Source organism: Panonychus citri, unplaced genomic scaffold (assembly GCF_014898815.1).
Source record: "Panonychus citri isolate SS breed McGregor unplaced genomic scaffold, ASM1489881v1 Contig00127, whole genome shotgun sequence".
NCBI classification, from domain to species: Eukaryota; Metazoa; Arthropoda; class Arachnida; order Trombidiformes; family Tetranychidae; genus Panonychus; species Panonychus citri.
Window position 1 is genome coordinate 3,421 of NW_026515532.1, and position 61,083 is coordinate 64,503.

At 30.3% G+C, this 61,083-nt stretch overlaps 6 protein-coding genes and 1 long non-coding RNA gene across 18 annotated transcripts; 2 read left to right on the forward strand and 5 right to left on the reverse strand.

Moving 5' to 3' along the window:
- Positions 1 to 8,289: 8,289 nt before the first annotated feature.
- Positions 8,290 to 8,840, reverse strand: LOC128390755 (uncharacterized). Its single transcript, XR_008325688.1, has 2 exons — positions 8,654 to 8,840; positions 8,290 to 8,555 (listed from the first exon to the last, which is right to left on the reverse strand). It is a non-coding gene; the product is annotated as an uncharacterized LOC128390755 (long non-coding RNA).
- A 115-nt stretch (positions 8,841 to 8,955) lies between these two features.
- LOC128390752 (snRNA-activating protein complex subunit 3-like) lies at positions 8,956 to 10,517 on the forward strand. The gene is made up of 3 exons (XM_053350503.1): positions 8,956 to 9,449; positions 9,528 to 9,870; positions 9,966 to 10,517. Exons 1-3 carry the CDS (start codon positions 9,053 to 9,055, stop codon positions 10,387 to 10,389), a joined length of 1,164 nt encoding a protein of 387 aa, XP_053206478.1. The 5' UTR covers positions 8,956 to 9,052; the 3' UTR covers positions 10,390 to 10,517.
- Positions 10,468 to 15,012, reverse strand: LOC128390753 (uncharacterized). 9 transcript variants are annotated; one of them, XM_053350507.1, is made up of 6 exons: positions 14,856 to 15,005; positions 14,655 to 14,720; positions 12,879 to 13,842; positions 11,570 to 11,965; positions 11,013 to 11,282; positions 10,468 to 10,923 (listed from the first exon to the last, which is right to left on the reverse strand). In XM_053350507.1, exons 5-6 carry the CDS (start codon positions 11,254 to 11,256, stop codon positions 10,589 to 10,591), a joined length of 579 nt encoding a protein of 192 aa, XP_053206482.1. In that variant the 5' UTR covers positions 11,257 to 11,282; positions 11,570 to 11,965; positions 12,879 to 13,842; positions 14,655 to 14,720; positions 14,856 to 15,005; the 3' UTR covers positions 10,468 to 10,588. The 9 variants fall into 9 exon arrangements, with proteins under 9 accessions (XP_053206482.1, XP_053206487.1, XP_053206486.1 ...); XM_053350512.1 differs by having other exon boundaries at positions 11,732 to 11,950; positions 12,912 to 13,842; positions 14,856 to 15,004; XM_053350511.1 differs by having other exon boundaries at positions 11,732 to 11,965; positions 12,912 to 13,842; positions 14,856 to 15,004.
- Positions 15,013 to 15,259: 247 nt separating this feature from the next.
- Positions 15,260 to 20,545, reverse strand: LOC128390772 (sushi, von Willebrand factor type A, EGF and pentraxin domain-containing protein 1-like). Its single transcript, XM_053350532.1, has 5 exons — positions 20,068 to 20,545; positions 19,809 to 19,988; positions 17,714 to 19,738; positions 16,383 to 16,760; positions 15,260 to 16,245 (listed from the first exon to the last, which is right to left on the reverse strand). The coding sequence occupies exons 1-5, from the start codon at positions 20,171 to 20,173 to the stop codon at positions 15,995 to 15,997; spliced, it is 2,940 nt and encodes a 979-aa protein (XP_053206507.1). The 5' UTR covers positions 20,174 to 20,545; the 3' UTR covers positions 15,260 to 15,994.
- Positions 20,546 to 21,612: 1,067 nt separating this feature from the next.
- On the reverse strand, positions 21,613 to 25,109 carry LOC128390756 (WD repeat domain phosphoinositide-interacting protein 2-like). Of its 3 annotated transcripts, none has more exons than XM_053350514.1 (3): positions 24,487 to 25,109; positions 22,646 to 23,951; positions 21,613 to 22,598 (listed from the first exon to the last, which is right to left on the reverse strand). In XM_053350514.1, the coding sequence occupies exons 2-3, from the start codon at positions 23,760 to 23,762 to the stop codon at positions 22,456 to 22,458; spliced, it is 1,260 nt and encodes a 419-aa protein (XP_053206489.1). In that variant the 5' UTR covers positions 23,763 to 23,951; positions 24,487 to 25,109; the 3' UTR covers positions 21,613 to 22,455. The 3 variants fall into 3 exon arrangements, with proteins under 3 accessions (XP_053206489.1, XP_053206491.1, XP_053206490.1); XM_053350516.1 differs by having other exon boundaries at positions 21,613 to 22,333; positions 24,487 to 25,108; XM_053350515.1 differs by having other exon boundaries at positions 21,613 to 22,577; positions 24,487 to 25,108.
- A 1,712-nt stretch (positions 25,110 to 26,821) lies between these two features.
- LOC128390759 (uncharacterized) lies at positions 26,822 to 46,952 on the forward strand. The gene is made up of 8 exons (XM_053350520.1): positions 26,822 to 27,362; positions 28,443 to 28,635; positions 40,686 to 40,876; positions 40,978 to 41,169; positions 41,243 to 41,396; positions 41,479 to 41,582; positions 45,754 to 45,912; positions 45,983 to 46,952. Exons 1-8 carry the CDS (start codon positions 27,293 to 27,295, stop codon positions 46,732 to 46,734), a joined length of 1,815 nt encoding a protein of 604 aa, XP_053206495.1. The 5' UTR covers positions 26,822 to 27,292; the 3' UTR covers positions 46,735 to 46,952.
- Positions 46,949 to 60,243, reverse strand: LOC128390758 (NADPH oxidase 4-like). Of its 2 annotated transcripts, none has more exons than XM_053350519.1 (10): positions 59,799 to 60,243; positions 59,156 to 59,720; positions 57,456 to 57,609; positions 53,042 to 53,279; positions 52,750 to 52,953; positions 52,582 to 52,645; positions 52,286 to 52,502; positions 49,763 to 49,874; positions 48,049 to 48,263; positions 46,949 to 47,239 (listed from the first exon to the last, which is right to left on the reverse strand). In XM_053350519.1, exons 1-10 carry the CDS (start codon positions 59,904 to 59,906, stop codon positions 47,122 to 47,124), a joined length of 1,995 nt encoding a protein of 664 aa, XP_053206494.1. In that variant the 5' UTR covers positions 59,907 to 60,243; the 3' UTR covers positions 46,949 to 47,121. The 2 variants fall into 2 exon arrangements, with proteins under 2 accessions (XP_053206494.1, XP_053206493.1); XM_053350518.1 differs by having other exon boundaries at positions 52,711 to 52,953; positions 59,799 to 60,241.
- Positions 60,244 to 61,083: the final 840 nt, after the last annotated feature.

A 61,083-nucleotide genomic window follows, 5' to 3' on the forward strand; every position in this document is an offset into this window, starting at 1 on the left:
CTATTTCACTTGATTTAGTGTTGAATTTTTTGTTAATTGTTTCATTTTCCTATATTTGATTAATTAATATTCAAATGGGTGAAATTGTTTAATTAATTATCTAAAAGTTTAATAATAGTTTTATTCATTCAAGCTAAAACTTTTCTGATGATTAGTTAATTGCTGTTGTTGCAAGTTACATTGGTTGGGTTTTAATTAATTAATTAATCATATTTGACTTGGTTGGTGAATTAAACTTTTTTTTAATTGTTTTCAAATCAAATGCAAATAATTGTAATCTATTTATAACACTTTAAATTAAGTAAACATGATTCAAAATTTAGTTAATTAAACAAACTAATAACTGAATTAATATTTCATAATAATACAGTGTAAATATTAGATGATTAACTTTATTATTTTGATTATGTTGATTAGTAATTAACTGTTATATTAACAATCTGATTATTCAAATATTAAAAGCAGGAAATTGCTGATTAGTTGACAAGTGACAATCAAATTTGATTGTAAACTAAATCAACGGCAAAAATGATTTGGGTCAGAGAGGAAAACAAAACTTGGACAATTAACTCAATCAACTCCTAGGTGATTGAGTTAATTGTTTGAATTGGACAGGAAAGTACAAATCACCAATTGTAGTTGTTAATCATTGTCAATTTAAATTCTGATTCTGATTATTTCATCGTAATTAGTTAACCCCAATTCTTGGTGCCATTGATTATTATATCAATACCTTTGATTTCACAATCAAAATAATAGTAATCAGACAATTGTAAAGGATTAACCAGTTAATCAGCTGATTAATTGTGTGTCACCAAACGTATTATTTTGATTCTCACAAGTTTGTGATTAACTTTAATCATAAAACTTAATCAAGGTAACATTAAACTTCCCGGAAAATAAAACATGAATCCCCAACCTTTAAATAATGATTATGATTAAGATTATTGATCCTGATTATTATTAATCCATTTTGAATTTATAATCTATACGGTGATGATTAACATAGTAATGATGAAGATGAAGATGAAGATGAAGATTATAATAATTAGCTTGAATCAAATAATTTAAACCAGTAATGATTAACTGATAATTATCAACATCAATCAAATGGTAAAAAACAACAAAAATCTCAAAACTTGAAGCAACAATTTATGAATTAACCATTAACGGTAAATTGTTAATCATTTGAAACCCTCAAGTCGACAATTTAATTTGTCTCTGTTTGATCATCATCAATTTAATCAACAGGTTGATAACTAACTCAATTAACTGATAGGAATGATGAAAATTCAAGTTTATTTCAATTTCCTCATCAATACAAATCTTTTGGATCAATCAACTTGATTATCAACCTTTTCATCCTGTAAATCAGTTGATTATTGCACTTAGATTAACGTGTGATTAACATGATTATCACTGACACCTTAAACCAATTGATTGATATGAATTATTATAATCAAGGGTAACAATCAAATTAATCAATACAATCATGAAAACATAAATAAACACTAGAAGTTGAAAAAAAATTTTGATCAACAAGAAAACTGAGATCAATCAGATTTACCTGAATTTTAAAACTTCAATGATAATCAAAGATGGATCATGATGATGGTGATGATTATTATTTACATGATGATAATTATCTTCATCACCTTTTCATCCTAATCATCATAAAATCATTCTGGTCTTCATCTTTATTTCATCTTCCGTTTGTTTCTCACGTTGAATTTTCAGGACGTGAGAATAGGCCTCAACCTTGGCCTTGATTATTTAGGCACCAATTAAGCTAATTAGTACTAATAATACAATCTAATTTGAATAGTAATCATCCTATTTGATAAGTTAATTGTCACAAGTAAATTGATGTGATAACAATAAACTTTTCATCTTGTTTTCATTTGGCTTTTCATCAATTTGCAATCTACTTATTTCTAGACAGAAATTCAGTTCAGTTAATTGAACTGTAAGTTTACATGACATGAGATTGACAAATATGAACAACAAATGGTTGACAGTTCTGTTGAATATATTTCTTTACACTATTTGATAACAGAACTAATAATAATATTCATAATTATCCATTGAAATGATGAAAAAAGAATCGTTCAGATTTTCTTGAGCATTCGTATCCAATATAACTAATAACTCACCTTTCAACTTTGGCCGATTGATATTGTTATCAACTTTTCGCCGAAAGTTTGATGAATAAAACGAGAGAGATAATATTCATTTCTGAAGAATAACTCATAACCATCAACTGGATAATTGGTACAAATCAAGCAAAGAACTTTAAAGAATCACCCTGTAATCAGAACTTCCATGATTGGTGGTCGTTTCTGAATCGAAACGAAATTATATTCTGTAAGAAATTGATATAATTCTGACTCTCTCTCTCTCTCTCTCTTTCATGTATGTTTGAATCTCCAAGTTTGTTTGGGAATATTGTTACTTTTACATTCGGAATCATTTATCATGAACAATTAACTTAATCATGATAATCTGTTAATCATAACTCATCTTCACAGTTTCATATTAACAAACCAAATCAACTCACTTTATCAACAACAATTGTGAGAATCAGGAAAAAAAAATTGATTACACTTTTTGTTTGCTAAACATTACAAACCATTTAGAGCAATTTACCAAAGTTAATCAACAATTAACAATTAGCAATTCAATACAATCAATCATTAATGATTACGAAAAGATTCATGTTAATTAGCTAAACCAATTACGTTGGATACTTTGAATGTAAATCAATTGTTATTGATTAATTAATTTCCATCAGGCTAACAATTAATATTATTTTTAGCATTATCTTAAATTGTTTATTCCGTTTAATTGTTTACAATTAAAAAAAAAGCAAATTCTGTAATCAAGAGCAAATCGGAAAGTTAATGATAAAAAAATGAACCAACGCCTTCAAGAAATTATATAAATCTTATTATTATCACAATTAATTATTGATAAATTTATATATATGATTATTAATGTTATCAATTAAATTGTAATAATCATCATTTTCTTACCTTAATTGTAAACTTTAATTAACTAATCGTGATTAAAATGTTTTTCATCAACAGCGAAAGTCAAAAAAAGTTTTATAACTAATATTAATATCCATTAGTTGACTATTAATTGATTATCAATATTTAGAAAATCAATTTTAGTTAAATTGGTAACAACAATTAAGGTAAATGAGAGTGAATCAATTTGTTAATAGTCAAGTTTTGATCATCTTAATCATGATCAATGGAAACAGTTAAAGATCAATCTTAATTTGATAAAGTGAAGATCGGCAAAACAAAATTAAGGAATCAATTTAATCAAATTGAAACAATCAATTTAAATATTCAATCTACTCATCATAATCATCATCAGCCTCACCTTAATCATCATCATCAGTTTAATCACAATCAAAGTGATCACTTTCCTTAATTTCACTTTTCTCAATGAACATTTTCTGGGTGTAAACAGGCAACAATTTACAAATTGTAACTATTAACCTAATTAAAAATTGTCATCTAGATCATAATGATTATATAATCAATCAGTTTTTTTTTAATTGTTGCTAATCAAAATGGTTCATTTGTAATCAGAAAATAGGTTGGTTATAATATTTTGTTTGTTAAATTGTCACTTGAACTTTCACAACGACATCGACAATCAAGTTGATTGTTTAACAATTAAATCTAATGATACTTGATTTAAATTGCTACTGATGATAAAGTTGAATGTGTATTTGATTATGTTAATTGTTGGTTATTGTTGTTATGTAATATTGGTAGAGAGCAAAAAAATAAATTTAAGTTTATTTTGATTAATATACAAGAGGAAAATTAAATTTCAACAGTTGATTGAGAAAACTCATCAATCCAAACAATTTACTGATTCACTTGGAAGATAATATTTTACAACAACTTGTTATTAAATCAATTGAACAACCATGTTAAGATGATGATGATAAACATAAACTAGTTTGTGAAGTAATTTAAATTGTTGATCAATTGATTACCATCAACTCCCACATGATGATGATATTATATTATCATTGGTGAGGAAAAATCAAATTATTGGTTTGAAATAAAAAATATATTGAACAATTTAAACTTGATTAACCATTAAATCCAGTAAATCTCAAAGTATATCATTATTGACAATCAAATTAAATCAAGAAGGTCACACAATCAAATAGGATTAACATTTGATGACCATTCAAGTGTCAAGATGACCATTGGTCAGTATTGATGGTTAAACATCAAGAATAAGCTGAAGAAAATTAAATTAAATTGTTCTGATAGGATTAAATTTAATCTCTTCAATTATTATTAATGTTTACAAGTTGATTTAATATTCAAACAATTTAAATTATCAATTAAACTGTATCAATGTTTTCCTTTGATCAATTTGTTAGACTTTAAAAGTTCATCATTAAATTTAATCATAATCATTGGGTGCTAATTTTATATCAAATTGTTAAATCATCTCGAGTAATTTATATATAAAAATTTACAACAATTTAATGTGATTTGTTTAATTTTATCACCAATCAAGATAATCAAATGCTGTTAAATGCTTTACGCTGTTGGCCTCAGAATTGACCTCAAAGTTTTAACTGTTAATCGCAATTATTATAATTATAATCAAATTAATATATTTAGTTGATTGTAATTGTATTTGATCAGTTTATTGAACTTAAATTGTTAAGGTTAACAGTTAATCTTGTTTATTTCAATTAGTTGAAATATTTTTTTTTCTTTCCGAAATTCAATTAATTGTTATTCATGTTAAAAACTGTATCATTGTTTGTCTTAACAGTTTATCAATCTAATCATGATTAAATTTGATTGCTAAAGTGTCGACTTTGATTAACAATTAAAACTTTAATGACAGTCAACTAAATTAAACTTTTAATTACTTCAAGGTAGATCTAGTTAACTAAATGTCAATAGGTAAACCTAATTGTGACCATAAAAATATCCTCTTAATTGCTTAGGAAGCAAAACTTTTATCACAATTTAATTTTGATAATTAGTTGATTATCCTAAATGATTATGATTATCTAATGGACTTTAGTTTTCCGCTAATTGTTTGCTGTTGCTGTCGACAATCAACTAACTACTATTACTATTGAAAGACTCAGAGAGGGAACCAATTATTTCAAAATGATAATCGATCAAAATTTAGATGGAAACAATTTGTTAATCATTTACAATCAACTAATTAACTATTAATAGTCTAGTTTGTTTTGTTTTTATCTTTATGATGATAAACAAAAGAGGCTTAGAGTAAATAAATCATTGCCATGATTGTTTGATTGTTGATTATAAGTTAAGGTGAATTTTTTTTACGTTGGATGATTTAAATGATCACAATTAAATTGTTAAATTGTAGATTCATTTATCGGCAATTAATTTACGGTCAAAAGGGGCTGGAAAATGTTTAAACTAATCATCAGAAGCAACAATTTTCATCCTCATCATGATCGTTTTTCATCATTATCGTAATCAAGCTAATCCCTAATCATGATCAAGTTAAAAAACAAAATGGCTGCTGATTGTTACTATTAGAGTCGAGGTGTGGCCATCATGATGACCTTATAAGGGTCTCAAGACCTTACCTAGTGGATGATGAGAGGAAATTATATCTTTCCATGTTAATCAATGATCAATTATCATGAACTGAATCAACAGGTTAGTTTCTGATTTCACTTGATCAGAATGGGAAAAAAATGAACTTTTTTTGCTCATTTTGTTTCTGTCTGCATCTAATTTTGATTCTTAATTGTGATTAAGTGAGACTCATCATAATGAACAATATTCACATCATTGATTGTGATTAAATTGTTAATAACTGATTCGGTTAATCGTTTCATATTGTGTCTCAAACTTTTTTTTAAAACTTTATCAACGTTCTGATTGATTAATATTGATAAGTTAATTGTAATTTTAGTCGTTTTCTGATTACTGATCATTACAATTGTTATTTAGTATTAAGAAGTTGTTCATGTTAATTAATCACGATTAATATGCAAAAGTCAAAGTTGATTAACTTATCAGTTTATTAATAATGAAAAACGATTTAAATTGTTGAAGTCTAATCACTTTCAACGATTTGATTTTGGTTAACAATTTAATTTCCGGTAAATTGTCTGTCTTTTTATTCACGATTTCAATGTTTTATTATGTGAACAATTAAGTTAATCATTTGAAGGGATTGAACGACAATCAATTATTGGGACAAGATTTGATCACATTAATTATTTATAAATCAATTATGATCACCAATTAGATTGTTGTTTATAATGAAACAATCACAAACTATTGGGAATCAATTTGATGCTGATAAATTTAAATTGTTATTTAAAAAAGATCGTGAATTGTTAATAATAATTGATTAATTCATTGATTTGCTGGATTAAACAATCAACTGATCATTACATTTATCATTACAATCAAAAATCATGATTAAGTTAAAAATAACATAAAGATGATTAAGATTCGGAAATTAATAAAAAGTTACACATGGGAATCAATTTTAATTCACAACAATTAACTTTGATTATTATTATCAAATTGATTTGTATTATTATGAGATTTGATTAACTATTAATATAACAATTAAGTTAATCATTTTCTTTGAGAAATTAAAGAAGTGAAAACAAATTAATCTACTAATTTAATCACTAATTATTGTTGTTGCTTAAAGTAAATAGTGTTAATATGCAACAACAATTAGTTAATTGTGATCATGTTGATTTAAATGTGAGAAAGCAAATCGTGATACGAATTAATCATAATTAAATCAATAGATAGAGTTAACATTTTGAATAGTTAATTGTTGACCAAATTAAAAACAATCTCATTCCCAATGTTGATATAAATTCATTCACGATTTAGTTTTAAATTGTTATCATTCAATTAACTCATTCAATTCTCATACTTATCACTCATTTAATTATCAACTAATCATTAGTTTCTATTAATAAAATGATTTAGTTAATTGTTGTTGATTGTTGTTGATACTTTTTGTCAACCTCACACCTTTTTTTTAAACAATTTAACAACATTCAATTAAAAACTGATGATGATTATGATTATGATGATTAGTTGATTGAAATAAAATTATTTTATGCTCGCAATCAAATTAATTGGTTAAATTGTTTTATTTAAACGATTAATTTTAAAAAAATTAACTCGATGAGATTCAATTTGATGGATTAAAGTGATTAACTTTGATTATCTTGGATTTAAATTTACCTTTTATGAGAATCAAATCTTAATTAAGATTGAAACATTGAAACCGATTGTGAATAATATACAAACTGAATTAAAAAAAAAGTGCATTCAATTGTAACTATTAATAAATTGTTCATTCAATTTCAATCATAATCCATATTCAAAACAATTAATTGAGGGAAACAAAGTTAATCAATTAAACTTAGTTTTTATTTTAATGTTTAAATCAAATATTACAAATTGATTGGGTTGGTGTTTATTAGAGTTTGTATTACACACTGAATTTGATTAATTATCTTGGTAAAGAAGCAAATAGAATTAACAATTTACGATGATTGTTAAATTGTTACCTTAATTTTTCATCTAAATCAATGAAATTGTGTTGGTGGTAAGGAAAAAAAAAGTTAATTACAATCTGAGAGTAAGAAGAAAACAAAAAGTGTTAGTAAACAATTAACTTTGTTAATTTGGTTGTTACATTTTTATCACACATACATATACCTAATTCACACCTAATGTTAAATTGTTAATCAAATTGTTGTTATGGTTTAGGGTTAATCAGAATATATTTATAAGAATCAAATTAAATTGATGATAATACTGAAAAAGTGTAACTTTTCAAAACCGGAATATGATAAGTTAACAATTCCTGATTTGTAAGTTGTTATATTATCATCAATTTAATTCATTCTCAATCATCAAGATATATTATTATTACTATTATTACAATTAAATCTTACTCTATTATGTTATAATAGATAATAACATGTTGCTGTTATTGTTGTTGTTTTACCTCATGTAATCATCTTGATTAACCATGAGACTGTTGAAACAGTTATTCATGTGTAGACTAACGTTTGGGTCAAACATTTGGTATCATCTTCAACTTGAAGTAATATTAATAGTTTTATAGTAGTAATAATAATAATAATCATTGTGATAACAATCAGAAAACAAAGTTAACCATTTTTCACGATTTTCTTTTCCCTTCATTTTGCTTTTATCCAAATGGCGAAAAAAGAAGTGGAAAACAAAATGTTGGATTAACTCAAGTTTCATCAATATTATCATGTATTATTTATATTCTTTTCCATCTTTATACATCCGCTTCTTCCTTTATCATGGTAATCTTGAAATTAACATTTCCTTTAAGAAGATTTCCCAGATTATTTGTTCTTTTAGTGGAATTTTTTTCTTTCTTTGCCTTCCAATCTCTCAATTCAACCATAGACTCCATAGAAATCTGTCCATCTCCAGCCCGATTGAGCCGCACATCGGGTTAACGTCAGCATTCATTAAAATATCGATGATAAACTGTTTCAAAAAGGGATTTAAGAAAAATGAAATTAATTCAAGTGACACAAAAAAAATCACAACAGAAAAAGAAACAATAAATTATTGTCAACAATCACCAAGATGTTCATTAAGAGATCCACAAATTGAATCAAGTCATCGAAGGTTAAAGGCACGAAACACGAACACAAATAGACAAAAGCTGTTACAATTAATATTATTGGTTAAATTCTGAATAAATAATTAGAGATGATTAACTAGAAAATTAAATTAATCCAAATTAAATTTGATTCCCTCCAAATGAATGACAAGAAATAATCAGTTGTCATTTTCTCGATACATCGATAGTTGAAATCGAAAATCAAATCGATATATCGATGTGAGATTTGTTTTCTTTTCTATTGAAAGTAAATTCAATTTATTAAATTGTTTCTTTTCTCGTTTGTGTTAATCTAATTGTCGTGGTTTGTTTTTTTTTCTTAATTTGGACAATTAACTATTTTGTTTTCTTAATTAACATGGATCTCATTAAAGGTGTTGAACGTCCCTGGATTTATAATGGGAAGATAAACGTTCGATCTTTTCTTGATCTTTGGAAAACTCAAGATTTAAGTCTTGAAAGCAATTTAACACCAGAAACACTTGATGAACAATTTACCAAGATGTTTGATGTTGACCAAGAGATGATTGACTCATTAAAGGAAGATTTATCACCTGATTGTTTAACTGATGTTGCTGATGAAGGTTGGAAAGATTGTATTTATGGTGATAAATTTGCGATCCCTGATCAAGTTAAATTGGTTAGTGTTGCAGCTCAAGTTAAACATATCGAGAAAATGAAAGCTGATCGTAACTATCATAGTCATGCTTCTCAACTATTAAAGTATAGAAATTATACCTTCTTGGACAATTCAGGTAATTAAGTTAACTATTAAGTAACTAACCTTAAAATCTAATCATCATTTTGTTTTTGTTTTATTCTTTTCTGTTTAGAGATGAAAAAACGTTCACCTGATGAGCAAAAAATCACAGATCTTGAGGTTATTCTTAATGTTCAAATATTCAAGCCAATGAAGTTCTCCTTGCATGTTGGTGAACATCGGAAACATGTTAATCCGATTGCCGAACAAGAATTTCTATGTCTTGGTGGTCAATTTTTATCAGCTCTCAGAGATGAGATCATTTGTCCAGTTGATGCTAATCCAGTTGAAGATTGTAGCGATGATCCGAAAAAATCCAAGCCAAGTGGCGGCGAAATTTACACTTCTGGCTTTTTCTTCATAGATGATTGTTTTTACAACGATTTTAGAAAAACATCCAATATAGATTATAGTCAGTAAGTTAAACTGAGCCAGAATATTTTGTAAAAAAACTCCAAAATTTTAACGAACCACATTCTTATTCTGTTCTTTTCTTTTCGAATGTGGTCAGAGTGATTGTAGATTGGGCGAAAAGTTCAGATAGAAGAATTGGTGAACTTCGATCGGCTAAAATGGAGGCTACTTGTTTCATCGATCTTACCATTCGACTTGGTCAACCCTATGTTTATGTCCATCAAGGGAATTGTGAACATATGATAGTCTTCTCAGAGATGCGTTTATTTTCACCTCAAACTGATAGTCCATTTATCGACGATTATCCAAGATTATTTAAAACGGTCAACAAAACTGCTATAATGTGTTATATGTGTGGAATCAATGTCCCCAAATGGCTTGTATTTGATAATAAGAGATTACCTGACAATCCATGGTTATTTTGTGAACAATGTTTCATGTCCTTTAATTACGATTCTCAGAAGAAAAAAGTTGGACATTTTAAAGCTTTTCCTTATTTGGACAAATCTGCAATAATTTGATCAACCTTTTTGATTGTTGAACTTCATCCATTTGTAATATTTTGTATATAAGCAAAAAAACCCATCAATGATCATATATTTTTAATAATTAGAAGAAAATTTTATTAGATAAAACAGAAAATTTTTGATATTTCTGACTCAATTTCATATATTGAATAAATTAAATATAAATAATAATCAAGGAAATACATAATTACCATTAAGAATTAGGAAATTTGGGTAAGGCTTGCATGTGATTACTATTAATTGATGGTAAATGTTTCATTTGACTTTTAAATAACAATCGTAAGAATTTAACCAAACTTTGTCTGAAAGATTCGATTCGTCGACAAAGACGAAATCTAGAACAAAGATTGTTACGATTGTTAATTGTCACACCGAATGGTGATTCCAATGAAGCGATTAACAATCTAATTTTATCCAAATCAATGTCAAGTCTTTCCAATGGAATATGATTTTCAAGTGATCTTCGTCTTCGTCTTCCAGCAAAAGCACCAATCAAAACAGGAAGAGCCAAAGGAATAAGACCAGAGCCTGAAAATGCGAAGATAAATTGTAACAATTTGAATAATTCATCGAATCAATAGATTGGAAAATGACAGAATTAAAAGCAATCGACTTACCTCCAAATGGATCGTAACCAGAGACGGCAAGTAAAGCGGGAACGATGGTGATGCCATAAAGTAGAGCACTTAACATGATTGTACTAAAACCAACTCGCCGAGCGAGCGGGTAAAGTATAACGGGAACTCGCGCTGAACTTTCACCCATAAAGGGATGACTAAATGAAAGATCTTCGGGTGTAGGAGTTGACGATTTGTTGGCGTTTCTTGACGATTCAGAGTCATCAGGCTTTTTCTCCGCCATCGCTGGATGTAGACCGAAAATTTCAGCTGAAACCATAGTGTCAAGGGTCAGGCAAAGGTTAATCGTATGGAAAAGTATAAGATAAATATTAATCGATGGAAACAATTTATGATGTTTATATGGAATAAAAAATTTCATTGTAAACACGATAAACATTTAAACATGATGAGGATCATGATTGAAATTAAGATCAACAGTTAAATGTCAACAAAAATGATGATAATGATAAAGATGATCAATTACAAGTGACAAAAATTTTGTCATCTTTTCTCCCTCTTCATCTCTCTCTCTCTCTCTCTCTCCATCATCTTACGTTTTGCTCTTTGGTGACAAAAAGCGAAACAGGAAGATTAACCTGATAGAACGGGAAATCTTTTCATCTTCTCTTAGAAAACTTATTCCTTATTTTCTTTTCTTTTCTTCCCTGATAACAGAACTTCCGGAAAACATTTAAACCAGAACATTGTTTATTTACTTCAGAGAACGAGGGTGAATAAGATGAGTGCATTAAAACCAACGAATTAGCTGTTTGGATGAGCATGAGGGGCTTTTTTCAGTCTTTTTTGTTTGATTTTCTTTGATTGTTGTGTCATTTCAATTGTTTTCCTCCCTGAAACCATGAACATTTGCCTCAATGTACCAGGAAAAGATTCTGTTTGTTCATCGATCATCAAACCAAGATGAAAATTTGTTCCTATTGAAGAGAAAACTTTTTTTTTGATATAGTTAATAACTAATAGAATATTAAATTAGTTTAGTGACGTTCATATTAATCATCATTTGAACAGGACAATTTAGTGAACATCAGTTGAACATCTCAAGTCTTTTAAAGGGCAAAAGATTAAAGGTGAACGAGGTTCAACAATTAAGTCTTAGTATACGATTAAGTTGATTAACAAGAAAGTTATTGGTTACCTGTCTTTTTACCAGTTGATTATCAAAAGAGGAAAAGGAAATTAGATTCAATAAATGAATTAAAAGGATCCAATTTTGTGAGAATTCAATTAACTTGATTAATTTGAGATTTTGGGTTAGTAAATGATGAAAGATGTTGTTAGTTGTCATCCACCTTCGGAAGATAGCGATTTCTTGTTTGAGTGATTTATCACAAACAACAAAATCACTAGTCTTCCACTAGGAGAATGACTTAATTGTTGTATTGATGAAATTCTGAATAAGAGATAAAGATTAGATGAAAGAGACGAAAGAGATGAATAGTTAATATCAATTGAATGTTGTTGAGATGCTCAAAGATTGATTGGGAATAAATTATTCTTCACAAAGGTAAGTATTACTTTGGTAATGAAAAGTATAAACGGAAGAGGAAGAGATTGAATAAAATAAGAATCCAAGGAATAAGAAGAAGAAGAAAAATATTGAGCAATTGAAGACACAGGTAAAAGTCGATGAGGTTGACAATTTAAATGAGACTAAATCAAGTGAACCACTGACTTTAAGAAGACAAATGTAAATGTCGAAAGGTAGTAAACTCTTTTTTATCTTTACAGAGGGAAGATAAATGAGCTCTCACTCTCTCTCTCTCTCTCTCTTGCTCCCTAATTTCTTCTTCTTCTTCTTCTCTGTCCAAGTTAACAGATACACAGATACATTTATATAAATACCATAGGGTTTGTTGATATAAATATTATTCTCACTCTCTCGGTCTCTCTATTTTCGCTTGACAGTCCAGGTAACTTGGTTGCTCCCTTTTTTAATGGTTTCGCCCATTCTTCATCTCCCCCATTCTATCATCTCCTCCTTTGGTTTTCTTCCTTCTCTCTCTCTCTCTCTTTCTCTCTGACAATTTTCAATTTTTTCCTTACTCTCGCTGCATTTTGGTGAGTGTATATTGTGTGTATGTGTTATATGTTTGCCTTCCCTCCAATGATGATAATGATGATGAAATGATGATAGTTGTGTATATGTAATATGTTCTTTTCCCATAATAATTGTTCCTCTATTTGGTTCCTCTGGTAACCATCAAATGACAACAAACGCTTCTCTCAGGTAATGATTCTTTTGTGGCAATTCTTCATTCTCTATCCATCCTTTTTGCAGAAAAAAAACCAATGATAGAAACCAATATAACCTCATAATGAGTTTCTCATCATAGAGCAACGTTATATTGTTTTTTTCTCTTTCTCTCCCATACACTTTTTCCCATTCTCACTCTCAATGGAAATGAGAGAGAAAGAAAAGAGAGAGTTCAAGTATAAACAGCAAATAGATATGACAGAAATATAAGTCAATTTGATAATTCACCAGCACTATTATCATCACTTTTTCTGTTTCCAGTTCCTATGCATGGTATGGTAACATCAACAAAAAGGGAACCATATTAGTCAGGCGATCCTTAATGAGAAGATAATTATTCATCTTCATAATTAAATGGTATCCAAATGATGGGATCTCTTTCTCTCTCCTTTATTTCTCACTGAGTAAGAGAGAGAGAGAGAGAGAGAGAGAGAGAGAGATGTAATTATTGATGAAGTGTTATCCCTTTTTCGATCCATATGATATGTTAATTGTTTTCCAATATCGAAGAGCACATATATTTATAAAAAGGTGAATTGATCCGATAGAATTCTGAAAGAAAAAGAAAAATATATTTATCGATTTAGTTTGAATTATCTTATTTTCTTGGTTTGTTTTGTTTTGAACGTTCGCATTTGAACACAAGGGAATCATTTCATTAATAAATTTGTATCACAGAGAGAAAATGAAGAAAAGGGAATGAAAATAAACCATTCAGCTAAAAGTAGAGTTTCAATAGAATCCATGGTCAATATTGGATAAGATGAATTTGAATTGTTAATAATTTCTATTCTTTTGAAAATCAAAATGAATAGAGATGAAGGTTAATTATGAAGATGATCGATATGTTGATATTGTTATCAATTCAAATCTTGGGAAATTTAGGTGACAGAAAATGTTGACTATAGATAAACTCTGGAAGAAGAACCAAGAGAGAGAAAGAGAGAGAAAGAGAGATTATCAACTTGAATCAATCCAGAACACAGAACCAGTGGGTTACATGGAAAAGGTTAATCAGAGTTAATCAGATGAAATATCTAAATGAAAGAAACAAGGATGAAATTCTGGAATGATACAAAGTCACAAGAGATTTAATCTCTCTCTCTCTCTCCTTCTCTCTCTGTCTCTCTGTCTCTTTCAAATAAGATGAAGAAGTGGTGATAGTGTTAACAGAGGTAAAACACACGAATGATGACAGTAAAGATGATAGTGTATAATGAGATGATGATGCTAGAAGAAAGAGAGAGAGAGAAGGTAAAATAGAATAAAAAAGAGAGAGAAAAAGAAAGAGAAAAATAGAACATGTAGAAAGCGATAAAATAGAAAGTGGATGACAGATGATGGAAAATTACAGTTATATTTACTTGGAAGGTAAAGAGAATAGAAAAACCAAATTTCCGATATCAATTGAATTCTCTTTGAAATCACAACTAAATTAAATTGGAATAAGAAACAACAACAATTAACAAAAAAAAAAGAATAATCAACAATTAAGAAAAAAGGAAAGGCCTTCAACCCAAAAGAAATCATCATATTGTACACAACAGATACTCCAATATACTCACATGAAGATTTAAAGACCAGGCCAAAGGTTAGAAAATGAGAATTAATTTGGTTCCAATTATTAATAGATTGAATTTAATTTTCTAATTATCATGATAACACAATTAACGAATTGGCAACATTGAGAATTAATTGTTTTTCACAAATATTAATAAAGAAAGAGAAAATGATGATAAAGAAAGAGGAAAATTTATCATCTCTTTTTCATCTTCTGATAAAAATGTTTCCCTTTTGATTGGATTTTGGCGGAAAATTAATTACGCGGAAAATTTAACCGAACCTAGAACAACAATTAACTAATAGAATTAAATTAACTCCAATTCTATTTGGTGTTGTATCTGTTTTCTAATCATTCAGAAAGTGTTATACATTTTTTTAATCCAGTTAATTGTCCATTTCCATTTTGATAATGTTTTCCATACAATCAACTGATTAACAACAGAAAGCAAATTGATTTAATTGTCTGATGATACAAGTTAATTAATTAATGAGATGAACAGTTTAATGTGTTAATCTTTGTTACTAGATTAATATGTTATTAAGAATTGAATTGATACTATTGCGTGATAATTGAATTGCTGTTAAATGGTAACAATTTAGTTGATTAGTTGATCCCAAATGAGTTTAGACCTTTGGAAACAACAATCGTAACAATTTAATTAAAGTTTGCTTTCAATTTTTCACCACGCAATCAATCAACAATTAGTAATTAAGTATTACCATTAATTTATTTGCTTTTATAAGAAACATTGTACAATTAATTAAATAAAAAAGAGTGAGAAAGTTGAACAATTAACTTCATCTTATAATTAATTTAAGTTAATCAATATTATTATTATTATTATTATCATGATGATTAATGTCACGTTAATAGTTAACAATATATATAAATGTTGATTTAATTGTTGATAGATAAACCAGTTAACTATTACTATTTAGTTTCACATCATTGATGATCCATGACAATTAAATTAAATTGATTATCATTAAATTGTTCAATGATTATGGTTATTGTTTTTTAACGGTGTTTCCATTTTGTTTAATTGTGATTTAAGTTGTTATTATTAACACTCTTGGGTAAGAATTGAATTGCTGTTGATGAGACGATGATATTAATTGTTTGGTGTAAATTGGTCAACAATTAACCAAACCATCTCCAGACAAACATAACTGTTTTAGTTGATTGGATACACTTAATTGTATCTGGATTGTAATTCCAATCACCATTAAGTTGACATTTAAGTGGTTGAATTATGTTAACTTTATACCCGACGGAACAAGTTATCCGACATTGACCTCCGATTGAATTGTTACAACGGAATAGCCGACCATTGATCGGAATAGTGGGCGGACGGCAACAACGACCTGAGGCACAGTGTTGAGTTGTTGCGACTAATTAACAAAGTAGAAGAAAGAAAATCAATTTGATAAGAGTTAATTATGATTTATTAATTGTTCGCAACTTGTATTATTTACTTTAATGTGTTTTTAATTTACAACGTTCATTGGGTCAGTTGTAATTAACTCACTTTGACAGATTCCTAATCGCCCTGACCATTGGCCAGAGTTTGTACAAGTGACCACTAGTTGACCCACTAACCTGTAACCTCTTGAACAAACAAGGGTACAGGTTGAACCCGAAATACCTGGTGCACATTTACCGTAAAGAACACCGCCTCGGGGTGGACGTAAGGGTTGACAAAAGGTCGATGGACCAGTGGTTGGGTTGATGGTTGGCTTAGGTGAGGTTGTAGGTTTAATTGTGGTTACATCTGGATAAGGGTCAGTATAATCAGGGTCAGGATATGGATCAGGATCCGGGTCAGGGTCAGGGTCAGGATCGGGGTCGGGATCTGGATCAGTTCCTGGTACCGTTGTTGGTGTAGATGTTGGTTCAGAGCCGATTTCTGGTTACAAAAATTAACCAAAGTTCAAATCAAACAATTAAATCATTCATATAAAATGTCCAAATCTTTGAGTCTCATGTTTTAATTGTCATTTAAATTGAGAAAAATGAAAGACAATTAAACTCTAATGATTATTTTAAATTAACTAGGACAATTAATGAATCACACATTATCAATGTACATTTTTATTATATGTAATATCATTTCCTTTGTTGATTTTTGTTTTATAAATTATACTTTTAATTGTGATTAAGATAAATTATCGTCGGTAAGAATCAAATCTATACATTTAAATTGTCACAATTGCACGCAAATTGTGACTTATTAACTGAATTAAAAAGTTCTATCCAGTTCTCTATGGATATGATAATATAAACAAAGATTCAAATTAAACTTAACAATGGAAACAAAAAAATAACAATCAATTGATTTTTCCCTTACAATTGAACTAATCAATAAATTGATATAATTTAAATTGATTCCAAAGGAAAGTTAATTCAAATTCAAAATGATAACAATTTAATCAATATCACATTATCATTGAATTGATTTTAATGATTAAAAGAAGAAGCAAAAAACAGTGACAACAATTAATCGTTAATCACAATCAGTTTAAATGGTCAGCATTAAATCATTTTGAATGATTCTCGATTTAAATGTTGATAGTTAATAGAATAATAATTTTTAATTGTTGACATTTAACTAAATCAATGGAAAGAATTGATTTTATTTTTTCAAAGAGAAACTCAACGAAAACCTTAATTGTTATTCTTAATTATATTATTATCGATGAGGAGAAACTTTTAAAGATTAGATTTAGTTTATTTCTCAAACTGAATTAAAAATATTCTGGTTGTCAAGGTAATATTAATGATGAAGAGTTAATTTGTATTTCAAAAGAAATTGAATCAATTTAAATATCTATTAAATTTAACGACAATTTGGCAACTCACCTCGACAAATGGGCTGAAAATGAGACCATCGTCCGCCCTCCCCACAGGTCAACACATTAAAACCCTCCAGGGCACATCCCTGATTACAGGTAAAGTTACAGGTTTCACCCAAAGTACCTGGTGAACAAGTACCATAAGCGTAACCACAAAGAGGTGAAATTAGTGACGGACAAGAGGCCAAGGTACAAACGGGTGGAACCGATGACCAGGTACCATTGAGTTGACAAAGGGAACTCGAAAGACCTCTTAGTCGATAGCCCACCGGGCAGGTGAATGAACATCTTTCCCCTGGATAACCTGGGTTACATGTACCTTGTAGTCCACCATTTGGTGAGGGTGGTAATAAGGATTCGCATGTGACCTGGATACATGTTGGTACTTCATTAGACCAAGTACCATCGGGGAAACATTCGGTCACCAGTTGAGATTCACTGGACAATGAGTAACCCTTTTCACAACCGAATGAGCAAAGTTTACCTGGTACACCAGGTGAACAATCCCCGCGCGTGTAACCATGTTCAGGAGGAGAAATTGGTGGACATGAACGACCAGAACATGATGGAATCGGATTATCCCAATTTCCATTGGGTAAACATGTCAATTCACTTGGACCACTTGGTAAAGTTCCGGAAGAACATAGAATTGTACAGGTTCGTTGTGAATATCCAGGTGAACAGGTGCCCGACAACTGACCATTAGAAGGGGCGACTAAGGGTGGACACGATATCGGTGGTGCTTCCACACACCGAGGAACTGGGTGATTCCAAGTTCCATTACCGGTACAGGTTAACAAAGGTTCACCCTCTAAATTGAGGGACGGTGAACAGAAAATTGAACAAGTTGAACCAAAAGTGGCACCCGAACAAGTACCGTTAGTTTTACCTCCTGACGGTGGATAAATTGGTGGACAAACTACCGATGTACAAATGGGCAATTCACCGATAGCCCAATTACTAGTTTCGGGTAGACACTCGAAACTTGGTTTACCCACAAGTGCGAATCCAAAATTACACCGATAGGTACACGTAGAACCCACTAGACCTGGACTACAAACACCTTCGGTGTAACCATTGGCCAAGGGTTGAATTGGTGGACAAGTTTTCCGTTCACAGGTCGGTAAACTTGCCGTTCCCCACCCATTGGGTGTGCAACGTAATTCAGTAATTGGATTAATATAATTGGGCCCACAATTGAGTAAACATGTTTGACCACAAAGACCTGGATCACAATGTCCAGAATAAGATCCGACTATTGGACCAGGTAATCGTGGACATGTTATGGGTATACAATTTGGCAATGGATCAGACCATTGGCCAGTTTCCCGACAAGTTAAACTTGGATTAGATGTCGGAGTATAACAAGTATCACAGATTAAATTACACGATTCCATGGCCTTACCTGGATTACAAGACCCATTCAATTGACCATTTAAGGGTCGAGTTAATGAAGGACACGAAACAGATTCACAGGTCGGTGGTGCGCCAGACCATTCACCCGTTTCTGTACATAAAAGTGTCTCCGAACCACCGACTAAGCTATAACCACGTAAACACTGATAAGTACAAGTTGTACCAACAATTCCTGGTGAACAATTGCCCATTAAGAGGGTATTTGGTGACCTGGTTAACGGGCGACACATTATTTGAGCACAAACGGGCATTTCACCCGACCAAAGGCCACCAGGTAAACATGAAAGAGTCGATAATCCAACCAATTTGTACCCAGAATTGCATGAAAATGAACAAAGTGAACCAGGAAAACCAGCTGAACACGAACTATCAATTTGTCCATTTGAAAGGCCACTAATGGGTGGACAACGCGGTGCTAAAGTCGTTGTTGTGGTCAATGTACACCGAGGATTAGGATCAGACCAAGAACCGTTAATATGACAAACCGATTGTACCAAACGATTGAAGGAATCGCCGTAACATTGGATTATACAAGTTCCCCCAGCGAAAGGTAAACAATTACCGATTAGCCGACCATCATTAGGGACAATTAACTGTGGACATTGAATTTGTTGATCTAAAGTAATTTACAACAGATAAATAATCAATCTATGAGGAAACAAATTAACATCAAACAATTTAATTACTTATGCACATTGAATCTTCACCAGTCCAAGTACCGTTATCGCAACATGTCCGATGCGATGACCCAATCAATTCAAATCCCCGTTGACACCCAATTAAACATCGTTGACCAACAACATTCAAACAAGAGCCCGTTGGCCATTCACCGTAAACGGGTAAACTTAATGGTGAACAATTTTGACCTGACAATTTAATGGAATCAGAAATTTAATCACAATTTGTAAATGGAGAAAAATGTTGACAAAATTAAGATTAACTCACAATTAACATGCGACAATAAATTGAAACAAATCAACAAGATAAATAATAATATACAAAGATTTACATTTAACCGATTGGGATGATTAAAGTTACTCCAATTAACCATGATAAGTCATTGGAAATTGTTGATTAGTTGATCGATAATCAATTGACCATTGATTGTATCGACAACGAAGCAATTTAATCATATTATTAATGATGATACTATAAGAGGTTATTGAAGATTAATCCATTTTATATAGACTCACAATTAATCAATAGTTAAAGTAGTAATTTGTTAACCCTTTAGTTATCACAATTAGAGGACAATTAACAAAAAGTTGGACTTGAAATGGACAATCAAATATTAAAAACTAGACTTATATTAACAATTACAATGATTAAAACTTTACTATTCTAATCACAATCAACTTTACCATCATTAAACTTGCACCACCAACAATTAACTTAATTATATGCTCACTTTTTAATCACGATAAATTGAATAATTAGCTTAATCATGTTTCCAGAAATGTTTTTTTTTTCAATCCAATGGTTTAAATGATGTTAATGATTAACTTTAGTGTATTACTTTTGTTTGTGATTTAATTATGTTAATAACAAAAAATATACGAGACAAATTGTGTTATTATGATTAAGGGTAAATTGTTAACAATCATAATCTAAATTAAATTGTTGATTACAATATTTTCATCAAAGAACCGGAAATTTATTCCTCTCAGACTTAATAACAATCAAAAAAGGGAAACAACCAATTACTTTTATTTTCAATATCATCAACAAACAACAATCAAAACGTTAATTATAAATTCAGACAATTAACTACAACACTATGAAAAAAAAATTGATCACAATTAAAAATAAATATCAAAATTAACCAACGATGATAATAGTTAATTAACTTGAGGGATTCCCATTACCCTTACCCTCATGAGATGAATTAAAACTAATCAAATCAAATCAAATTAACTTAAATTTCATATAATACATAATCCTAAATGAGTTAATTGTGTTAATCTTTTAGTCAAATTGTTTCTCAATCAGTTGATTGTTGTTGACTCTTTTTTTACCTTTAAACATATTAAATTGTTTCTCAGAGCAATTGATCATTTGTAACTGTTGAAAATTGATCAGCAATTATATTCCAATGATGGATGATTAAGTTTCCTAACAATTAAGTTTAGGTGGGAATATATTTATCGGGGAGTCGAGTGATTTAATCGAGGGTGGAAAATAAAACAAGATGAATTAATGAAAATCAATAGTTAATAATGATTGTTATTGTTATTGTTTCATCAACAATTTAGATCCCAAAGTTACGGTCACCAAGGAAATCAACAAATCATTATATTCAATCATCATCATCATCAATATTATTATCATTATCATGACAATTAAATGTTCATTTTTAATTTAATCAATTTTGTTTAGAATCCATTTTCTCACTGATTTAGTAACAGTAACACAATCAAGTTGATTAATTCATGGATTCATCAATTGTTATTATCATGAGATTAACTTGATCCTTACAAATTAACTAATTAGTTTTCAAAGTAAAATATTTTTATTATTATCATTATATATCAGTAATATAATCAAATATCTGAACATAATCAAGCATCTTTTGTTAATTGATTGTAATTATAAATTCAATTATATACATTTTATATATAAGTGATTAACTGTATATTTTGTTTTCATGAGATATTGGATATTGATGATTAATGTATTTGATTTTGTACAATTAAATTGATTGACCCCGGAAGCAAAAAATGGTCCAATTGATGATGTGGTTATCCAATAGAGCTGATGATGAAATACTAATATGATTTGATGATGATGATGATGATGATGTTGGTGGTTAATATGGTTTGCGAGGTTGTTGATTTGTTGTCCAATAGATGAGATATAATTAGAGAGTTAATTGCCATAGATAATTAATATCTCGATTATTGTTTGGTTGACATAATTTGTTTGTTTTTTGTGTTGGATTAATTGACAGGATTGAGATTACATTGAAATGAGAGGGTGAGAGAGTCTATTTTTACATGATGATGAGTTTGTAACACTTTTCCTCGGTTTCTTTGTTTTTCCTAATTGTGTCAATTATTTACATTATTTTGTTGTTGTTGTTTGTGATTCCATATTGTTGATGTGTATTTATAATCCAAATTGTTGATATCATTTTCAATTAATGGTTTTATATTTACGATTATGAAGATGTTGTTGTTTTAAGTGAGTTTGTTTTACTAAACTAATACAAAACCTACAATCACAAACAGGAAGATAATTAAGAGAGACAGAAAGTAAAAATTGGAAGGTTAAGGTAATTAAAGTGAGAGATTAAGATTTTTTTTTAGATTATATTATATTTTTGGGACTCAAAGGTTAGGAAATGGGAGTTGAACCTAAGGATTTGTTGGATTTTTTGGAGTTAGTATTGTTGATTATGGTCATTCTGTTAGATCTAATTTGATTTAATCCTCTCACTGCTGCAGCGTAACTTAAACCTTTTGGACAAACAGAAAAAACTAATTCATATTAGTGACAATGAGCGTAGCGATTGAATGTAAGTTACCTGTTGGCGTTAATGAATCTCGCCTATCTATCTGAGCCAAAGGTATTTCAGAAAGTTTATGCTGACGGACAAGGTTACATTCACCGCCCTCGGCTATATTTAAATCGTAAAGGTAAACATAACCATCATAAGAGGCAACCATTAGCCAGGGTGTTTCGTTGATCATGGTTATCGTGCAAACAGTTTCCAAATTTTTCAATGGTAATTTAGCATAAGCGAATGACCTTTCCTGATTGAATACCTTTGAAATGTTTGCAGGTAAATAAGATTCGGAGGCTCGACCAAGGTAATCAATCCAACTGGTACTTTCTTCTTTGTGTCGATTGGCAGGTGAAGTGTCCAATTTGAATATGTGAATTGTTTCCGTTGAACTGGAAGCACAAAGGAAGAGGGAATTACATCCAAAGGATAAAGAGTAAATGTTGGCACATCTAGTGAATCCACGACGAAACTCATATAAACAAGATCCATCTAATATTAGATGGACTCGAATTATGGTTCCCTTTTCACTGGCAGTAGCGATTTTATCACCAGCAGAATCAAAAGTCATCGCTGCCAGTGGATTATCATGAGCAGGTATGATTATCTTATCTTGTAAATTCATACAATCATAGATAATCAATTCTCCTGTGTTAGGACCGCCTGGATAAGCGAGAAGACAATTCTCATCGTTTGGTGATAAAGCACAAAGACCTTTTGAGTTACAGGGTGTTTGCTTAATTCTATGTAGATCAGCCATGAATTCACCATTTAGACCAGTATGAATATAGATGGCATCTTCTAGGACAACCACGATTCGAGATCGATTCATTCGTACACTAAGGATTGAATTATTGTAACATCTTGGATCACATATCATTACATCACGTTCAACGTGTAAAAAGTTGACCTTTCGAGGGGATTGAAGGGAAACGTAGGCCAAAATACTGGAAGAGAAACATCTTTCTGCAATGTAAATTTCTTCCTCTGCGCATCCAGTTAACATACGAAGATCATCTGTAGCTTGGAAGTTGATTAACTGAAATCCAGATCGGGTTCCAACACAAAGGGAAGTTGAATCTTGATTGAATCGGACATATAAGTATTTTGATTGATACTCGGTCTCTGGTATAGACATGGTGATGATGATTGATTGCTTTGGTTGTCAAAAGGTTCAGTGTTTTTGTAAATATTAATGAGAAAGAGAAAGATAGAGAAATAATCAAGGGCACGAATCCAACGAAAAAAATGTCTCAAGGTAGATGAAAGTCCTTGTCGAAGTTACCAAAATGAATGAGCAATTTAAAATGATGGAATTGAGTAATTACTGTGATTATAAGGAGAAAAAAAAACAAAGAGAAATTAGTTAAATATATTGAAACGTAGAAATATTTCTAATGAATTGTATTAGTACAAAATGTAAACAAAACACAAAAGTGATGATAAGGTGAAGATAAAAATCAAAGATTGTTTTTGAATTGATGTAAACATAGAAAGAGGGAGAAAATTGGGAAAAGAAAGACAAATAGAAAGGGAATCTAACAAGGCAATGAAGATTAGAAATAAAAATTACAACAATTATAACTGATGATAATTAATGACGATGACGATGATTATGACTTAAGCAGAGAGAGAGAGAGAGAGAGAAACAAAAAATAATAAGCAACAATATACACAAATAAAGAGATATAATTGAATGTATAAATAGTGTGACAGGATAATCACAATTAAAGAAAAAATTGATTGTAAGAGTGTGAAAGTGTAATCAGAGAATATTAAGGAAAGAAAGTCCAGAGAATAGAAAAAAAATGGAGAAAAAAAATAGAAAACAGGAAATAAAGAACAAAGAGATTTTGACTTACCTTTAGAATCTATGATATTTTCTTGGGAAGAAAAGAATATTTTTTTTCTTGAAGCAAACAGGATGAAAGTGATAGATTTAGAACCAATTCCAATGGGGTTTGTCTCTTCTTCGCTTAATTTATTCGCTTTTCGCTAATTATAATGATAATTAACAGGAAGCTTACAACCAGTTTATCTTCTAGTGGCAGAAATTAAAACCCATCCAACAGAAGAAGATGAAAGTAAAAGAAACAAAGGAAAGAGAGATAGAGTGAGAGAGAGATTTATAGACAAAATGAGAGAGAGAGAGAGAGATACAGAAAGAAAAAGAGTCCAAAAGATGGATAGATGGATAGAAAAACAATGAACAAAAGTGAAAGGAGAGGAAAAAAGTTCGCTGGTTTAAAAGAAAAGGATTAAGCTTAATCTCCAGTTTAATCTTTTAACAGGTGGACGAGAATCATTTTTAAACTGAGACAAACCAGTTTAAAGAAACGCTCAAAATTTCAATTCCAATCGAAATTTCAGTTAAATAATTCACTAAATCACATAGGTAAACATTGAATAATTAAATTAATCGCAACATAATTAATTTATTAATGGAAATGTTTTAATTTCAATAATTAACAATTTATTATTGTTGTCAACAGAAATGTTTGTTTACATTTTTTTTCATCGAAATTTTTCTGAAACTTGAAAACTATCGCCATCTATGTTTATCGAAATGAACTAAAATTTACCTTCCATTTTTAACTTTGATTAGAATTTAATTTCTGAATTGATTTGTCGATTTCAAGTTTAATTGGGAGAAATTTGCCAATCAATTGAAATCGATCAATGAGTAATTGATAACCGTGAAAAACAGAAAAGAGATAAATCAAAATGAATTAATTTGTGGAAGAAAAAATCAGAAAACAAAAAAGTATCAAGGACACAATTTAAATCCAATGAAATTAACTTGAATCATTTAATCAGCTGATTGTTTCAATTAATGTAATCAGTTTGGATTAGTCGTTTAGTTGAGGTCATGTTGGAAATTTTGATCATTAAATATCTCTCATTGAATTTCTTACTCTATCTTTTCGGTCATTTTTTTTATTCGAAGATATGACAATTTGAATTGATCTAATTAGAATATTTTGATTTAGCATGTTGACCTTTGAACTCGTGCATTAAGCTAACTGAAGATAAACCAGTTTCTCTAGATAATAATCAATATTAATAATCAAATTTCTATCCAATTATGGTGATATAAATAAACGATGAAACAAGTGATTGATTTTTTTTAAAAATTCTGACCTAATTTTATATTCACCTTGACAAAAGTTCGGAGCACTTCAGGTCACTTGAAACGGGCACTAATTATCGAGAATTAGCAAATAGTTTTTAGGTTTAACCGACTGCTTGATGGCACAACTACAATAGCCTAAGGGCTTTCTCTTTTTTATAGCTACTTTGAGAAGTTCATAAGAAAAGATGGTAATATTTCAGTTTCTATTACTTTGAGTATAAAGAATCGGAGAAATAAAAAATTTAAATAAAATTAATGACAAATCATAAGAAGAATCATAAATTAATCAATAAATTATCATGTGAAAAAACCAGGAAACAAAAAAAAAATCAACGTTGCAATTTGAATTCACTGCAATGGGAATACATTATTAGCTCTAATGATTAAACTAAACTAAGAGTAAACAACGGAAATCAGCTGATTACTTAAAGTAAATTTAATTTAATAATAATAATCACCAGAACAAGAACATAATCAAATATTAAAGAGAGAGAGAGAGAGAGAGAGAGAGAGAGAGAGAAAAGTTCAAGCGAACTAAAAGTTCGAGCAAAAAAATGAAAATTCTCTTTTTGCATTTCATTGCAAATTCAGTGAATTCTGATTGAATTACAAACAACAAGAAAGATGAGAACCATTTCCCCCTGAGTTGGTGAAATAAAATCATGATAATATCATAATAATATAATGGAAGGTAAAATAATCGTAGTAAACAAAAGGTAAGTCAATAAATTCCCAACATAATGAGCATTCCCTGATTTCTCATCTTATTATAATGTTTATTTTCCTTGTATATATTTTATTATATACTTATTCATGTGATGGAGAGAAGTGGGTGAGTGTCTGGTGGAATGAAGAGAGAGAGAGAGAGAGAGAGAGAGAGAGAGAGATAAAACAAGCCCCTCAGAATTTTCTTTCTTTCAACATTTTTTGCCTTTCTTTTTGCATCCTCATCTTTTGCCTCTTCAAGCATCAGGATGAAGATGAAGATGAAGATGATAACAATGCTGATTCTGTGCAAGAAACTGGATCAAGTTAGAAGAGGATAAAGTTCAATCATGGAATTCATTTCCTCCTCATCATCACCATGAGTTGAGTTACAGGTTACATCTTATTTCATAATCATTTGTGCTAACATTTAGTTTCCATCAGCAACATCCCAAGATAATCATCACTTAATCAGTCCTAATAATTTTCCCTTTCTCCTTGATTTAGTTTACATGATGATTACAAGATTATCATCATTATCATTATCATTATCGTTATTATCCTCGATATCCAGTAATTAAACTATAATTAATTGTTAATCTACAATGTGATTGATTTTCCTCTTCTTCTTCTTCATCATCAGATCAGACTTTCTTTTTGTTTCAACTTGGCAATCAACTCACTGAGAGTTAATTGTTACTACAATTACACCTTGGATTATGATTAATTTGTGACAATCTAACTGATTAAATTGTTTGCTTGTTTGATTAGATTGTTTCGATTGTCGATTTGTTTATTATTAACTTTTGCTTGTTGCTCTCAAATTGAAAATGCCTCTCAAACCAATTTGGGTTCTCACTTGGGATATTTTAATAGTGATAACAATTAAAATCAAATCAAGTAAGTAATCATTTCATTTTCTAATTGATTTCTAATTGTCTGATTGTTTAGATTGTCCATTAATCAGTAAACCATTTTGATGATGATCATTACCTACGAATCCCATAAGATTGGGATAACTCAATTGAGAAAATGATTATTTTGTTGAGGAGGAAAAATCCAATTCCAATAAGAAATCATCATCCTGATGATCATCAGGAAAGATGAATTATCATCATTAGGATGACCTTTAAATGGTGATTATCTTGAAACAATTTAAAGGTCAATTAAGTTCAATATTATTATTGTTCAATCAACGGAATAGTATTGATTAAACAATCATTCAGATTAATTAACATGTAACATCAATTGAGAGGTAATTAAAATGAATTTCAAATTGTTCAGCGATCAGCAATTCTGAACAACTGACCAAATTGACTAAAGTTAATCCTTGACAGTTACTAATCAGCAATTTATTTCATCTACAATTAACTTGAAATGTAATTAAAAGTTGAAATAACAAGACAGAAAAAATCATTTAGCATTGGAACAAGAAACTTACCATGAACATTTGTATTTCTGTCTGATTACATGACGATTACCAGAATTATCATGATTTTATCAGTTGATTGTTTTTTATTATTATCATAATAACAATAACATTTAATATGTTTAGATATCATGAAAGTAAATAATATAACATGAGAGATGATAACTTGAAACTGATGAGGAAGCAAAGAAAGACAGTTTTCATTTGGAATCCTTAGAATCCCCTGAAAATCACCGAAATCATCAGAATTCTAGGATTCAATTGTGTGTGTATTACATGAAAAAGGCGGGACCTGTAATCAGGATGACAAATAATGATTATCTCTCATGATGATTGTCGATATTGTGATGACATTTCACCCGAACTTGAACACGAAAAAGTATATTAAAGTTCTGAGTGTTACAAGTTTCGAGAAGAAAAAAAAATCGAAAATTTTTGTTCCACTTTCTTTTATCGAATTTGATTGATTGTTGATCTTTTTCTCTTCCACTGTTATAATCAACAAATTTATCTCTCTAATTATTGGTAATATTCATCTTCGTCCAATCAAGCAATCGGCGGAAAGGAAAACTGTACATTTGTATTCGAGAGTCGATTCGCCAAATTTGGTAACTTCACCTCACTCAGTTGGCCTTCCAAGTATCCAAATAACATGAGATGTATTTATTACTTTCGAGGTGAACCTTTCGAGGCCATAAACATTACTTTCCTTGCTTTTGACCTGGAGTCGCCTTTTCCTAAAGGGTAAGTTGAAAATCAATATCAACCATGAATCTTATTCATCATCAACATTAACCATATTATCATCACTCCAAGTATTCAATATAATCAGTTCAATGAATATCAGTATCATGAATATTTTGTTTACCTGGAAGGAAAGTTTCAAATCATCATTATCATCATCATAGCTATTTAATGGTTTATCATTATGGTTACTCTTTGTCAACAAAATCTTCATCACCATGATGATCATAATTTCATCAATACTGAAAAATTAACATGGATAAAAAAGTTCTGAACTGAATCAACATCATTAGTGTTTAATGTTTACTGAGATTTAAAGTTATCATCATTATCAGTAAATTGTAATCATTACAAGATTGTATTAGTTTAGAAGTCAGAACTTTTTTCATTCATTTTCAGAATTGAAACTACATGAGATTTTTTTTTGCATATATGCTTTTCCACTGAGAGTATTATCTTCATCAAGATTATCATCAGATCTTATCATCTTTTTGAATGTCAAACTTTTCACTCTTTTTACATGAATGAAAATATTTTCCAATCTATAACAATATTCAATGTTTCATGATGATAACTTGGTGATATTGAATCAGTTTAAAATGATATCCATCAAGTTAACATATGATTTTATGTATTCACATCATCAAGCTATTCATTGTATGGCTTTTTGTTGTTATTTTGACATAACAAAAGCATCATCATCATCATCAATATCATCAACTGGACAATGAAATTTTCTTCATCATCTTTTTTTTTATCTCATTTATCATGAAAAATGATAAATTTCAGCACAAAATCAAGTGAATATATTGAATGAAATGTTCATTGGTGTAAAAAAAGCTAAGGTAAATGGACTAATCATGTTCAATCATTGATCTAACATGAGATAAATTAAAATTAATGATGATTATCATCATCAATTCAATCCTTTTATAATCATCACCATGATAGTAAAAAAAAAGATCCATAAGAATACAATTGTATTAGTCACAATCGAGAGTTCGACAAGAAAAAAGTTCTAATAATCGTTGGAAACTTTTTGATATTTTCCAATCCATTGGAACTTTTTTCCCTCCCTGGATTTTGATATAAATTATGAACATGATAATTCAATTGGAATGACAATAGTTGCAATAAGTTGATTCAATAATAAACATCAACAATTGATAAAAAAATAATTCCATGAAAATTAGGTTAAAGTAACGGTAATATTATTGTTAGAGAATTCAATGTATTTTCTATGGAGAAAAATATTTCTTTTCTTCGAACTTTTTTTCTTCTTCTTATTCTTATTCTTATTCTTCTGATAAAGATAAATTCTGGGTCTTTAATATGCTATCATTCTCATCACCCTGTAAGAATTCATGTTACCCTGAATATCAGTTTAAATGTTTACTCGCACATGAATAGTTCAGTAAAGATAAAAAAAGGAAGATGAGGAGAAAAAACTAAATCCTTTTATCATTTTTCTCCCTCATCTTCATCATTATTATCATGATGAGGATGAGGATGAAGATGAGGATGCTTAAAGTAACAACAATTGACTTGTTATCTGCTCAGCATGAGATCCAAATATAAATTTAGAGTGATGATCAAGTTTTCACAAGAATCAATAATTTCCTTCACTTTTAATGGTTGGTTGAAAAACTATTATTTTCTTTTTGTTTTTTTTTTCTCTCGTTCCAAGATGATTTTCATGATAAATATTCAATTCTAACAGAATTTACTTCCCTTTTTAACATTCTAATTATTTTTATCACATTATCATCTAGAGATGAAAAAGTTTGTACAGATAAAAGGAAACAAGAAACTATCATCAAGACAAAATAACATTTATCATGGATTCAAAGTGTATATCATGAGTTCTGAAGATGAGGTTTTCTTTTCTCGAGATGAACTTATATCTATTCGTTTACATGATACATTTTTCATCATCTACCTGGAGAGAGAGAGAGAGAGAGAATATTTTACAAGATAACCTTTTCTTTTCTCAATGGTTCTTGTAGTCAGAGTGATTCTGAATTTCTCTCAGAACTTTTTCTTTCTCCTTATCTTCACCATTAAAAGAGGAATTGAAGCTCACGCACCATTGGAAAATATTATTACATGTAATGACATTTACATTGGTTTTCTGTTATTACTTTAGATTAGATGATTTTTGTTCCCTTATTGTTTCTTACTTTTCCCCCTGTTTCTCATGTAGATTCAGTGAGCATTCAAATGGTTACTGTCGGGTTTTAGAGTGGACAAGGGTCAGAGTACCGAACAAAACTCTCAAAGGTCCGTTCTGTCCCAATCAACTAATTCACTGGTGTTTTATTCACCCACTAATTAAGGTCTATCAATAAAGGTGGACCATTGGCTTTTATAAGCTCTTAAATTTAGCTTTTATTAACTATTGAATAATGGTCAGTATTAATGTTTGATGAGTAACTTGGAAAGGTTAATTGAAGGGTAAGAGTAACTAAGAGGTTACAAGAAGGAGACTTTTATAAGTGACAATTAGGTAAAGAGAAACAGGTAATGAGGACTAATTGGAATGACTTATAAAAGTTGAACAAATTAGGAACTTAAAAGTAATTAAAACAAAGATTCACTAATTGTTGCTTTATGGCAAAAATGTGTTGTCTTTTAAACCAAATGAAAGGTGATTGACAACAACAAAGGCGACAATTAGAGGTAGTGATTAATGAAGAAGCGCGAAAATTGAGGTTCTTAAGGGCAATACCTTACATATCCCCCGGTTTTTGATTAAGAATGGATCTCAATTTTTCAGAGCTGATTCTGTTCCCTGGACTCTTAATAAAAGGAGAAGGAAGAGATGAAGTGGGAGATAGTTGATTTTCAGGGGTATGAGGAGATAAAGTTCCATCAGCACATGAATTTGAATCGGAGGCACTATCACTTTCATCTTCTTGAATGAAGCTTTCATCAGCTTGAATAGGGACAGTTTCAGTTTCATCACCATTGGAATCCAATAAAGGAACATCATCTGAATGATGAGATGGTGAATCTTCTTCAGGAATAGTCGATAAAGGCTCATAAATTTTTTCTTTATCAATCTTTTCTAAGAGAACGAAATTTGGATCAACTTGTTCCGATCGATCAGAGATTCGAATTGGTTTATACCGATAAGTTGTATCATTCCATTCTTTTGGCCATTGAGCGATGTTTTTATCAACATTACTTTCGAATAGGAGTAACATGGCTGCGACATCTTGATTGCTGGTACAACTTTTGTTGTGAATTCCACCAGTGGCAGTAGCAATTTCCTCGATTCTTTCCCATTCGAAGAAGTAGAGATTAAGGGCAGCGGAAGCTTCAATAGCTGGAGAGTGAGGAATTGGTTTTATAACATAACCTCGGAAGATGAGAAAAGATATAATATGAAGAGACATTGGATTAGTGAGATAAGGAGAGTAATAATAGATCATATCTCGGAACTTTGGACGAAGACGATTTATCTCATCATTGGTGTAACCAAAGTTTTTGCATAATAAAAATAAACTTGATCCGATGATTTGTTTAGAGGCCACGAAGTATTTAGTTACTTGATCACGGGCTGAGATTAAACTCTTAGATCTCTTGATATCATCATAGGTTAAACCATTAAATTGGCTATTCATATTCGCTATGATATTTTTTGGATATCGAATGAAGGTCTCATATATAACTTCATGGTTACCATTGATGATGATGACCCAAATCGGTAGATTTTTACCATTAGTTCCAACACAATAAGTAGCATGAACACTGATTGTTCGCTCTTTTTCAGGGTGAATTTCGGAACGGGCGATGATATCATTGAGGACGGTTGATGGGATTGAGGGAAATTCAGGTGTAGGACGACATTGCCATCGCTTTAGAAAAGCAAGTCTTTTCACATTGTTACGATATTTCCTCTCGGATGAAGCATTTTCATCGGTTTTGATTTCATTATCAGGGGTTACAATACTTTCATAAGTAAAAAGTTCTTGGTGATAATCTTCTTGCTCAGCTTCTGGAACCATGAAAAGAGGATCAATAAAGATGAATGGTTTTTCTTCACTATCTGAATAAACGGATGTAGTTGAAGAGGCAGAAGTAATTGAGAGAGCACGATCCCATTCAGGGCATTTATCTTTACGATTTTTCTGAATCCATTGTAAAGTAATCGAGGGAAATTTTTGGTATTGGAAAGCTCTTGGTTTGCGTTGAAATGAATGAGTAGGATGATCCCAAAGGGCTTTAGGTCCTGAAGTTGGTGCAAATCCAATAGCTTGAGCCCATCGTTCACCATCATAAACTGGTCTGTATGGGTCATTAATTTTTCTTTCATTTTCACCAAAATTGTCTCTAATATTGGCTTGTAATCGTAATGTAGATGGAGGAAGATCATCAGGTTTCTCTTTATGAGAACGGAGGAGAAAATTGTAAACTTCGAAACGTTGATTCCAATAAGCAGGAATAGATGAGGCACATGAAGTAAGGGCACGATGTTGAGGAACAAGAATATCGGCTAAGGAGCAAGTAGATTCCTCGAGACTTTTTCGCACTGGTCCTTTATTGAAGTTGAGCGATAAATTTGTATCATAATTAGAGTCCCAATCGCCTCGGAAACATTTCTTTTCATGAAGAATGATATGGTCGGAGGTTGATCTGAAGAAACAGAATTTTCGACGACATTCAAATTTACATTCTCCATAAAGGGAAAAATTTGTTGAACCATTTGGTTTACCGAATGAAGGAAAGAAGCTTTCATAAGCTACACGTCGAAGGCAAGAGGCAGTAATACATAAGAATTCATTTTCCAATTTTGGCTTAATGATGTTGATTCTTTCTGGAAATCGGTTGAGCCATGAAGCACATTCGAAACAGTACCATCGGTGACAACCAGAACAAACTGAAGGTTCAGCACAAATCTGTTCACATAAATGACAAAGGATTTTTTCAACGAAATCAAATAGATTTGAATGGAAAACTTTAGCAGCTCTGAAACCTTTATGGGCATCGGTGTAATCAGCTTTTCTAATTTGAGGTGAATCAGCAACATTCAATTTGATTTTTTCTTTTAAAACTTCATAAAAGGTTGAGAGATTTTCATCACTTTTTGGTTGGAAGCTCATAAAAGCTTGAACTGAAGATGGGTCTTCATGAGACATGATGAAAAAACGATTTAGAAAAAACGATTCACAGAGAAATTTTAAGTTGATTAAGAGAACACTCGAAGAGATGATAAAGTTAATGGGAATAAAACCAAAATTAAAGTGATTAATTAAACTAATTTGATTGTCTTTTATATGACTAATTGACTTTTGGCTTTCATTAGCTCGATGATTAAACAAAATGGTGACTTCCTGTGCGCGCTTAATGGTTGAATAGCAACGGTTGTTAAGTGAACCATAAAGATAGAGGCACTGACCATATCGAGCGGGAGGTTTGATTTTTGATCGATTTCTTAATTTTTTGAGTTGATTAATTTCATGAGATTTTTCTGAATCATCTGAAGAAGAATTTTCTGAACTTTCCTTTTCTGAGGAAGAAGATGAAGAAGACGAATCTTTGGAATCAATTACATCCAATGAAGGAGATTCTTTGGTTTCTTTAGAAATTTCCAATAAAGGAAAATCTTTGGAATCTTCATAAAAGGGTTTAGTTCGTTGAAGGTTAACTGAAGTTATCTCTTTAGTTTTTTCATTTTCGATTAATAAACTTCCTTTGATGATATCTTTGATGATATAAGGACCAGAATATTTAGATGATAACTTTTTACCAGAACCAGGATGAGGAGCTTCTCTCTTTATTGAGACTTTATCGCCGATTTTATAAGGATGAGGTTTCTCAATTAATCGTTGCTTCTCAACGTAATTGATTTGATTTTGCATTAATCTCTCTTTTGCGAGCTTTCTTGCTTCATCGATTGAGATTGACATTGGTTCTAATGAAAGATGATTGTCAATGGGTTTAGAAGGCCAATTTCCAAACATTAAGAAATGAGGAGGATATCTGGTTATCTTATGAACACTAGCATTAATGGAATAAACCATAGTGTCTAACTCAGATTCGATACCTTTGTAACCATTGGAAAGAACATAAATTCTTAACCTTTCACCAATAGTTCGATTTGTCCTTTCGACGAGTCCTTGTGACTGAGGATGATAAGCAGTGGAAACTTGATGCTTTATCGATAAAGATGAGAGATAGTCTTCACATTCATGAGACAGAAAATTGCGACCACGATCTGTTTGAATAACTTTAGGAACACCGAATAAACGGAAGAAGTCCTGGAGGAAAGTTATTACCGTTTTTGCCTTTTGATTTTTATAAATCTTTGCATATACGTATCTTGATAAACAATCACAAATAACAATGATAACACGATCACTTCCTTTTTTCATATTGATTGGCCCTTGGACATCAAGTTCTAATCTTTCCATAGTTTGATCAGGAATGGGCTTGAGATGAGCTTCGGAATAAGTGATGTTAGCGGGTTTTGCTTTCTGGCAAATTGAACATGATTTACAGAGTTTATCAACAGCTTCACGTAGATTAGGCATATAAAAGCGGCGTGATAGATCAAGAAAGGTCTTTTCAGTGGCAAAATGTCCACCAAGAGTCGATTCATGTTCTTCCTTGAACAGTTTAAGAAGAATCGGCTGATTAATAACAATACGATCAACAGTATGATATTTATCTTTGTTCTTAAAAAGAATTCCATTTTTAAGATTAAATTGACGAGTTTGTTTGTCGAGTGATTCTTTGGGAAGAATTAATTTTTGTTTTATCACAGATAATTCTTTATCTTTATCTTGATGATTGATCACGAATTGTTTCCATTTATCTTGATTCTTAATGAAGAGAAGACGAGAAGATAAATTCAATGAAGAAACAGATTTTCTTTCAGAAGAAATGAGAATATTGGTATATCCAATTTCACCAATCTCAGTTAGATCAGGATCAGAATAAAATGGATCAAGATAAGAGAGGTTCGTTTCATTACGAAGAAAAAGAGATTTTTCGAGGAACTTGATTTCAGGGTCGATAGTTGGGCGATGATCCCATTCGGATTGATATCGACTAAAACAATCAGCTGAATGTTCAACACCTTTTCGATAGATAACTTTATAGTTGAAAGTGTCGAGCATAATTTGCCATCGATTTATTCGAGGGTTTTTGAATTTGAGTTTTGGAAGTTGACAAAGTGCGTGGTGATCAGTTTCGATGATAAACTCTGATCCTTCGAGGAAATGTTGATATTTATCGACACCAATGAAAATAGCGAGAAGTTCTTTCTCTGAAATGGCGTAATTGACTTGGTATTTCTGAAGTTTTTGACTGAAGAAACTGATTGGTTGCCAATTCTTTATTGAATCGATAGTTTCATGGAGTTCAGATTCAGAAGGCTCTTCCTGGAGCAACATACCACCAACCGCTTTATCGGAAGCATCAGCAGATAATTTTTTCCTTAAAGACGGATCATGATGAACCAACATAGTTTTAATGATGAGGGATGATTTGAGTTTATCGAGTGCATCTTTATCTTCTTTCATGAGACAGAATTTTCTATCTTTGGATACCATTCGGTATAAGGGTTCAGCTAAACGAGAAAAATCTTTTATGTAACGGCTGAAGAAGTTGTAACAACCTAAAATGCTTTGAAGTTCTTTACGATTTCTTGGATAGGGAAGGCGTTTGAGGGCTTCGACTTTAGCGGGATCAGGTTTTATTCCCTTACCACTAACGATGTGACCTAAGAATTTAATTTCACGATAACCAAATTGACATTTATCTGTCTTGACTTTGAGGTTATGATCACGAAGTCTTTGAAGAACGAGTTGAGTACTTTTTAGCAAGTCACGCCATGAACGACCAAGAACTGGGACGTCGTCGAAATATCCAAGACATTTAATGTAATTGTGACCATCGAGAACTTTATTGACCATTTGTTGAAAATAAAACGGAGCACCGGAAAGACCCATAGGAAGACGAATAAATTGGTATTTACCATCAGGAGTCACGAAGGCGGTTTTACCCCTTTCTTGAGGATGAAGTTCTATTTGATGGTAGCCTTGAAAGAGGTCGAATAGATTAAAATATTCAACACCTCGAACTGCTTCTAAGCAGTCATCAACCCTAGGCATCGGGTATTGAGTTATTCGAGTGATGCGATTTAAAGCGCGATAATCGATAACAAGACGATAAGATTTATCAGGTTTGGCAACGAGTAAAGCAGGGGATCCACCCTCTGCCGTTGAAGGTTCAACAATACCACTTTTGATTAGCTCGTTGATTAAATCTTTGAAAATTTTTCTTCTTTCAAATGAGCAAGGATAAGGTTTTTGATAAGGGACTTTATTGTCTCCAATATCGATAAAGATGGGGCAGTTGCGATAAGAGATGCAACCAAGATCCAGGCGATGTTGAGAGAAAACATCATGATAGTTCAAGAGAATTGATAAAGTTCGTTGACTTGATTTGAACTTAATTCTGGATTCATACATCTGAGGTTTATCTTTAAAATTTAAATTTTCTTTTGCTCGGATTCATGAGAATGAAGAAGACAATATGAAGACTCTTTAGGAGTAAAGTTGTTCTTCAGGAGGAAGAGATTTGATTTTGAAAGGTCTGTCTTTTCTTAGATTATTTTGAATTAGATAAATTAAGCTTGCGTGGCTTTTAGAAGCTTTGAGATAAAGATGAGGCATATCAACTGTTTTAACATTACAAAGATCAATGATATCGACAGAACTTCTATTATCTCTGGATAATCCAACTTTTGTTTCTTCAAAAGTGGCGAATCTAAACTTAACAAGTTCATGCTCAGTTTTTCTCATAAAAGATACTTTGAATTTCTCACCATCCGATTGTAATCCAATCTTCAGATCGTGTCCAGTTTTATACCCAAACAAGAATAGAGGAGAAAATCGTTTCGCTATCACGACACGAATAAGTATCACTTCTTTTGAAGGAGGAAGATTCACAAGAGCATAAGCTTCACCAATGACGTCTAGATTATTATCACAAGCATCACGAACTGAGTAGTCCGTTGGAACGAGGAAAGCTTTAAGGCTTTTAGCGAAGTCGAGGTCGATCAATGAAGATCCAGATCCAGTATCAAAGAGGACGAAACCACTTTTAGTGAATTCACGAGTACTGGTGAATAGTTGACAAAACACAGAAGCACATTCATTTGGAGGAACATCTCCGAATTTAGTAATTAATGAGGAAGAAGCTTCATCGCTTGGAAGACAGAAAGTTAATTCTTGAGTTGTTGGAGTACTTTTATCAGTAGAATTTTCTTCATTCTTAGAAAGTTTAGCATTTCGCTTTGCACAATCTTTGATTTCATGGCCTTTCTCTTTACAATAACGACAGAATTTTGGATAAGGTTTACCGGATTGTTGTTGAGAATTTGACGAGGAAGACGATGAGGAAGATGAAGAGGAAACAACAGGAACTTGAGATGGTTTATGATTACCCTTTGATTGTTGAGATTGAACATTTCTTTGTTCAGGTCCTTTATTGGACTCATAAGGTTTCGACTTTTGATTTAAATACGATTTATCATGAGGTTTCGAATGTCTTAATTGACGGTGATAACGGAGTATCATTACCTTTATGGTACCTTCGAGACTGTCAACACAACCTTGATCTTCGATAGCATCTCTAAGAGGTACTGGAATACGATGATGAAGTTCCGTAAGATATCTTGATTAGTGACCGTACTAAAACGTCGAAGAAGATATGATCGCAATTTAGCGATGAAGATACGAGGAGGATCTTCATAATTGTAACGGAGATCATTTAAACTTTGTTGAGCTTCGGTTACCTTGGTAGAATCTCTTAAGCCTCGATAAAGAGCTGAGATATACTCGTTGTAATCGGTGATACCTTGACATGACTGTTGGTCAATGATGATCAAATCGTGAGCAATGTACTTTTTAAGAAGTCGGAAACGAGTTGAATCGTCGATCGGTTCCCACTGGAGTTGCCTTTCTGCGCTAGTTAACCAGTCGAAGGATCATCTTCGATTCGAAGAATTGGAAGAAGGAAGAGGTACTCGATATTTGTAATCAGGAAGTGTGATGGAAGAAGATGGAGGAAGAGGAAGTGGCTCAAGGTTGATTAGAGGTTGAGGTGACTTTGATTCGTCCTTGAGAACATTTGAAGGTTTAAAGTCATTTCCTCTGAATTGACGAAATACATGTTTAGCGTTTTCTGACACATTGAGAGTATTAATAAGATCATAGGAACCTGATAAAAGGGCTTGTTTTGTTGTACCATAGACACTAAGAAGTGCTTGAAGTTCCTTTTCGGTTAAACCGTCTCGGCGGAAAGAAATTAACCAATCTGGAACACTAGGTTCGATCGCTTCAGTAAGAGATAACCCTTCAAGGGCGTCGAAATCGGTCTCAATGCCATGAAGCAAAAAATGAGTCGATAAAGATTCGAGGAAACTGAAGTGAACAATACAGCGAGGTTTTTTATCATGACCCCATGTTTCGAGATACTTTTGTTTGTCAGAAATTGGAGCGTCTTTAACAGTAGTTTCATCAGAAACAACACTTCTGAGAGCTGAGATCTTCTTAGGAGGCATAGTAACACTTTATGGTGTAAGAAAACACACGATGATGATTACAAAAGAAAACACTTTATGATGATAGGAAAATTAGAAAGAAGGGAAAAGAAGAATAGAAACACGAAGAAGAAGTAAGAGAAGGACTGCCTAGGTCGCCATATGTCGGGTTTTAGAGTGGACAAGGGTCAGAGTACCGAACAAAACTCTCAAAGGTCCGTTCTGTCCCAATCAACTAATTCACTGGTGTTTTATTCACCCACTAATTAAGGTCTATCAATAAAGGTGGACCATTGGCTTTTATAAGCTCTTAAATTTAGCTTTTATTAACTATTGAATAATGGTCAGTATTAATGTTTGATGAGTAACTTGGAAAGGTTAATTGAAGGGTAAGAGTAACTAAGAGGTTACAAGAAGGAGACTTTTATAAGTGACAATTAGGTAAAGAGAAACAGGTAATGAGGACTAATTGGAATGACTTATAAAAGTTGAACAAATTAGGAACTTAAAAGTAATTAAAACAAAGATTCACTAATTGTTGCTTTATGGCAAAAATGTGTTGTCTTTTAAACCAAATGAAAGGTGATTGACAACAACAAAGGCGACAATTAGAGGTAGTGATTAATGAAGAAGCGCGAAAATTGAGGTTCTTAAGGGCAATACCTTACATTACCATGCAATCTCTTAATGGACATTGAACAGCAAAAAGTAAATCACTTGATGATTAGATTGGGATGGAAATCAGTCCATCACCATTTTCATATAACAATTGAATTTGTTCAGAGGTTTTCACATGATATTATCACAATTTCGTACTATTAATATTATTTCATCTTGGAATTGTATTCGTTTATATAAATTTTTTTCTTCGAATTCAAAATGATTCCAATGATGATGATGATGGTTTTCATGGCTTTGATTTGCTGACTTGCATGAAGATTAGTTAATTATACTTGAATATCATGTATCTTGATTATCCATAGTGAAAAAAAGCTGATTCAGGAAATTGAACAATCTATTAAATTGGAAGATTAAATTTCTGATTAGATTTTTTTTTTCTATTCGTTAACTTTTTTCTCTATCCATATATAAGATTAATAAGATTTCACCTTTAGAAAATTGTTTTTTTTTCCTCATGAAAATCTTATGAGTTTCACAGATAAAGTTCATTAAGATGTTGATCACCAACTTATTGTTACATTAACACTTTGATAATAATCGTGATCGACAAAGTGTTCAGATAAATTGAAAAAGGAGAGACAAGAAAAGGAAACTGATAGGGAAAAAAAAGTTCAGACAAAAATTCAGTTCGATAATGAGAGAAAAAAGTAAAAGAGCAGAAGAAAAAAGTTTCGAACAAAAAAAAAAGTTTAATCTCAAACTAATGACGAGACAAGAATTCAATCTAATATCAGAACAGAAAAATTGAAGGTCAAGGTTATCATGTTGACCAATTGATTTTCGTTCAATATTTTTTTTCATCTTTTCTTTTCAGTTGTTTATCTGATTATATCGATATATCAACGATCACTGCCTTCAATGTTAAACGATTAGTGGGACGTTATTGTGGCTCAACTGTGCCTTCGCCGATACTTTCGATGCACCCGAGGGCGGAAATTATTTTCAAATCCAATCATGTGGTCAGTAAAAAAGGATTCTTTGGTTTCTATGAGTTCGTCGACGAAGGTAAAGTCTAATGTCCAGTTATTAGATTGGAATCGACCAAAAATCGAGGACCAGAATATTCATCATTGTTTCCTATTCATTTTCTGTTTAACTTTCCATAGGTTTAATTGGTCCACCGGTGAGGGAGGAAAAATCCTGTGGTGGTGATGAAAAAGGTTTCGGTGGGATAATCAGTTCACCCAACTATCCAAATTCATTTCCTAAATCAATTGATTGTATGTGGTTAATTAGAGTACAACAAAATCAACACATTTACCTTAGGATAATGCAATTACAATTGTTTGGGTCCATAGGTGAGATTTTAAATTGTCCCTCATTTCAATTACAATCAATACAAATAACTTTTTTTCAACCTCAACAATTTAGCTAATTGTAAGGAAGCTCATCTAGCAATTTATGATGGATATGAAAACTATGACTATGAACACCATGAGCCTAAAAAATACTGCGGTGACCTAAAGTATTATAAAAGTTTGGACGATAAAGTTCAACTGAGTGCTAATAACCGTTTACTAATTAGGTGAGTAGTAATTAAAAGTGTATTGAAAACACTGAGATTAAATTGGTTTCACTTTGTGGTTGATTAATTGTTAACAATTTAGATTCAAAAGTGAGATTACTGCTCCTCAATGGGAAGAGCAAGTTGCAACCCAAGAGATAACTGGATTTAAATTAATTTGGACTGCAGTTACATTCAAACCCAAAGGTAATAATCACAATTAAAATTGATTAGATTGAAAATAACAACAATCAAAATTAGATTAGTGAGATAATTAATTTTCCGATAATCATGAAAGTCTCCGGGAAAAGTTAATCAAGATTTTCAGTTATTCATTAGATATGTAACATTATATTTTTAACATGTAATTTTAATCATTAAAATCATGATACATGATGATGATGATGATGATAATAATAATAATAATGATAATCTATTAATGATTTAACAACAATTTAATTTGGTTAAACAATTGGATAGACAATGAGATGAAAAACAAAAACAATCAAATGCAAAGCATGAAATTTTCAGGGTAAAATGAATCATCGTCAACAACAACAACAATTAAATGCCCAGGACAAAAAAAATAATACACAATTAACTGAAGCAATCAAATGCTATTTATGATCATCATCATTACTTTGATCAATTGATTATATTTGAAAGGCAAATCAAATGGTTCTGGTGTATAAAAATAACGGTAAAAACTAACGGTAACCTCCAGGTTACAGGTTATCACCATGAATCTGAATCATGGTCACGTAATTGTGTCCACTTTGAGTTCTGGTCACTTGATGTCCAGTCAAACAGTATTTCCTTGGGTGTGGAGTAGGATTTGAATGATAATATAATCTCAACATAAGGAAACATTAAACAATTTCTCATTCTCACTTAATCTTAATCCTCTTAATCCTCTTTTTTTTATAATCTCTTTGGATTCTTAATCTTTCAACTTATTAATTTTTGTTTCTTTTTCATGTTTCATTTGCATTTATGTTTCGTATCTTAATTGTAATTTATATATAATTCACTTTCTATTCATTAAACGTTGATTGTTGTATGTGACAATTAATTGCAATTGTTGCAAGTTTGCATTTGGATTTAATTGTTTCTCTCTCCCTAATTATTAAGAGTTGGATGTTTAATTGCATGCAATTGATTTTAATCATATTTTTAATGTTTCAGTCCCTGTGAAGCATAAATTTGCTTTAATTATTATCATAATCTACAATTATCATGATGATTAGGATGATTACTGAAGAGATGATGATGATTATCATGATGATTATTATGATGATAGCATGATAACAATGATGAAATTGTGGTTAACATTTTTTTTTGAGTTAATCAATGGTTAGGAATGAAAAAGGAAACGATTAATTTATTGATTGTTTCAAGTTGATTTTTTTTCTCTACGATTTATTAACTATTACAATCAAGAAAACTTAACCTTTTTGTTTTTATTGATTTACTTTATTGTTTGTTAATCAATTAATTAGTTAATTACTTGTTTTACAAGGTTGTGATTGAGTTAATTGTTGCTGTTAAAGGTTAAAGGTTTTAAATTGTTGGTTTTTGTTGGTAAATCACTTTAGTGGTTCGGGTCAAAGGTTTAGTTGGTTTAATTGTTGTTTAATTAGTAACAATGTTTCAATGGCCAATCCAAGTGAAAGATAATTAATTTTTAGAGCTAATTGTTGATGGTTAATTGTTGATTGTGCTGATGATTTACCAGCATTTTGAGCTTTAGCCCTTTCATCTGAACCAAAATTTTGTTTCCTTCCTCGAGCTCGTTTCAAACGGATGATTAACTTTTCTGATTTAATTGTCCGGGTTGATTGTTGATCTTTAGTAACTGTAGTTGATTCTGATTGTTTACTTTGGTTCTCAACTCTGGAATTAGAGTAATTGTTATAATTAATATTTAAATCACTTTGGCTGCTGTTATTCCTGGTGGTAGTTGATTGTTTTCCGGTTAAATTGTTTGAATTATCAATATTTGAATCTTGATTAACTGTTAAATTGCTTCTCGTAATTGTTTTCATGTTTGTATCACTTTGATTACATGATTGATTAACCATTAGAGTTTGATTATGATGAGAAAATGAGGAAAACAATGTTAAAGATGAATCAGTTTGATTACAATTAATCAATTGAAATGAGATTATTGTTACAATCAGAACGATAATAAGTAATTGATAATAATGAATACAATGAAAATTGATTAATCTCATTTTAAATTTTCTTAATGATTAAACAATTAAGAAGCTGAAAGGTTAACACATTAAACACAAACACAAAGTCTAAAAAAAAACAAAATCAAGACTTGAGATCCCAGTTGATGATTAAACAATTAAAAACCACAATTAACACTGATTATGACGATTAATAAATTGTCTGGTGATATTAATTTGATTGGATTTGATTTCACGAGATGATTTAATGTTATGATTAAGATTGGAAAGAGAAACAGTTTTTTGATTGGTGAAGATTTGATTGTTGAAAGAATTGTGATTTAATGTGAAGTTTAATCTGATGATTGTTGTTGATTGTTGATGATTAAAATGAGAAGTGGGTGAAAAATAGGTAATCCCATACACAGGGTGGGAGGTGGAAAATAATGTTTACTGAATAACTTTTTTTTTTTGGTTCCTGTTCCTATTGATAAGTCAACCCAAACAATTAACTTACGGACAATTTATTTCATTTTAATATTCAACATAATTCATATTGTCCACTCATCGTCATCATCATCATCATCATCATCATCTCACCCACCACCACCACCACCTTCAACAATGACAACAACAACAACAATAACAACAAACAATAATGAAAATAATATACAAATATCCAAGTCTATGGTTGAAATGGTCAACTTTTATTTTTGTTTTTGTCATATCACTGACCACTGACCACTGATAATCATCCAATAATAATAATAACAATGGACAAAAATACAAGTAGAAGTGTATTATGTGTGTGTGTAGGTTAAGAAGAGGGTGGGTGATGGGTGGGGTGATAATGATGATACTGTGATTGGACACAACTTATGACCACTATTGCTAAACAATTATCTTTGAACATTGAGTTAGAACTTTTTTTTTATTTCTATTCGCTCGGTTTCACTCAACTGGACACATGAGTTGAAACTATTCTGGATCTTCATTGTCTTCCTTTGGGAGAAATGGTCAGAGAGAGGGAGAGAGAGAGAGAGAGAGAGAGAGATGGAGGGAGAGAATCAAGATGATGACCAGGATGATGATTATGATGAGTGGCAGTGGGTAAAACTGGACAAGGTAAAATCAGGAGTTGAAAATCTGAAGGGGAAACAGTTGAACAAAAATATCGAAAAGTAAAAGGTTGACCTTGCCTTTGATACTTTATTGTGTGTGTCCAGTTAAACATATATCATTTTTTGTAATGTCCACTCTCCACCCCTCACCTCCCACCCTGGGCTCATGATATAATAAATGATAATAATAATATTGATAGCGTGAATAATATCATTTCCTTGGTGACCATTAAGCACCAGGAATGAAGATGATGATGACCAGTATGATGACCAGTAGACTTTCAGAGTCTGTCTTTTTGTTTTTTCTTTGTGTCTTCACATTTTTTTTTATACCTTCTATGATTATTATTATATTACAATAATTAACTGATTACTTCTTGATTCCTTCGTAGCAATTAACATGTTTAAGCAAAAGGTCAATAGGTGATTGATTAGGAAAAAAATTCTCTTGGTTTGTTTTTTTGTTCTGTTTGATTGTATATCAATTAAATGGTAAATTTTGATGACAATCAATTGGTTTATGATTATCATCACATACAATCACATAGATTTTAATTGTTGTTGTATTAATAATGATGATGACGATTTTGATTAAATTGTTGTTGATACAAAAATGATAATCAAAGGATCGATATCATATCGTTATGGTTAACCAACCCTAAATCATTACTATTAACATAATCAATGTGATTATCATTATAATACAAGTTGATGATTATTTTAATTTACTTGAATTCACCTTTGTTTCCGTTAAAAATGATGATGAAAAAGTTGTAACAATTTACTGATTATCTGTTGATGATCATCAAAATTCAGACCAATCAACAGGAAAAATAAATTGTAACTAATAATAGATTGTGATTATTTCAAGGATCACTAATTCATGTCAATATTTAATCATTTCAAAAGGTTAATTGTCCATGAATATTGTTACTTAAATTAACAATCAAAGATCAATATTTAACAATAACAACAAGAAAATTAATCAATTAAAAATCTCTTCAAGATAAATCATTTTGTCATTTCTCTCTTTTTTTTGTCTTTTCTCCTTCTTAATTATCCTGATGGATTACAACAATTAAGCTGATTGTCAACATTTCCTATGTTCCAAATCTGAATTTTGCTTAACACCTCAGAGTGGGTCAACCTGTAAACGTAAGGAATACTTTTGTATTGATAAATCATTGAAATGTGATGGGATTCCCAATTGTAGTGAACAAGATTCCTCCGATGAAGACCAATGTAAGTTCAAACAATTAGTTAATTGTTACACCACAGTTAATTTGTTTTAAATCTCTCTTATAAAAAAAAGGTAACGTTTCCAACCGTTTATACACAATTGTTACAATTCTGGGACTGATTAGTGTTTCCTGTGGATTGATTTGTTTCCTATGTCATTGTCGTCGTCGTCGTCGTCGTCGGTCAAATCTTGATGACCATCGATCGTCAGTGTCTCAAAGTGGCCTTCACGGGTCTGGGTCATCGGCATTCACGGTGAAAACAACATCCGATGGTTCGATTAGTGTTAAACATTTAAATCATAGTCCACAATCATCATCCTATGTACTTGTGGCCAACGGCAGCGGCGGTGGGGAAAATCATGATACACCTTCATCTCCACCTTCTGAGTTATTATTACCTTTGGATACTTTTTATCGTCGATCACAAAATCAGAATCAATACCAACAGGCTATTAATCAATTAAAGAAACATCATCATCATCATCATCATCATCGATCAACGACTATGTTAACACCCGAAGATGAGGTCACTTTTACCTCTCTCTTACTAGCATCGTCTTCGGTTCCTTCAGTGAATCATCATACTGGCTCACTGCGGACTCCTCGACATCATTCAAATAAACACCATAATCAACAACAACAATTAACCAAACCACTATCGGCATCATCACTTGGTAATATAATTGTTTCAACTTCCACCCCACCGGTGGGTAAATGTTCAATTCATGGTCAACGATCAAATTTATTTCAAGTGCCTCCACCACCTCCACTTACCCTTCATGATAATAACTTTTATACCCTCGGGTCATCACAAGTATCATGATGAGTTGATTCAACGACTCAGAGGATTGTACATGAGATTACAATTAATTAATTGCTAATCGTAATTGATAAGGTACAAAGAAACTGAATCTCAATTAGTAACATAAAAGAAAAGTTATCAATCTAATAGTTAATTGTTTTAAAATTGATCCAAATTTCAACCAATTAAATTGTTCAAATTAATTTTAATTGATAATAAAAACTAATCATGAATCTTGATGATGATTTAAAAAACTTTTATTTCAAATTAATCAACAATTTGTGAGTGTTGATCAAATATAATCAATTCCTTTGATTGTCAAAAGTGATCAATATGATAGATATTTACAATTGAATTAGATGAGATAATCATCTGAACTAATCGCTGGCAATTGTTACAATTAGTTAATTAGAATCCAAAATCTTCATGTTTAAAGACAAATCGACTTCCATTTAAGTTAATTGTCCGACATGTTTTCTTAATTTCTTTCCTTAATCCTGAAGATCCAGAACAGAATACAGAAACTCTGATGGAGAAAAAGAAAACAATTAAATTGTAACAATTAGTTGATTGTAATGAGATAATTAAAGGTAATTGAACCAGGTAAGTATTGAAAAAGAAATTGAATTAATAAAACTGATTGAAAGACAATTAGAGAAGAAAAATTTTCCATCAGAATTTTCATCATTCCATTCATAATGAATTCCCCATGAAAATACAACAAAACTATTAATAGATCATCTAATGTTTACATGGAGAGAATCAGTTGATTGTCATGATTCCTCTTGATTTGAGCAATTGTAATCATCTTGATCACCACAATGATGATTTCTAGTTAATTGTCAACGATTTTATTAGTTTTCCATCCTAATCCTAATTCTGATGATATTTAATCATCTTAATCTTTATTGTTTAATATTATTGATGATTCATTTCCTATTAGCTAGGATGATGAAAATTGATTCATTCAGAGAGATGAGATTTGACCCTGAAATTGTTGATGATTAAGTTAGAGTGGGATTGGGATAATGAAGGCGGGAAAGTAATTAGGAAGTGGATTTAAGATGAAATCAAAGGTAACATTGGTAATAAGAAATGTTCATTTAGATGAATCAATTAATGTGTGGGTGGATTAAGAGTGGGAGTGGGAAGTTTATCCCTGACGGTGGAGAGGAAAATATTATCGTTATTATTGGAAATATTTGGAGAAAATTAAATCAATAACTAGAAGGGAATCAAATGAAAAGTATAAGAGATAATGAGAAATTAAGGTTGATTGTTACCAATATAATGGGAGAATGTTAATTATTTAGTTTGATTAATCGAATTACTTACTTTTGATTGTGATAGTTTCGTTGTAATTGTTGAAAGATTGTCTTTAATTTAGGTTTACCCAAGAAAATTGAATTACGAAGTAAATTGTTGATTAACATTTCATCTCGAGCTCCTAATCGATTAACATTAACCAACATTGTTTCCTGAGTCTCTTGGGTTAAATAAATTGTTAACCTTAGGGGTCCTCGTTGATTACGATGATTAAAGTTAATTGTCTTTCATCATAAATTGGGAAAAAAATGAGGAACAAGAAAAAATAATATTACTAACAACAATTAGCGATTAGGATTTACAATGAATCTTTGTATTAATTAATTAATGAAAGAAGACAAAGAGGAGAAAAAAAATTTCGATCAAATCGAAATGCAAAGTAATCACAATTAATTAACTAACGAACTAAAGTTAAACTAATAATCAAATTGAAGACATTAACAATTAAACTGAATAAGAAAACCTTTCCATTGATTTAATGTTCAAGATTAAAGTTGATTAACTTTGATCATTTGAATCTAATTTAAATTTTCATCAGTTTAACACCGAAATCAATGGATTAATTTAATCTAATTATCTGGCAATTCTCAAGATTAATTGTTTGAATAGATTATCATGAGAAATTTGAACAATAAGTTTGAAAAAGAATTGGAAGAAAAAAGTTGTCACTTATTCTTGATTATAAATAATATTCTGAGCTCATGGTGATACTGAACTTTGTTCAGAGTTTGGTGATAAGATTGTGAATCCATTGAAACGGGAAAACTTGATTCACCATGTTGACATTTTCTCTCTCTCTCTCTCTCTCAGTTTACCTTCAAGGCTTAATTGTGATACATGAAAATCTATATATCAAGAGGATTTTATCATCATCCGGATGATAACTGACGAGAAATCATCTTCATCATCATCAAATGTTCATCCTCATCACTTGATATCATATTTTTCCCCCTTCTGTCATCATTTTCACCAATAACTCAAAACCAGTGACACTTTTTTTTTCATCATCATCAACCAGGAAAAAGAAACCTAATCAACTGATTCAAATTGTTAATTAATCTACAAAAATTAAGAGTAAGATTAAATTATCCACTTCGTTAATTATTACATAAATCATAGACGATCTTCATTATTAATCTATTCAAATGTAAATGATTGTTATTTTTGTCTCCTCCCCTTATAATTAACAGACAAGATGATGAATTAATCATTCTTGATTATTAGTAATGATTTAACTCATTCCTACATAATCATTGTGAAGATGAGGATGAAAATTAGTTAATTATTCATTCATATTTTTTTTTACAAATAATCTTTGCAAATGAAAATATAATAATCATAATCAGGTAATAATAATGATAACAACAACCTACAATTAATCTGATTAAATATTATCACAATTCTGGTTATTCTGATTAGAAGTGGAAATTTGAATATACAATCTGGTTAATCATTGATTAAATTTATATTAATCAACGATATTTAATTGTAATAATGTTAGATAAGTTTTAAGATGGTGAAGATTAGTTAATTGTATGAAAAATAATGTTGATTAATTGTCAATGGATTTATATTGTTTCTTGTATTGAGTTTTATTTTGTTGGAAATGAGTTGGATAAAAATGAACGAATTGAATTAAATCAGATTAGATGGTGACAAGCATTTTATACGATTTGATTGTTGTAATTAAATTAAGATTAACATGATTAATTTGATTGCTTACCTGGGCCAAAGTTTCAACAAAACCTGAAAGGTTTGATACATTACGACAAATCCAAATGAAGTAAAGTTTTTCAATCTTAACTGATTTACTTGTTAATATTGTTGGATTAGATCTGTAATTAGATTGAGAGAAATGACAATTAATAAAAGTAGAAATCAATAGATATTGACAGTTGATCATTTCAAGAGCAATTTAAATCATTGTTGTTAAAACAAAAACCAAACAGGTTAATTTGATGAACCATTTTATCCTGAATTGTGGAGGGAAAATGATTGATTACAATTACATTTGGAAAACTATTAGAATCGATTTGTCGATCATTCCAACAATTAGTTAATTGTGAATATTGGGATTAGTTTTTTCGTCAGATTAATTCCTATTATTTTCGATCATTGCTCATCATCATCATCATATCTCTCTCTCTCTTTTTAATTGTCATTACAATTTCTTCCTAATTCTTTAGGTTAAATAACGAAACATCAGCAACACAGGAACACCTATTTATCCTCTTCTAGAATGATAACTTATCGATTGCCTTTTATCATCCTCATCCTCATCTTCCTCATCATTATTATTATCATCACTATCCAATAGTATCACTTATTAGACCTTAATAATTGCTCCAAGGGGAAGACGCTGTATAATAATAAAAGGGTTTTCATCATCTAGTTTTCTTTAGTTTGTTGAATTAAATTGCCAATACGAGAAGATAAGGTGAAAATGAAGATGGATAAAGATGATGATAAGGATGAGGATGAGGATAAAAGTTGCGATAGTTTTTGATGATCTTTGAATATAATACATGTAATATAACATTTTCATCATCTGATGAGAAAAAAGTCTCAAGAGGTTTTTTCAAGAGCTAATTTGTAGTCCAATTGTTGAGGGTGGAAGATATTGAGAGAGAGAGAGAGAGAGAGAGAGAGAGAGAGAGAGAGGGGTGGGAATCGGATAACAAGGTGGGATGATATCAAATAAAATGCTTACATGTAACATATATTATCACTGATTAAACATATTATATGAATGTTATATTATATCATCGACTATTATAAACATTTTCCACTCTCATTTCCTACTTAAACCCTGTCATCCTCAACTTCACCTCCATGTAATATATTCTGGTTATCGTCAGCAGAAAATTCATAAAAAATACAGAATTTTTTTATCTCCTTTGCTCTCTCTCTCTCTCGTTCTTTACTGTTTCATGGAGACATGGGAGGAATGGGGAATTTACTACTGATAACTCGGAGTGCTGGTGATAAAAGGATGGAGATGATATCGTTCTGTGAGTAAAAATGCTCAGAAGTAGAAGGAGGAGATAAGGGATTGCTCATGAAGAGCTGAGAAAATAGAGTTCAAAGAGTCTCATGAACTTCTGGATGTTCTGGTTCTCAGGGTGAAAAAAAAGAAAGATCCAAAAAAAGGAAAGAGAAAAAGTTCTGAGGTTTTACTTCTGAGTGTGGAGATAATTTTTTTCCCTTTTCTCCTTTACGACTTTAAGGTGAAAAATTCTGTTGGATTGTGAAGATTCATGGAGAAAAAAAGTGAAAAACTCGCCAAGAGTTTAAAAAGATTTTCTCACTTGAGTGATTCTCGTTTCTTTTTTTACAGAATTTACAGTTCCAATGGGAATTTTTCTTATCTTTCTCTCAGAATTTCATCTCAACAATGGAAAATTCAGTATTCTCATCATGGATTTATCTTGATAATATCCAAGAAAACTGAACATTCGAGCTTGAATTGGACACAAGCATCTTAACGGTGGACAGAGGGATAAAGATAAAGAGGAAACTGGATCAACTTTCACTTAGCTATTCTGGTCAAGGGGTTTGGATGATGGTGGAAGAGGAAAATAGATTCTTGAAGATGGATGAGGATGAAGATAACTAGTGATTCACCATGAGGGAGATGAAGACAAATCTGATGAAGATAAAAATGTATCATCAAGATGAGAGATTCACTTTAAAATATCATATTGAACTTCATGCTTGAAGTTTTGGACAAAAAAATCTAATCAAAAATCAAAGCTAACTTATTATCTGAACATGATTATTAACTATCAATTTATGGATAATCATAATATATCAGATCAATATTCATTCAATCAATTAACTTGATAAGTTTGTGGGGGGGAATTTTCCTCTTTGATTAACTAATCTGTCATTAAATTTAATCTCCTCCTAATCAACCATAATACTTGATTAAATATGTCCAAGTTATATATAATCAAAGTGATTAGATTGAGTAATTGAATTGAATATATCAGACAAAAAGATTATTATTATCATTAACTGAACGTGAACCTTAATCATTATGTACCAACATAATAATCAATTTACCAATCAACTAATCAATAAACATTAATCATAAACCAAATTAAATATTGTAATACATTTGTATGCTATTGGTCATTCATACACAATAATAATAATGATGATGATAATATTACATAATCTAACTGACCAGTATTCTGATAAGATAAGTTAATTGTTACACTGATTAGGGTTAATTGTTAATTACCTGAGTAGTGATAAAAATGATATGAAAGGTGTCACTCCAATACCTCCGGCAATACAAACACATAGACGGTGTTTGAGTAAATCTTGGAGTGGACTTGAAAATGGACCATCAATGTAAAACTTTAACTGGTCAGTTTGTTTATCTTTCCCATTTGTATTGGTCATCTTGATATGATCGTTTTCTCCGTCAATTTGATTGATTAAGTTTCCCAATTTATCTGTTAATTGTTTTTTTATTGGAATCGATTGTGTGTAAAGTGATTAAATGATGGAAAATAATTTCCTTGGTCAACTTACTTGTCCAGTCTCCGTTTAGTTTTATGTTTAAATTGAAAGTTTCATTGGTTCCGATCACTGGAATCTGAAAGTAATTAAATCATTGTGATTGATTGATATTAATAATGTTAAATTAGTTAATTTGATTACCGATGACAATGAAAATGGATGCCATTCAATTGTCGATACCTTTGGACAATTAAGGTAAATGTATTGACCAGGTAGTGATTGTTTAATTATTGATTTGCTTCCCTTGATTTGTGACAATTCAAGGTTAATATGATCATCAGTTAATGATGAATTAATTACGGTGATTGATGATCGTCTTCTCCATAATCTTAATATTAAATCAATTAAGTAAATTGTCAATGATATTGAGAGCCAAATCCATGTCTGTATAACAATCAAATGAAGCACGTTAATTAATTGTAATCAAGTGGACAATTAGAAAATCATTTCAACTCTCAAAAATTAAACTTACACATGAAGCTAATGGTTTGAAAATTGGTTCATCACATGGGATGATTGATTGTGTTGATGATGATGATTGATTTAATTGTAATGAATTATAATCAACTGAAGATCCATTGATTGTTGTTGTTGTTGAATTATAATCAACCAATTTGTTTAATAATAAGTTAATTGTCACATTTGATTTGATGATTTGATCACAACCAATTGTATGCTGATCTAGATTAGTTTGCTCTTTCAATAATCCTCTAGATAAAAGGATTAACAATTTAAAGATTAATAAATCATCACAATTATCAGATTATTAATCATAATCAACAAAAAAAAATTACTTTTCAACGGATTAATTTGTTAATTGTGATTAATACAATAACCTCAAGGTACACGATTAAAGTTTAAATATAAAAAATAAAAAGGTAAATAATGTTTCTGAAAATTTCATCACAACAATCAGTTAATTTGATTGTGATGATTTCGTCTAAATTAACCAAACAACTAAAAAAGTTATATGAAGAAAGAAAAAAGTTTCATCATCAAGTTAAGATGATTTTTAGAACAATTTTCTCATTTTCGAAAAGAAGAAGAAGAAAAAAGTTCTAAGTGGTAATTCGAGGAAAAATTCGTAAGTATAATAACAAGAAGAAAAGTTAATCATTATCAACACCTAACAACAATAACATCAACATGATGATAGTGAAATTTGATCATCATGTTTACTCAGAGCTACTGAATAAACTTGAAAATGGTTTCCCTGTATTCACCCTCAGGGCGATTTCAATGTAATACCTTTACCGTTTCAACAAAATTTACTCAAATAATTTCCTGATCCATGAAAATAAAAGTTCAACATATAATCTGAGAGACATGGAAAGCTCATGTTCAGATAATATTGATTGATTTGTGAATAAATGATTATCACAATCAGTAATCATTTCGATAGTTTTTTTTTTATTTCAATGAGAATGACAATTAAATCAATTCCTATGTGAAAATATAATTGTATTTACTTAATATTGAACAATTTGAACAGCAATTGTTTAAATTGCTCATTAAACGGGAAAAGGTTTTTCCAATAAGTGTTGGTAACAATTTAGTAGTTCTAACAATTGATCAAATTTACAATTATAATTTGTAGTTTACTTAAATTGTTGATCATCTGGTGAATTACATGATATCAGAATCAGAACTTTTCTAACCCACACCCTATGAACTTTTATCATGGTAACAATGAACTTCATCTTAAGTGTAGGTCTGTATGATTGTGAGATTCAATTAACTTGATTATGTTGATTAACTGTAAGTGTAGGTAGTTAAATATTCAACTTGTAAATCGTAGGATTTAAATTGTCTGATGATAATTAAATTAAATTGTTGGGATAATGAAAATGTTCAATTGTCAGTGTGTTAACATTAGCTAAAGATTATTTATCTTAATTGTTTGATTTGTCATTGAAATTATTTCTCTCTCTATTAATTGTGATCAGTTTTGGACTAAATTAAAAGTATGATCACAATTAAGCATCTAATAGGGTTTTAATTGTTGTAATATCATTTGAAAAACACTGTTACAATTAGTTAATTTTATTACTATTATCAAATTTGGTTAATCTAATATGAAACTTATCTTAAACTACTAATTCATTAATCATTGGTAACAATTAAATTTCAATGATAGCTGATTAATTTTTAATTTTCTAAATGATTTAGATTTGATTGATGTATAATTAAATTAGTGATACAATATCAATGATTAAGGTAAATTGCTTTCAATTAAATTAACTTTTTTGGTAACGATTTAAAATATATTACCAACGAAATTAATAAAAGTAATTGGTTCAATTTAAATAATCAAACTTAATCATAATCAATTGTGGATGAGTGATAATGATTAACGATCTTAATTGTAAATCGTTAAGTTAATCATTTATCATCAACCGGAGGTGGAAGTGGATATGAAAACCCTCAGGCTATTAAATTGTTGTCATCATTGATTAAATTACATCGATAATCAATGTTTCAATTGATTAAAAATCTGTGACAATTAATCATGAAAACGATTAATAAACTTTTAATCAATAATTTGAGGCTCGTGTTGATTGTTGATGATTTTAGTTTAACAATCAATTGATTGTCACTAATTTGTTGAGATGTTAATTTGGTTATGATGGTTAACTTGTCTTTGGTAATTAGTTTAATTGTTTCACTTGATTTAGGTTGTCAGTTAGTTGGTTAAATGAATGTCAAGGTTTTTTTTTTGATTTCAATTAACATTCATCAAATGATAATCAGTTAATTGTTTTGATTTACTTAATGAATTATTCATTTGATTGTAGATTTTATTTTTATAATTAATTGTTATTGTTTCTGCTTTATCTAAATTATTTTAAACACAATCAATTGATTGTAAAAGATTTGATTTAGTTAATTTTCCTTGATTATCAAAATTAATCTCATCATGACTAATTGTCAACAATCAAAAGTTGATTAAGGCTCCAAAGGATTAAAAGTTAATGATTTATGTTTGATTGTTGCTAAACAAACAATCAAATGATTTCCTTGTTGATTAACTAATTCGTATGGTTAGATTGTTTTTAGTAAAATCAGTTAATTGTAAAATAAAAAGGCTACCAATTTATTATGGTTTGTTAATTTACTCACAATTAACAAACAATTGACCTGAACAATCAGCTAATAACGATTAGTAAATTGTAAATCTTGATTGTGGATTAAGTTTTTCCTCAACCAAATCAAGTAAACATTGATTTCAATTCACAATTAGTGAGATTTGTTTGATTATAAAGGAGGATGACAATTAAAAGGGTAAGTGAATTAAGGTAACAGTTGATTGTTGATAACACAATTTACTGATTGTTGTTAACATTTCAATGTTTTTCCTATGATGGAAATTCAAGTTTTCCAATTTTAAGAAAAAAAAAGAGATTGAAAAAAGTGTCAATAAGTTTTTCTCAAGCTGTTACCATGAATTTCATCATGATGATGATCACAACTACATTTTCAGAATTGAAACTTTCAGAGTTTACAATCAGAATAGTGATGAAAAATTGGTTAACTTGATGATGAAGAAGATGAGAAATCACCATCATCATAGTGAATCGATTACAGGGGAAAAAAATTATTAATAAATGGTGAAAATTTGGAAATGATGAACTTTGATTGTTGAGGTTGAATTGGTTGTAAAGTGTCACCACCATGTTGAGGATATTGTCGAGAGGTGGATTCAATATCCCACCGCCAAGCTTTTCCCACCGTTGAAATCTCAATGATATTGATTTGGAATCTCATCTCTCTGTGACAAAAATTTCCTCAATCAACTTGATTAGAGTTGAATAACTTTCTAAATATTTTTCGAGTAAATTTCTTAATTGTTTGAATTGATTGTCACTTGAATTTATATATTTTCAATATCAATCAACCATTTGATCAACTTTCTCACAACTTCAAGATAATATGTGCGTCTAAAAATTGTAACAATTAACTTAATTGTAGGTCAATTTTGTGACGAAACGAGTGAAAAATTTTTGTCGGACTATTAAAGTTCACAAAATGATCAAGATTATTTGATTAATGATAATTAATTTGATTGCATAGGATTGCAATGAAAACAATTAGCTAATAATCAGGTTGATCAATAATTAATTGTAACAATTGAGATGAAAAATTTGATGAGAAAAAAAAAACAAATTGATCCAATTTTGAAGTCTGATTAGTTGATTATTATTAGATAATTAATCTTGATTGAAGATTGATTGATGCAGATGATTTCAATTGTGATGCTAATAATCAATTGATTGTTAACAATACAACTTCCTGATTACTTATAATATTGAAACAATCAGAAAAGTTTGAAATATTTGACAAGGTAAAAGTTTCAAAATTATTCAGTATCATGAACCTTATTCATGCTGTGAACATTGAAACTGGTCCAATATTATTAACTATTGATTAGATTTTGATTAATAATCAACAAGTTGATTATAATTAAAGATGAGGATGAAAAGCATAACCTTAATATAAATATTACAATGTTAGTTAATCAACAATTAAGTAAACCATTAAGGTTAAAATGATTTGATTTTCTTGTTTCCACTTTTCGTCTAAACAATTTAATTCACTTTTTTTTACCTGATTAAATTATTCTGATTAAATTGTCGAGTAAATTGTGGGATAAATATGATGAGAGAAACAATTAATTTAACTCATTTTAAATCTTAAATTATCCTTAATCATGGTAACCAGAATGATAATTTAAACTTGAACCATAAAACTTTTATAATATAAAACAATCAACTCGAACAATTAAATTCTGATCCGTTGATTCAATCGCGTTTTCATTTTCATGTTGTTGGATTAATGATTAATGATTATGATTAATGATTAACATGATGATTAAAATGATTACTTACCCTAAAGGATGACATAAGATTAAGATGACAAAGATAATTGTTAGAAAATGTGTATATTTGAATAGATTGTAATTATCCCGACGGAAAGTGATTGTTGATGTGATGAAGACAATTAAGAGAATCAAGTTCATTGCAATTCCTGTAACACCAGCAACTAAATTGTGATTAAAATTGTGAACACAATTAAGAAACATATCAATTAGATGAACATGAATTAATTTAGTTTGTTTATCAATTTGTTAAATTGTTGTTCTCGGTTTGGAAATATTATTTTTCCCTTAGTAGTTGGGAGTAAACGGGAAAAAATCAACTACAATTAACTAATTGTTGACTTTACGATTTACTTTATTTTATTTTTTACCTTTTCCATTTTCTTTAAAGGCTTTTTTTTCTTGTTAATGATCTTGATTACAATCAGTTAATTATTACAACTTTTTTATTGTATCATCGTTAATTCATTGTTATTGTGATTAAATCATATTGTTTATTATTAAATCTTTAGATTGTTAACTTTTCTCATGGTTAATTGTAAAAGGTCAGGTCAGTTGATTTAATTTGATTGCTACTTGTTTTACCTTTCATTTTAATTTAGATAAACGGAAGTGATTGATTTAATTATCTTTTCCTGATGAGTTGAATTAATTTACTAAATTGTTGCTTAAATTGTTACAACTACAGTTAAAGTTAGTATTAATATTAGATTTCATCTTTAACTGGATTAAATTTAATTCAATTTGAAAGTTTATCTTTGGTGATTTGTTTCAACTTGATTGTGATCAATTTTTAGTCTCAATATATAACAATTAACTTGATTGTTATCTCTTTTTTAATGGTTCAACAATTAGCTGATTGTTAGCTGGTTGAAGGTTAATTGTAGGAAGATTTAATCATAAGTTTCATTGATAAATCGCCAACATGATTGTAACAATTAACTATCAACATGGATTGAAATTATTTGTATTGTAATAATTTAGTTTTCAAATCAATTTCATCAACTGATTAAACAATGGTAACAATTAATTATCTAATTTAATTAGTTAATATTAATCCAGGAAATGTATCATCAAAATTAATTGCTCAAAATTGAATCATTGAAAGTTAATCAAATTAGGATAACTAATTACAGTTTTAAATTGTGTATTCATTGATTCAATTTTTTGGCAGCTCTTGTTAATTAATCATTTGTTGAGAATAACAATTAAATCGGTCAACAATTAAGCTAAAAGTTAAATTTGGTTGAATCCAATTCTTAATGAAATTACCTTAATTGTTGTTAATTGCAATCAAATTAACGGACAATGGTGAAGATGAAGTAAACTTTTAAAGGAGGAAATTGTGTCTACCGGTTTTTAATTAGATTTGATTAACTGATTTGTAATCCAGTTTTCATTTAATTCTGATTGGTGTCACAATTAACTTTTCTAAACCACACCAAGAAATATAATCTAATTATTATACATGATTAAAGGTTAAATCATATTGAAATTTGATTGTTTAAGGTCAAGGTTTTGTCAAAAAATAAATTGTAACAGTTAAATGATGATTTTAGTTTTAATTAGTTGATGACCTTTTGTTTAAATTAACAATTTAAGTTGGATACGATTAAAATCAACTTGCATTTGTGTCTGGAGAGTTTAGTTAATTGTAATTTTAGGTAAATGAGTTAATTGTTGAGGATAAAGATTAAGATTAATATTTACCTGAACCGGAAATTATGGACAATGGATGTTGACCAGGAAAAGAAGCTAAATTAATTGTTGGATATTGATGATTATAATTAACCGAAGCCATTGCTGAGTTAATTATGTGAGCAATTGAATGGATTAAACCAGAAAGACAAATTGTATAAGCGGCAGCGATATGAATTCGTTGTGATTTATCAATTAATGAGACTAATAAACGATTAACTGGATTAATTGTTAATCGTTGAATAACCGATAATCCAATGGTACCAAATTTAGACATTGGATTGGAGATTGTTGAAAATATTGTCGTTGATGATGATGATGATTTAGATGGAGATGAATATTGCTGTTGGTTAATTGTCACAATTGAAGGTGTTGTTAGTGACCTTAGGGAGGTCAATAGTGTCCGACACATCGGAATAAATATAATAAATGATGAAAAATTAAGGACTGAAGCGGTTCCTCTGGAGATGAACAATCCATGGCCTATGGTTTGGTGGGTATAATGATAAGCTGGATTAAAGCGAAATCGCAAATAACTGTAGCCGAAAATTAGCAAATTAGTTGTTATCCAGGCGATCTGAAGATAATCAATTTAATTGTGGAAAAGTGACCATTAGTTGATTGTCAACACGAAAGAAAGTTAAACAAAACTTACCATAAACAAATGCTCTCGAAGATATAATTTAATATATCGAAATCCTTTGGTAAATTTAAACGTTGGATCGGATTGAATAGTAATCGTTTTAGAAAACATAATTGTCATGGTTAATAAACAATTAAAGAAATTAAGAGTTAATTATTGTTAGAAAAGAATTGAAACAAATTGAAACAATTAAAACTTAAATCCTCCAGAGAAACATAATCAACAATTAACCACGGAAATTGGTTGACAATTGGTTAGCCTTTTGGTCATCTCTTGTTTAATTGTAACACTTAATTAGTTGTTAATTTTAAATCCATTGGGTTTTAACATTGATACACAGTGGAAGAGTAAAATAAATTTGATTTGATTGTTATGATTAACTGATTGTAAATGAGATGTTGGTGTTAATACAAAAGTGATTTGAAACTTTTGATGAGATGTTGGTGTAACATTAACAAGAAGAAAAATGTTACAAGAATGAAAGAGAAGATAAAAGGAGAAGAAAAGAAAGAGAAGAAATGATGATAAGGATGATAAATGTACGAAAAGAAAGTAACAGTAAAAAAGTGCGTGTTTTTTTTGCGAAAAAATTTCCGTGCGAAAAAAAAGCGTTGAGAGAGAGAGAGAGAAAAGGAAAAAAATGAGAAGATATTGAAAAGAAAGAGAAAAATTATCATCTTTGTTTCTTTCATCTTCTCATCAACAATTCCTGAATACCGTTAGTTCATCCTACATGATGATGAGAAGATAAATTCTGTAGGAGTAGATGAATTATTCCTAGCCAATGAACTTTATCTTCACCCTTCAAACCCTTTCGTCTATCATCATCCACCCTCTTCCCTTTTATCATCATCATGAACTTGTGGTTAACCATCATGATGAAAATGATGATAATAGTTTTGTGATGATTATCATCATCATCATCATGAAAAGAAAGAGTAAAAAGTGAATGAGAGAGAGAGAAAGAGAGAGGAAAATACAAACCAGTCTCTTCTTATAGTTTTCATTGTAATGGGAATTCAGGTTTTCAAACAAAATTTATCCTTAATCATGTAAATTGTTATTCACCTTAATTGCTTGAGGCTCTTGATTCAGTTGTGATGAATCAACACCACCAACGATTTACCGTTAATCAAACTTACCATCATCTTCCTGTTCATTATCATCATAACGGTAACCCTGAAATTGCAGCAATTTACGTAGGCTAAATTGTCGTCGTGATTTAAATTTAGTTTTCCGGATTAACCCTTAATTAGATTATTTTATTTTAATAAATATCAGGAAGATGAGACAATTT

Excerpts from the sequence above, each read along its gene's own strand:
- LOC128390756 (XM_053350514.1), bottom strand. The coding sequence starts at position 23,762 with ATGTCTATACCAGAGACCGAGTATCAATCAAAATACTTATATGTCCGA. Across the intron at positions 22,599-22,645 it reads AGATTCATTAACGCCAACAG|TTTTTTCTGTTTGTCCAAAA; the intron begins GTAACTTACATT and ends AATATGAATTAG.
- LOC128390759 (XM_053350520.1), top strand. The coding sequence starts at position 27,293 with ATGCCTCTCAAACCAATTTGGGTTCTCACTTGGGATATTTTAATAGTG. Across the intron at positions 41,397-41,478 it reads AATAACCGTTTACTAATTAG|ATTCAAAAGTGAGATTACTG; the intron begins GTGAGTAGTAAT and ends TTAACAATTTAG. Across the intron at positions 45,913-45,982 it reads TTCCTCCGATGAAGACCAAT|GTAACGTTTCCAACCGTTTA; the intron begins GTAAGTTCAAAC and ends TATAAAAAAAAG.
- LOC128390752 (XM_053350503.1), top strand. The coding sequence starts at position 9,053 with ATGGATCTCATTAAAGGTGTTGAACGTCCCTGGATTTATAATGGGAAG. Across the intron at positions 9,450-9,527 it reads TACCTTCTTGGACAATTCAG|AGATGAAAAAACGTTCACCT; the intron begins GTAATTAAGTTA and ends TTTTCTGTTTAG. Across the intron at positions 9,871-9,965 it reads TCCAATATAGATTATAGTCA|AGTGATTGTAGATTGGGCGA; the intron begins GTAAGTTAAACT and ends GAATGTGGTCAG.
- LOC128390772 (XM_053350532.1), bottom strand. The coding sequence starts at position 20,173 with ATGGTTAATTGGAGTAACTTTAATCATCCCAATCGGTTAAATGTAAAT. Across the intron at positions 19,739-19,808 it reads TGAAGATTCAATGTGCATAA|ATCAACAAATTCAATGTCCA; the intron begins GTAATTAAATTG and ends AAATTACTTTAG. Across the intron at positions 16,246-16,382 it reads GCGATTAGGAATCTGTCAAA|TCGCAACAACTCAACACTGT; the intron begins GTGAGTTAATTA and ends TTTGTTAATTAG.
- LOC128390758 (XM_053350518.1), bottom strand. The coding sequence starts at position 59,906 with ATGACAATTATGTTTTCTAAAACGATTACTATTCAATCCGATCCAACG. Across the intron at positions 53,280-57,455 it reads ATCTTATGTCATCCTTTAGG|AGGATTATTGAAAGAGCAAA; the intron begins GTAAGTAATCAT and ends CCTTTTATCTAG. Across the intron at positions 47,240-48,048 it reads CGAAACTATCACAATCAAAA|AGTTTCTGTATTCTGTTCTG; the intron begins GTAAGTAATTCG and ends TTTCTCCATCAG.
- LOC128390753 (XM_053350504.1), bottom strand. The coding sequence starts at position 11,412 with ATGTTTATCGTGTTTACAATGAAATTTTTTATTCCATATAAACATCAT. Across the intron at positions 10,924-11,012 it reads TGGTTACGATCCATTTGGAG|GCTCTGGTCTTATTCCTTTG; the intron begins GTAAGTCGATTG and ends TCGCATTTTCAG.